Here is a 72,089-nt window from a genome sequence, read left to right as displayed (position 1 = left end):
TAGGTCATACATCAAACAAATGCTGGAGCAATGGAAAAGAAAAATTCAATGGTAAATGCTTCAATTGCAATCAGCATGGTCACAAAGCAAATGAGTGCAAAGAAAAACCAAAATTTGAAGGCAACTATCAAAAATGCAAAAAACATGGTCACAAGGCATTCCAATGCAGATCCAAATCATTCAATCCAGCTGAAAAACTTGTCAAAGCCGTATTTGGATGGGACTACAACACCTGGTGCAGATGTCACTATTATGGAGAATATGGACATATTGGCATAAATTGTGCAAGACATCACCTAAGGAAGAAGGACACTACTGTAAGGTGCTATACATGTACAGAACTTGGTCATATAGCTAGAAATTGCATGAGTATAGAAAGAATTGAAGATGAGAAGAAAATCAAAGCAGACAACATTTGAAAGCAAATGAAGCAATAGTGGATTCCAAAATCTACCGAACAAGATAAGTCAAGCAATGGCAATATCACTCAAGAAATGAGTGACTCCACCATTTATAATTAATATTCATAAAAGAAAGTATGGAACTGCATCCTCCAAGAATTATCCTAAACAGTTCCACAAGAAGAAAGATGATCATAACAGTATTCAGATACACTTTGATCCTAGACTTAACCGAGTTTGGTCGAGTGCAATAAAGTTTCACTTATCGAGTTATATCAACCAAGCAAGGTCGGTTCGTGACCTTACCAAGTTAGGTCGGTACATCAATGTTTTCTTTTGATCACCGAGTTGATAGTATCTACCAAGCAAGTGGATGAAAACCTAGGAGAAATGAGCATAGATGGAAATTTGAAACCCGAGCATAAGCATCTTGAAATAAAAGGGTTAACCCAAATTTCACATTTGCCAAGGGATTTTCAAGTTTAATGGGTTAGGTATGTACTCAATCGGGTTCACAATGAGCAATTGTGGTTAGAGAAACTAGTGCTTATCACAAAGAAAATGATTAACAAGATTACTGGCCTTCCCATGTTGAGCAAAGCTAAGTCTACCAAAACCCTAGGTTGGGAAGAATTGCAAAGGCTAACTCAAGTAGAATGGGATGGTAGAGGACTTAAGCTCAGTACAGTAGCTGGCGCTAAATTAAGATTTGGTATTCATGTCATTGCTCATAAAATTTACAGTTTGAGCCATCCAAACATGTACCTTGTGAAGCAGTAGATTTAGCATATAAGGTAGTAAAGAAGAATGTTGAGTTTGATCTGTCTGAATTGCTTTTGTCTCAATTTAATAAAAATATGGAAAGCATAAGGACTTCAAAGAAAAACTCCTACAAATTTGGTTCACTTTTGATCTGTTTATTTTTCTATGTTCAAAAGTCTTTTCCATCAAAAGGATTAGTAGTATGCGGAAAAGATATTCCCATTCTTTATCAAATAAATGAGTTCATTGCAGAGTTAGGTGAAAATTTTGACAATGTTTTGGATAATTACTTTGAAGATTTTAAGGAAAGAATGAATAATAGGTTTTGAATTCCACCTAAACTGGTTGAGGAATACAAAGAAGATGTATGCTTTATGGTAGATTGTGACAAAGTATACATACAGGCAGTTAGGCCCCGAGTTGCATGGGTGAAACCTCTTCCTTATGAGGTCAATATTGATGAAACCAAAGATATCATAGAAGAAATAGTGAATGAACTAGTAGACCCAAAGCAACCAGTCTTTGGAACTTATGATGAAGCTAAGGCCAGAATTGAGCTTCAAATCAAAATCCCTCAGGTCATTAGCAAAGGAAAGAGGAAGATTGCAAAGCTAAAAATAGAACTTGGTCCTCTGATGATTACTGAAGGGAAAGGAGAAGATGATGAAGAAGAAGAGGAAACCGAGTTAGAAAAAGAAAAGGAGCCTCAACGGAAGAAAGGTAAGGTGATTATCACCAAACCTAAAAAGCAAGCTACTGCAGTCTTCTCCAGGAGAACAAGATAGGGGAAGAAGGAACCTGTACTTGTCAAGCCTCCACTCACATTTGAGGCAAGGTTGAAGCAATTAGAAGAAGGTACTAGCTTCACAAACTTCAAATCATTGAAGTTTGAAACAAGAATAGAACAGGAGAAAATGTAGATTGAGGAACTAGTATTGAGTAAAATGGGAAGATGGAAATACTCTTTGGACGAGATTGCCTCTCAGATCCCTAAAGAGCTATTGGAGAGGTTGCAACCAAGATTTGAAATTGCAATCAATACTGTCAAGGATATCTTTGAGCAAACCTTGAAAAATCTCCTACCGAGTCTCACTGATGTAGAAGTGAAGAAATCACTAAAAGATCATGAAGGTAATATGATGATTAGATTCCACACTTGTTTGATACTAATCAAAGACATTGAGCATGTTGTAAATGATGCAATAAACATGTGGAAACATATCTATCATCTACATAAATCTAGTGAGGATATTGTTGAAATCAAGGAAAATGACAGCAGTGATAATGATAATATTGAAGATATTCTAGGGGATCTGCATTCAATGATGATAAATGTTGAGGAAGAAGACAAGGAAGATGAAATGGAGGAAGAAGACAAGGAAGATGAAATGGAGGAAGAAGAAGCTGAACAAGCTAAGGAGGAAGATGATCCTGTAAAAATTGTAGCCAAAGTCATTGCATCTCTTCCTCACTCTCCACCTAAAGCAGCTACATCAATTGTGGAGATAGCTTCTACTGGTGAGATTGTGTGCACAACAGCTTCATCAATTGCTCAATCTTCACCTGTCTCCTCTTAGCTCCAGGTACCATCTATGCAAGTGTCTACCACTTCACTAACCGAGCTACAACCATCTTCATTGACCGAGTCATCATTAGCTACATCAGTAAGTTCATCAAGCATATCAACTTCTATTGCAAAGTGTATAGTAAATGTACCCACTGGTACTTCAATTTTGACAATTTCATCTGCTCCAATTTTTGCATCTGTTAGTTCTCCCATTCCAACCTGTACATCAATCTTGGGAGGAACATCAATTTTTGATACTATTAGCACTTCTCTCAGTCTTACTCTAGTTAGTCCTATTCCAGTTTGTCAGCCAGTCTAGCCTCATCAACTATTGTTTCAGTTTCAAAGGGAAAAGGTGAAGTCACTACAAGAAAAGCAAAGACATACATGTTTTCCAACAAGGCAGTGAATGAGGAAATAGACTTGGATAAGGACATTTTCATTCCTAAGATAGATCTGGATAATGCATCAATCAATGAAATGAGAATGATCAGTCAGCTATTAGATCAGAAGGCAAGGCAAAAACAACTGAGGCATGAGAGAGACCAAGGATATAGTATTATTGAAAGTGCTAAGAATATTCTAACAGAGGCTATAGGTGTTGAAGTAGATTCTACTCAACACATTTTGATTCAGTTAGAAGAGGTTTTATATAAATTCAATGAGGATACCTCCGGCCAAGAAAAATTGATTGAAAAGGCAGAGAAGAAATTTGACAATAAGGTGCTTGAGCACATTGCTCAGCATATTGCATTAAAACAGGTAGAATTGTCTACAATTTTGAGTAATTTTGAACATTCTTTTAATAATGTAACTTCACTTTTTGGAAAACTTTGTTATGTTACCGAGTATACTAAGGAAATCAAAGAAAAGTTGAATAAAATTGATGAGGATATGAAGGTCAGTGCCCAAATGTTGCAGCTTGACCATAGTTCAAGTTCATCCCATCATCTCAGAATAAGATTTTTGTCAAAGAAACAGACAGAATTATTGAGAGAGGAAGCAAGGATCAGGTGTACTCTAATTGACATCCAAAATATGATCCTTCCTGTCATGGACACAATGCAGAAGCATATTTCCCATTCCAAAAAATTGATTCATGACAAAAACTTCTCAATTGCAGATCATATGATTGAACTCTCTGCAGAAGTTTAAATAGCACTCTCCACCAGCAAACTTTTGCAAGAAAATTGGGATAAGACATTGGCTCTTATTCTCAAGACACATTCTAAGTTTATCTCTCATTTTGGAATCTCTGTGTAAATATATATTGTTTAATTTGGCATTATTGTCAAAAAGGGGGAGATAGCACACTCCAAGAGATAATTGTGCAAGAGATATGTGTAATGACTTGTAAATACTGTGCATATTGTATGGGGGAGATACATGTAAGAAAGATATGTGTAATAAGACTTGCAAAGATCAATTTTGAAAATTCAAAACTGTATGTCAATTTTTGCACATAAATTTTGAATCATAATTGTTTTTGTCACTAATGCCAAAGGGGGAGATTGTTGGCATAAAGTTATTTTCCATTAGTGACAACACTCATCTCACAGTTCTAACTGAGCACTGAGTAATACAGTTCAGACCAAGTGATGGCAACACAGTTCAAATTGAGCACTGAAGACATAGTTCAAACCGAGCACTAAAGACATAGTTCAAACCGAGCATCGAAGACACAGTTCTAACCGAGTGAAGAAGCACTTAACTGAGTGAAGATGCACTTAGTGTTAACTAAGTAAAGATGCACTCAGTATTAACCGAGTGAGGAAGCACTCAGTGATGACTGAGTGAAGAAGCACTCAGTGATGACTGAGTGAAGAAGGTTAATGAAGAAGTTAGTTTCTACCAAGTGATACTATATCTATCGAGTCACCAATGGTTACCGAGTTCCAAGCAACGTTGTATGGCTAGTATGAACTGAGCCCCTACCTCTACTGAGTGCATGATAATGCCGAGTAACGTAGTGGATGCCACGTATCAAAACATCATCAAGTCTTTCTGAAGAACCCGAGTTTATTTTACTATTTGGCCAACTCAGTTATATTTTGTTTACTTGTGTTTGGCCAACCTTGCATGAATAATTATTGGAATGGTATATATATGTAATGTATTATATCATTCAATATATAGATACAAGGAAGATACATAAGATATAGAATATTGCACAAAAGAGGGACATAAGATATGATATGCGAATTCATCATCAGTAAAGAATACTCAGCAAGGTCTACAAGGAGGAGAAATGATTTCATCAATCACAGAAGGTGATCTACAATAAAGAATCTAGTCAAATTGTAAGTTGATCTGTTGGTTCATCCTAACAGGTGAATCATTCTTGTAAATCCTTTAACAGGGTAGACTTAACCATCTTTATTCAAATCTCCTAACAGAGTGCATACTTATAAATTATGTTTGTAAATCCTCTAACAAGGTGGATCTAGCAATCCTTTGTGCTCCTAACAGGGTAGATCACCAGAAGTGATCATTGTAAGCCTTAACTAGCCAACTTCATACTGCAGTAACGAAGCTTTATGGGTATCATCCCCACCCTAGTTTTACTTTCTATTTTGGAAGGTTTTTGGGTCACCAAATCTCTGTGCATATATGGTTTAAATGTTTAATAGTTCTTTATGCAGCAAGCTAGATGAGTGAATGTTGTATATGGTTATTCTAAATTGACTTAAAAAATTTATTGTTACTGATTCACCCCTCCCCTCTCAGTAAACTATTATATCTTGAATATTTCCAACACATTGTCTATGCAACTTCTCACACATGTGACGTTGGGGCTTGTGCAATCATTGATATCATCATCAAAATATCTAATGTCATTAGCTAACCACATCTCTAGATATATCTCTATCAAATGATATAATACAAATATCAAAAACTCCTTCTTAGGTACTTTTATTTGTATTGCTCTCTATAAATCAAGCATATCTTCCATACATCTTCGACTCAGGTACTGTGCATTGAACCTTGAAATCAAGACATAGTATCAAACATGTCCATGAATGTGCATCACTAGAAAATCAAATTATTGTCCACACAACTAAGATCTATGTTTTTTACTTTGCCAGTATTCACAAACTTACTACTATGTTGACATTAATGAAAAACATAGTCACATGACTACAACATGTCAATACTCTCCAATGCCTAGGATACTCCCCTAATGTATTATCATCAACATCCATGTTAACAATATCCCCCTTTAGCATTGATGGAAACATAGATGAAAAACATCTAAGTTCGAAGAATACCAAAATAGTACTTTGTTGATGTTGTTTTTGTTCTCATATTTTCAAATCCTCTTCATCAATAAAATTTAAAACCCTCTAGAACATTTCTCTATTCTAGATCTTCTTAGGATTGGCAATAGTTATTCATAGTAAATAACTCACCATACATTAGAATTCCTCACATTGCATATCTCCCCCATAGAGATATTCCTCCTTCTTTCTTACATGAATCTTTCTAAATCTCCCTAATAAAGTAGATATTTACGTGTACTATTATCCCCATACATACTTAGGAGATGTTATGTTTTTCATGCACTCTTCTCCCCTGTTGACATCAATGAAAATGGCCTCATTATGTTAATTTAATACTCCAAGTCTTCAACTAGATAAAGTGCCCAAAGATACTATTAAAGACCAAATACCAAGAGTCCTTAATGACTCATCTCACCATAGATACTCCCCCATGCAAGAAGCATCAATATTTAGTCTAGTCAAACAATAGTACCCTGTACCACTAGACTAATGTAATCTTTGCATCATCTACTCAAAAGTAGGAAGAGGCATAACCCCAAGAATACATCTCAAGTAATCAAATGTATGTTTAGCTAAGGGCTTCGTAAAGATATCTACAATCTGATCTTTAGTTCTCACATATGTTAAAATATATAGTCCACCAATATAACTAAGAGAAGGGGTGAAATAGTTATCCAATTAATATCACAATTATCAACCTCATTAAAATTTAACCATATGAGCAATATAATCAAAAACCACAAGAAGATAATCATGCACAATAACACTAGATATGTTAACTAGGGAAACCCTTGATCAGAAGGAAAACTTTGATGGGGATGGTAGCTTCAAGATGATGTACTAATATAAATATTTCTTGTTAGAGGATGGACCCTATTAGGGATCAATAAAAATATTGAGTACATATCAGTCCCTATTTGGAGACTTTGAATCCCTATTAGGAGATTCCAACATTATTGGAAGTTGTGCCAACCCTATTAGGAGTTTTGGAAGACAATTGGACCCACTACCCAAATAGTTTCAATGGAAAGATCAATGAACCCACTATCCAAATGATCTTTGTTTTATTCCTTGTAGAATAATAGAAATGAATAGTACCACTCTTTCCTCTTTCTATCCTATCAACCCGACTTCTGCTCCTTTTGATCTTGTAATGTGATCACAAATATCACATCCAATAATACCTTGGATCACTCACTTGCATTCAGCAAACACTCTGCTCTGTTTTACACTTCACATACACTTCAATTTTACAATCATATTACAAACAAGAAAATCATCTTTCCTTTATACCATATCTTATGTTGGCTCTTAAATTAACAATTGTTAAATGACCCAATTATAGGCACAAATACATCTATAGGTAGCTAATTCCTATTTTCAACATACCTATTTAGACACCAGGGCCAACTATAAGGCTATAGTCCTTTTTCTTCTTTAGGCTCTTGAAGACCTAGGTGGGTGAACCTATAGATTCTATTATGTGACTAGTTCCTAAAATAATAAATTTGAATCTATATTTAGTAGATGAAAACCCCTAAATCTTCTATTCTTATGAAAACAAAATAGACATGAAATAGAAAAAATCATGACCTATAAACTTGATAAACTAATCATGACCTATAAACTTGATAAACTAAGTGAGGGAAAATCCTTTCAGCTCTTCAACATAAAAGGGAAAAGACTTTGATTAATGTGTTGATTTCAGCATAACCAAGATATGAGCAACAAAATATATAGATCTTATAGTTGATCAATGCATTATCTATTGGGAAATTCCACAAATTACTAACACACATCCTTGGAAATCATTGGTACATTTCATATATCAAGACTTTAGATCTATCCTATCACTTTGTGAATTAGACATCTACATCAAGACTAAATCTCATACTTGACCTATCCCTTCATGAAATTTGCAACCCCATTATGGTAGATCAAGAATTTATATGACTCCTTGACTCATAAGAAAAATAAACCAAAACATACAACCTAAAACAAATTGTAACTGAGTTTTTGCTCTTTGTTCACAAACCATAGAAGATTACAAACAACATAAAGAGGAAACAAGAATCAAACTGAAGATATACTTATTGTTGTATTTTATTTATTTCCTTGAAATAAATACATGAGGATGCATGCACATAACTCATTAAACAACTAAATAGACTAGAACTATCTTTATAATTTCATTAACTACTATTCATACAAAAGAGAAATGTTGGGCATGAATGGTGGGATCACAACTAGAGCTCTACTCAATAGTCTAGAAAATAAGCAACTATCAACAACCCTAGGGAAAGAGAAGAGAAGAGACTAAATAGAATGGAAAAAATCATAGATTTTCTATCATGTTTCCATTTTTCCTCTTGAAGAACCTCCATCTACTAATGAAAATCTTCTCTCTACTCTCTTCCTTTAACTAAAATTTAGATCTCCATCATTATGTTTGAAAAATGCTTTAGGAACTGCCCAAGTGATGGAGAAAGAACTAACTGAAAAGATAGCAGATATGCTACTAGAAAATATGCCAAATGGTTTTAAAGGCATAAAAAAATTTCTAAGGACATTCCCCCCAAATCTAGAGCCAACCAACTTCTTTGTTTTCTTTCCAACTGAATCTAAAGCTTCATCATGACAAACACCTATTATGTTAAGAATGCCCCTATTTTTATAGAACTACCTATAACTTTTACCTGTGAAGACTTGTACACATTCTGAGTAAAAAAATTGAAAATTCATCTTCTCCCATTTGCAACGATATATTGCACTCTATATTTTGGAAAAATATAAGGCCCTATGTGCTTGTTTGAAGTTTCAGGCCCTTGGCCATTGACACAATACTATAAAGCTGAAAAAAAATTATAAAATTTTAACTGTAGATTTTCTCATGTTTATTTTCAACTTTTAAAATCCAAAGGTGTTAGAAACAATAGTCCACCAAGATAACTGAGAGGGGGTAGGGAGGTGTGAATCAGTTATCCAACAATTATAACATTTATCTTCTTTAAACAAACTTAACCATTCAACCAAAGTAAACGACAACCATACAAAGATACACGTAGACAATTACACCAGATATGTTAACTAGGGAAACCCTTGGTTAGAGGGAAAACCTTGATGGGGATGATGCCCACAAGATGATGTACTAACATAAATATTCCTTGTTAGAGGATGGACCCTATTAGGAGTCTGTTAAAACATTTAGTACAATGAGTCCCTATTAGGAGACTTTGAATCCATGTTAGGAGATTCCAACCCTATTAGGAGTTGTGGTACACTATGTGCAAGAAGAGCCCACTTCCCAAATATGCAATTTCAATAAGTAGAGCTCACTACTAAAACAAGTAATTTATTGGTATCTTCTTTTTTCCTTTGTACATTCCTCTATCCTATCAACTAGATCAATCACTATGAGACCTTGTAGACTAGGTCATGAACCTTGGATCCAAATATCAAACCTCATATCACTCAAAAAAACATCAAGGATGAAGTTTCCTTCACTTTTGCATTGCTTTTCTCAACTTCACATTCCACACTCTCTACTACTTATCGAACATTCACAATTTTCATTCATCCATGCCATGATAAATGAAAATTTCCTACCTTTATACCAAGTTCATAAAAAAATTCTTAAGTCAGTTGTTAGTCCTCAATTAAATATTATAGGACCTCACTAAGAACACATTACACTTAGTGATAACCTTAATCTTTGGCTTTGCAAATTGAATAACTTTTTGTACATGCAATATTATGATGAGTGAGCTTATCCATGTCATCCTTGACATGTCTTCTTCATGTCCTCAATCTTGATCCTCAAGATATCAAATTTTCTAGGAGATATAACAATTTTACTAGAACATGCCTCTATAAACTCTATCTCAAAATAGACATCACCAAAACTTACATAACTTCTTTTGAACTTGTCCTTTCTACTTCTGACATTAACTGCATATACTAGATAATTAGAAGTATCTCTCATAACCTCGGGTGGTTATCATACTCAACTAGCCATCTATTCCAACTTAATATTTCTACTATTCTTCTTTCAGATACCATAGAAGACATCAAAAATGCTATGTTGACATCAATGACAAACTCAATCATGAATGTAACATATCATCATCAAACCAATCTTCCAATCTTGCTAATCTTCCAATAGAAGGTGCATGTACATTTGAAGGAAAACCCTTTTTTTACATTTTAAATATTTCAAATTTTCATGTTTACCTCTAAATCCACCTTGGTTAAACCTTTAATTAACCACTGACTAGGTGCCACATGTCATCACCCTACTGGTCAAATCTACCACCTCACAACTTCATCACCAACCCCTTACCACATGTTACATTTTTTTGCCTTCGGGGCCTCTAACCACCACTATTGACTAACTACTATGATGATGTTATAATTATCTCTTTAACTATAATAATTATTTCTTTAACTACAAATTAACCCAGATTGCACCATCACACTTGATTTTCTTAACTATCGGTTTAATGCTCCAAAGTTGTGATTTCCCTTTTTGCACTGTCACAACCATTTTCCTTAACTATGGATCAACTTGAGCAATGTTATGATTAAACATTTTGGTGCCCTCACTATGGTTTGACTTAACTACACTCTGACTATTGTAAGGTTGTGAGGTAGTTAACTATGACATTTTTGCACTGTCATCATGGTTAGGCCTAGTCACATCTTAACTACTACAAATGCGCAATCTGGACCCGCCTTAATTTTTTTTCCACATGGCACCTAGTTTTTCATCCTATCACATGTGTCTCTACTAACATCATCATATCTCCATTTAACTTTGGTTATAAAAAAAATTATTGGCCATCACTTCTAGCTCATTGAGTGAGTGTAGGTCCCTCATGCAAGAACCATGCCTCAAGAGCTGAGTGCCTTTTAAGATACTATGGTATAGAGTCTTTGTGTATTAAAAGAATATAAAAGTGCCTCACCTAGTAAATGTAGGATAAAACTTCATAGATTTTTTTCTCAAACTCCCCATGCAACTTCGTCTATGGTTTGAGGCCTCTATGGGTTTTCACCCATTAGAAGGAGTATCTAAATTAGGTAAGATAACATATTTACTACTTTCATAGCTAATTATTTTCTCAAAGATATAATATAAAGAAGGGTTATGCTTTGACGCTACTGGAAGACTACACATTATTTCACTAAACAATAATATGACAAATGGGCCATGGCTATATTAAATTGATGCTCAAAATAAGGAGGGATGCTCAACTCTTCTAATGGTAGCAAAGCCTCTACATTTCCAAGGCATTCCCAAGGTGCAATTCTGGGGTAAGGGGCTCGATTTCCCTTGAAATGTTGAGAACCTCTAGGATTTTCTACCAACTAGATGAAAGTTCACAATATTTCACTTATTCTTGTGCTCTCTATGATCTCCATGTTTGGTAGCCTCTATGCATAAATAAATCAGACTAGGGAAAACATTTCAAACTAGCAATTCCATGTCAAAAGTTCATTACATCATGTGTTCTTCCTTCTTCAATTATGGGTCTCCTCTTATCATTCACACCAATCACATTATGTACTCATCTATCATCCCCATATTTAACATGACACTTTCTTTCCTCAGATTTGACTGGGAAGGCAATGGTATGTGTATGTGTGCTAGCAAATAATTAAACATTCTATATTCCTCCTTGACTCTTAACCCTACTTACTACATGGTTCTTCCTTCTTTCCTTTTGTTAGATGGGAATGGAAGTATGTAATGAAACCATATCTTTGAGGACAATGGCAATGAAATCCTTTCCTCCATAATTTTGACCATTTCAATAGTAGAACACAATGCTAGAATTCTCAAGCTGGGTGACATTCTAGTAAAAACCTTCCTTAGGACTGGGATGATCCATGCCAATCCATGCTGCTCAAATGTTGAGTAAGGGGTTATGGCTCTTGATTCTTGTTTGGAGATCTTCATACCATAATCAATCATCACAACATCTCCTACAACACAAAATTGGGGTCTCTTGTGGACAGGCTACAAACAATGAATAAATTTTAAAGGATATGAAGATTGATATAATCCTCATAAAGTAGATGTGCCATTTCTTGTCCCTTTCTACATGGACTTGATTCAATGGTATGACTTCTAGATTCAACTACAAAAGTGTTAAAACACCATTCATTCATCTTGAGCATTTTATGATAAAAATATGATGTTGAATGCTTTAGAAAACATAAACTTTTAACCTTGTATGTCAAGCTTGTACTTTTCTTAGTGTCTCAATATACACCACATGTATATAAGCTCTACAAATTAATGTATATTTCCTTTTTTCATTGTGTGATGTGATCTCATATGCCACCATTTCAAATGGTATCATGCATACATTGAAATATTTTAAATTATTTAAACCACTAAAACCTTTCTAGCATCTTGAAACCCCATAATACCCTACCAAATTGACATAAAAGTTAGGCCCCAAAGTTTATTACAATTGATCACAATTGCATAATTTAAAAACTCACTTTATTATTTCTTGCAAACTGTAATTTTCTTATTGAAGGTTGAAAGTTGGCTTTAAAACTGAGTGAAACAAACAACCGAGCTCTAAAAAATGGCATGTTACTTCTATGGTTCACATTCTTGTACCCTCTAAGATTTCCTATCATGACAACATCTAGGTCAAAATATATTGACCATCAAATTTTCTCACTTGAAACTTCCTGCAAACAAACATGTTAGAAAACAATGAAGTGTGTTTAGTTTTGGCTTTGAAAATAGGTCAAACTGACACTTGAGGGCATGAAAATTAGCACATTAGTTCAATTTCATGAGGAGAGTATAAATTTTTGATTTGGGATCATGATGAATAACTAGGAAAATTTGGAATATGGTCAAAGTTAGGTGCTCTAAATTATAGAACTGGGAACATTGGTAGAATATTGATTTTCAAAAATGGAATGGATTTGGGAAAGTGTGCAAACAGATTTGTCAAGACTTGAAAAATGGCTAAATTAAATAATTTTTAGGGTATAAAATAGTGGTATAGTCCATTTGGTCTCATCTATCACAGATTCATAGTTATGATATCCTGAACAATTCTATTGATCAATCTACACTTTTAGACACTTGTAAAATTTTACAAAGTGCATTTTGAATCGCATTTGAAAGCTAGTCAAACGGATCCATCATAGGCTAAAATATGAAACATAGAAATTTTATAACTCCTATAATGAAAATTAAAATAAATTTTCTTAGCAGGGTCAACTAGGTCAAAGTTATAACTGGTCAAACAAGGCTTCCCAAAATTATAGGCAATATGCATCAATATGACAATAGTAAACAACCAATTTTGAGGGATTCAAAACCTAGTCAAAACATATCAAAATGACTTGAAAATTGAAACATAGGTTCTCTTGTATGCATACTAAACACTCCCAAAGTAGAAATTTATGAAACTTAAGCAAGTATAAGATATTCAATTGCAAACTAGTCTTCCTATTGTTGTCTGACATTTGAAGCAAAAATGCAGATTAAGCAATGCTCAAAATGATGCTTCACGAAATGATTTGGAATTATAATTTATCAATATAAGACACATGGATATAATTAATGCATAGTGTTAGAAACATGATACACTTTATAAACCTCAAAATGATAGCTGGGTACACATGCAATAAAAGTGCTTATAGGGGGCTCAATTTGACTCAAATTTTAGAATGGTACTCAAAATTGGGGATGCATTTTTCAGTCCCATCATCTTCAAAATAAATTCTTGAGTCAGCCTTGAGGTTTTCATAATTTATTATAATAAAATAATTTATTTATTTATAATTACAATAGCATTATCGTCTCACAATCTATACAACCTCTCACATGTGTGACACTAGGGCTAGCACATCTATTGACATCATCATCAGACTATCATAAGTCACTAGCTGACCACACATCAACATATTATATTAATGCCAAAGGATATAATCTAAACATCAAAAACTATTTTTTAGGTACTTTGTCTTTGTACTCCTCTTTGTAAATTAGGTACAACTTTCATATATCTTTGACTTATGTGTTGTGCATTGAACCATGCCATCAAGACACACTGAAGAACAATTCTATGAATGTGCTTCACCAAAAAATCAAGACATTGTCCAGAAAAAAAAGATCTATGTCTATTGCTCTATCAATCTTCATAGACTTACTACTATATTGACATCAATGACAAACACAATCATGAATGCAACATGTCAATACTCTCCAATTCTTAGGATACTCCTCCAATGTAGTATCATCAACATTCATGCTAAAAATCTCCCACTTTGGAATTGATGGTAACATAGATGAAAAAAATCTAAGTTCCAAGAATATCAAAAAGTACTATGTCATTGTTACTACTAGTCTCATCTTTTTAAATCCTCTTCATCAATCAAATCAAAGAAGCTCTAGAACATTGCTCTATTCTTTATCCTCTTAGGATCAGAAACAATTTTCACAGTAAACAACTCACCATACATATCCCTCCGATAGAGATATTCATCCTTCTTTCTTACATGAATCTTTCTAAATCTCCCTAAAAAAGTAGAAATTTATCTCCCATTCATAATTTCTTTATCAAGATCATCTTCCTTAATAGCTAAAAATCCTATCTCATCATCACTTTCACTCTAACCTTTTTCATTAGATTCCTTTTCTTCATTAGTATATAGATGATTCCTAGGTCTTCTAGGATTAAACTTTTCCTTATACTTTTTCTCCTTTTTAGAAAATTTAGATGCATGATAACCAAACTCATTACAAGCCCAACATTTAAAGATATTCTTAGCATATTTTACTCTTCTCAAAAGAAAGGCTATACCTTCTTCAGTCTTTTTATCTTCATCAAATTTGATTTTGCTACTACTGGAAAAATATCCATGTATACTTGCATTTCTAGATAGACTTGGCCAAACATTTAAGGCACTGAAATTTGTCTTCACCCTTGTGAGTTCTCTAGATTGTCTTAGACCAACTTTTTTTTCTTCCAATCTTCCAAGAAACATTTCCCTTGTAAAATCCTTAGTACAAAGTATAAATAGTTGAATCATCTAAGCTACTTTCTTGAATGGTGGTGTCAAAGTCTTCAAGATCTTCTACACAACCTCATCTTCTTCCTTTTTTCCACCATATGTCTTGATTCTTAGAAAAATCTCTAATATCCTACCAATATAGCTTCTTACAAATTTATTCTCCATCATGTTATCATCTTGAAGTGCACATATTGAATTCTACAATCTTATTCTTTTTGTATGTGTATCACCTTCAAAAATAGATTCTAATGTTTTCCAAATCTTATGAGATGTTTGAAGTGACTTACCTAACTATATTAATTCTCTGAAAGAGTTGATAGTAAAGCTTCTTTAGCTCTCATATTGCACACTACATTCTTCATGTTTCTCTTCTTTAACAATTTCCTTATTGCTTTTTGTCAAAAGCCAATAACCTAGACCCATTCAAATGTTGTCATGCATATATTGAAATATTTTAAATTATTTAGATGTTAGGAATAAGGTGTCTTGACCTTGGATAATTCCTATTCTTATTATTTTTTTTGTAATTTTTTTTTTTTAATAATGTAATTAAGTGTGAGTGTACATGTCTAGTTGGCATGTTGATGTGTATTTGGCAGGATGCATCCAATGATGATGATAGATGTACGACCAAGGATGGGGAAATGCTAAGGTTGGTGGTAGCTGAGCTGATAGATGGTGCTAGAGTGAATGGCTAATGAGAGGATGACATTGGATTTGCATGAGGATATCCTAGAGAGAGATACCAATGACAAGGGAGGATGGACAAGACAAGATCTCCAAGGAATACAGTATCCCCAGTCAGAAGATGACATGCAGAAGGAGCTCTTATGATGGATGTGATAGGATTGAAGCTAGGATGCAAAAGTTGAAGGTGCTAGGGAGATGGATGATAGCGGGGATGATGGGGTGAGGTTGCAGAAGATAAGTGGATATTGATAGATAAAAGCTGGAGGATGAAAGATAGGTGGATAAATTGGAAGATGGAGCTGGATGGCAAGATGTGACCAAAAGCATGAGGATTATAGGCTAAGCTTGGGATGGTTGGATTATGCATGATGCTTTTTTGCAAAGTTTTCATCATGGTACTTGTCCAAGGCACTTGAATTGCCAAGTTTTCACCAGTGGATTCTTTAATTTTCTTTTCTTTTTTGATTTTTTGACTTTGGACTTAGCTGGAATGATTTTGGCTTTCTTCAGCTATTTTTGGCTTTTTCTGGGATTCTTCACTGGCTATTGGAATGTTCAATTTTTTTGCTAGCTGTTGGTACATTGGATGTGTGATTTATGCAATAGATCGGATTAGATGGGATTTATGGTAGGAGATGGAGGGATGAAAAGGTTGGAAAGAAGCATGAGATGGGGATGCTTGTAGGATCAACATTGGCACATGTTGGGATGGGTGTGAAAAGAACATATGGGGGATAAATGGTAGATGCGAGCTTGATGGAAGATTTGTGAAAGTGCGCTTGGGGATATAGGCACCCAAGATGAAGTTAGGAGATGGGGGACACAAATCACTAGATGGGGGATTAGCAATGGTGGATGCCATTATGCATTGAGTTTCAACTTTTTTCTTTGGGATCCACATTGTTTTGGATTTTCTTTTCATAGGATTTTTCATTGTTTTGCATTCTTTGATTGGATTTTTCCTTTTTGGAGTATGTCTTTTAGAATAGACATATGATTGCCTAGGATGTGGATTTTTAGCTTTATGCATTTTGAAGTTGGCATTCACATTGTTGTGGTAAGCTTTGGGAAGATGGTTAGGAGAAGCTTTGTGAGATGGAGAGGAATGGAAGAGTGTGTAGGAGGATGATGATGGATGATGTGCCCTGATATGTGCCTTTGTTGATCTTGCATAGGAATAGAGGGAATAGGATTTTTATGATGGCTGATAGGAGGATGTAGGATGGTAGATTTTGGGACATGGGAACCCAAAATGGATTTAGCAAATGAAGGGGAGATATGGTAGGTTGTTTTGGGTTTTAAAGATGGTGGAGGGGGGATGACATAAGATTTCTTGAAGAAGTGATGGGAGGCTGGCATGGTGGGCCTGGAGATAGGCTTGGTTTGGGGATGACATGTACCAACACCTTTAGATGGTGAGCCTTTGGATACATATCCAAGACCATGAAATCCTAGATTCTTTTGTGCAATAATAGGTTATCTGATTCCTTAATCTTGTGGTCCTAAACCTTGACCTTGATAATGCCATCGATTGAGCATTTGAACGAGCTGAGGAAAATTTTTGCTTGTAGAAAATGGTATAAGTGCTTTATTAGATGTACTGCAACAGGGAGATACTATTCTTAATTCTTCTGCGGAGAGGGGCTACCATGGATGAATGTAAGTGAACCAAGAGGGTATATTATAGATGGTGGAATAGCTTGGATAGGTGGTAAGATGGAAGCATGTAGCAGATGAGATGGTAGGATAGGATGTTGATTTAGTTGATGGGATGAAAAGATATCCTGCAGTAGAGGAGGTATGGCTTGAGTTTTTGGAGATGGAGGGGATGGTGACTACACTATGGATGGAAGACATGGTATGATGATATCTTCATTTATGCTTTGGGGGATGTCAACATGCTTTTGGGTAGGATCTTGATAGGATTGGATTGGAGTGGATGGTCCGATCGAAGGTGAAGGGATGGATTCTTCAAAGGCAGCAGATGGATAGATGGGAGATTCAGTAGTGGAGATGGGTGAGTAGAAGATGGATGCATAAGGGTCATTACGGGAGATTTGGGAAATTCTTGGAGGTGATGTGGATAGGATTTGGAGGGATTTGATAGGTGGTGGTATTTTGATGCTTGCAGGAAATGGAAGGATTTTAAGCAATTTGATGGATGGTATGGGGATGATAGCTATGGAAGATGGAGGTGATATTATATATGGGGAAGCTTCAACACTAACTACTTCACATGGTTGGATTAGATGACATGGCTTATCAACTCTTGGAGGCAAATTTTCTTTTATTTCCTCTAGGAGATTCCTAGGAGACTCGTGTGTCGGAGGTGGAGGTGGTGGATTGACAAGAATAGTTGGTGTGATGGGATGGAAGATTGGAAGCTTGGTTGATTGGGTGACGGAGGAGAAGCTAAGATATGAGATGGCATGATTAGATTGTTTGGAGGAATGCTTGGATTTTTGGGGATGGTTGGCGGAAGGCATCTAAGGCTCTCAAGATACCCGTCATAGTCAACAAGATTTTCATCATCATTAGAATAGGATGTAGCGAGAGAAAGGACAATGCGACCAAACTCATCATGATAGGGTTGGGATTTCATGTTTTGATGATGAGTTAGATGGGGATGGAGTCTTGCATATGGATGAACACAGAAGCTCATGGTTGGAGTTGGATTAAGCACAGATTTTGGATTGGTTAATGAATGATTTCCTAGGGAGAGTCAAAGCTGCATGACAGACCTAAGGAGGATTGGCTGAAGATTTTTGGCTTTCCTGTAAATGGAAGACTTCAAGGGTATACTGTCAAAAAGTGAGAGTTTTGCTTTCCTATGTGCAGGATTGGTGGTTTTTGGTGTCAACTTGAGGATAGACGAATGATCCTATGGGCATGACACGAGATTGACCACTTGTGGATCACAACCTTTAGCTTAAGGTGATGAGGGATGACAAGTGACAAGGCTAGATTACCCTAGACAAAGCTCTGTTAAAGGGATAACCTTGGGGAGATTGAGGGATTTGGATAGATTGATTGGATAGCAAACTCTGGCAAAGTAATAACAATTCCTTAAAGGCTTGGGTGATTTTGGATTGGGTTGCTAGCTAGCTGGGGGGATGATTTGGATGGACTTTGGATTTGGGATTGTTCTAAAGCAAAGAACTACATAGATTCAGTTGCAGCGAGGGAGCTTGGATGATTTTCTGATGAGGCAGTGACTATGTTAAGTATGCCTTGAGCTAGGAGATTTTTTCTTTTCTAAGATTTTGACCAAAGTTGGTAAACATTCATTCAAAAGCTATGAACAAACAAGCAGACAAAAGTTTGGAGCAAGTACATCAAACACACCAACATCCTATGAAGCTTTCTACAAGGATGAAATTTGGTTTAGCTAGGGAGTCCTTGATATATACAAGGTACGTGAGGCCCAAATTCATAGATGAAACCAAAACAATGTCACATAGCCAAGAGGAGCGGTAACCCACTTCTCTTTCACTTCTCAAGGGTATAAAGTTCCTTGAGGCTTAGCTCAAGTGACAAAATTTTGATACCAAGAGAAGTGTCTTTGGATTCACCTCCCAATCTTTATACTTCGTCGGAATGCTAGAGTTGAGGTCATCCCAAGGGGTGATGAAATCCCCAAGTAGGCCTCCTAAAAGCTAAGACAAGATTTTGGATCCTAATCTTATGCACCCAAGATGGCCTTGAAAGACAACAAGGGGAGAGAAGACTTGGATGATCTTGGGCTAAAAGATAGAGATCTTTTCCAACTGACGCTTTAATTTTTCTGATCTAGACCTTTTGAAAACATACATGATTTAAGATGCAAAGGTTTAATTCCAATTTTAAATGCACCAACAAAAAAGAAGTGATCAAAGAATGAATACACCAAAAAAAATTTAGGGTCAACAAAAAGTAAACTCGTGTGCTCGGAGGTCCTCCACATCAAGTATCGATTGATTTTCTTTAAGGCATTCAAGATTGAGTGTGAGTTTTTTTTAAGCCCAAAACAAAGATGTGTGTAAAGCTTGATTTCAAGCACATGCTCAGAGGCCCTCCACGTCAAGATTTGTTCAATTTTTTTTATGCCCAATTGAAGTGTTAGCAAGACTAATGTGCATTTAAAAAAATATCTATCTTAGAAAAACCAATAAAAACTCAAGTGAGTGGAATTTGATTTTTGTGGAGCACTTAACACCTTCTTAGGTAGACCCATCCCCATATATGGCATTGATATTGCAACCAATGGTTAGAATGATGGGTGATTAAAGAGGGTGAGTCGAACAACAAATTCACTCAAAGTGTCTTTATTTGTTTTTATAACTTAGAAAGTTTCTAAAATGTGGATTCTTTTTATGCCCCAAAAGATGAAGTGTCAAATATTATAATGATTAATTGACCTTTTGCATTCAAGATTGTGTATGTTGTTTTAACCATGCATTCCAAGAAAAACTTGATTTTAATCCATGGCATTCAAGATTGATTTAAGCGACATACATTCAAAGACAAATGTTTAAACATTCAAGTTTATTTTAACAACATGCATTCAAAGACAAGTGTTTAAACATTTAAGTTCATTTTCCAAGAGCATTAGACCATGTAAGGAGAACCTGCAAGAAACATGGTTAGTGGTTTCGTAGATGCTCCAATCTGCAAAGCTACAAAAGCCAATTTGATTAGTCACCCAAAAATCTCAAAAATTGAAGCTTAACTATGGGGAAAATAAAATCAACTTTTTTTGTTCTTTTTCATATGTGTAAAAATGCTTAGAAAAACCTCTACTCTATGGATCCACCAAAAGTTAAAATTTGATTTATACTTCTCTTTTTTTTTTTTAAAATAAAAAGTGCAAGGATTACTAAGCCACAGAGATGCTAAAATAGAAATGATGATGGTGTAGAGAGGCAAAAATAACCAAGCGGAGATGCTGAACTGCGAAGACACTAAACCATGAAGATGACAGTTAAGTAGGCAGAGATGACAATTAAGTTGGCAGAGATGACAGTTAACTAGGCAGAGACACTGAACTACAGAGATGACAGTTGATTAGGCAGAGACGCTGAACTACAGAGACAACAGCTAAGTTGACGGAGATGATAGTTGAGTTGGTGGAGACGACAATTAACCAGGCGGAGATGCTGAACTATAGAGATGACAATTAAGTTTTCAAAGATGATAGTTGATCAGGTAGAGACAACAGTTAACCAGGCAGAGATGTTAAACTGTGGAGATGACAGTTAAGCTAGTGGAGACGACATTGCACGTAAACAGAATTGACGGGCACAGGTTTTTTTTCCAAAAATTCTATTTTTTTAGTTTTTTTGGATTTTTGAGGATATTTTTTCTTCCCAAATGCATCCTTCAACCTGAAAAAATAAGAAAAACACCCTACAACCCACTCAAACAACAACAAATGTTAGATTGCTAGTTTGTAAGAATAAAATATGGATTGAAATGGATGAATGAATGACCCATAGTGGGCTCCCACCAGGCATTCCAAAATGTATATGAGAAATAAGCATGCAAAAAATACTAAATTAAGGAATCAAAAGCATTTACAAACTTAAAAAGCATAACATATATGCTAGACAAAGACAAACCCTCAACTAAGAATATGAACTATTAAGAGGTTCTCTCAATGAGGCCTTTCTTGTTTTAGGGATGAGTCTATTTGATAGATTTAGGATGTATGCTCACTTGCTTGCTCAATTGCTTCAATGGAGATGGATAATAGCAAATTGGTAACCTTGTGAGCTCTCAATTTGGCATTATGAGGGTATGGTTGATGGCTTTATTTCTCAAACTAGCATGATAACTTTACTAAATGGATTGTGTTGAAATGGCTTGAGAGGAGATTCAATTTATAGGCTAAGGGCTTGAGGGTTTGAGGGCTAAGATGCAAAGATGGGAAAAAGCTCATGGAGGGCTCAGATTGCATGAGAGGAGAGCACATGGATTGTGCTTCCTTGCAGTCAATCAGGGAGTGACACATGTCACAGGGTGAGTGGGTGGAGAAAAAGGCAAAGATGGGTCAACAAAGGAGTCTCAAGGCCTTAAAGACCCTCGTAATGGCTTGTAAGAGCAATGAATGGGTTTGTAAGAGTCTTTTATGGCTTTGTAATAGCATTCATGGTTTGTTGGTTGGGATATTTTGAGGGAAGACTTTGGCTTGGCTTAGGAAAGTCTTAAGCTTGTTTAGGATTATGCAAATGATTAAGGGTTGGATTAGGGATGGATTTAGGATTAGATTAGGAATGTTAGAGATGGGCAAGTTGATGACATTTATGAGGGTGGGTGAGATAGTAGCTAAGCTTGGTTAGTATGGGTGGATGGGGTGGATTAGGCTAAATGGAAGATTAGGGATAGGCTTAGGATGAGGATGAAGACCTTCTAGAAGAGTCTAGAACTTCCTAGGATGAGGATAAATAAAGTTTATTTATCTCAAAGGTTTGGGTTGAAGAGATATTTATTAAAACATTTTTAATAAATATGAGGATTAATATTTAATCTTAATTAAATATTTTTAGTTGGGATTAGGGGTAAGAAATGATGGAATTAGCCTTTAATCAAAATTAAAGAAGGATTAGAAGATTTTGGAAGAGGTTAGTGGTCTTAAGGAAATTGGCCAAGTTTTGGGCAAAAAATAAATTATTTATTTATTTTGAGATTTTTGGTCAATTTATTAATTAAATAATTAATAAATAAAAAAATAATGTTTAAGTAAGATTTAAACATTTTTGGGAGGGATTCCTTAATTAAATATTTTTAATTAAGATAAAGGGATTTAATAGCATAAAAATAAATTAATTAATTAATAAATGATGATGTCATCAGGAACTTTTTCAGAAAATAAAAATACTTTATTTTCTAAAAGATTTAAGTGTCTATAGTTACAACTAGATTTGTCTTCTGTGTCCTAAAAGAACTTGCACTACAAGTGTGTTGTAACCTTTGTGCTAAAGATAATAAATTGTGCAATTTTTGGAGGGGTTGGGTTTTTTTACCAAAAGGTTTTTCACCACCGGCATATCTTTGTGTTTTCGTTTTATTTCTCTATCTATTTTCTATGTTCATGGTTGACTACAATATTGTTGTTTACATAATATCAAATCTGAAATTGTAAGGATTTAAATAGAATTTGCACAATACTTTCCTTAAGGGATTAGTGTAGGAAGTTGTTCCTGCACCTGAGTTTTTTTACATTAGAACACTAAAACATTTCTGGCATCTTGAAACCCCATAATACCCTACCAAAATGACATAAAAGTTAGGCCGCAAAGTGGGTTTGGCTAAACAAAAATTGAACTTAAACACCCAACCCTTTAAAACTGATCCATTAATCACCTAGTACTAATTGGAAACAAATTGGATCATAGTTGCGTAACTTAAAAACCTAGTTTATCCTTTCTTGCAAATTGTGATTTTCTAACTAAAGCCTAAAAGTTGGCTTTAAAACTGACTGCAACAAACAACCGGGCTCTAAAAACTGACATGTTGCTTCTATGGTCCACATATTTGTACCCTATCAGATTTCCTATCATGACAACAACTGGGTAAAAATATATTGACCATCAAATTTTCTCACTTGAAACTGCCTGCAAACAAAAATGTCAGAAAACAATAGTGTCTTTGGGTTTGGCTTTGAGAACAGGTCAAACTGACACTTAAGGAACAAAAATTGGGGCATTAGTTCACTGTCATAAAGAGAGTTTAATTTTTTTATTTGGTCTCATTATTAATAACTAGGAAAATTTTGAAGATGGTCAAAGTTACATGCTCAAAGTTATAGAACTAGGAACATTGGCAGAATAATGATTTTCACAAATGGAATGGACCTAGGAAAGTGTGAAAACAGATTCATCAAGGCTTCAAAATTGACATAGTTAAAGAACTTTTAAAGTAGAACATAGTGTTACAATCCATTTGGTATCATCTATAATGGATTCATAGTTATGACATCCCAAACATGGCTATTGATTAATCTGCACTTTTAGACACTTGTAAAATTTTACAAATTGTATTTTGAATCGCGTTTGAAATCTAGTCAAAGGGATGTGTCATAGGCTCAAATTTGAAACATAGCAAGTTTCCAACTCCTATAATGCCATTAAAAATGACTTTTCTTAGTAGGGTCAATTGGTTCAATGTTATAACTGGTCAAACAGGGCTTCCCAAAATTTTGGGCAATATGCATCAACTCGACAATAGTAAACAACCAATTTTGAGGGATTCAAAACCTAGTCAAAACATATCAAATGACTTGAAAATTGAAACATGGGTTCTTTGATATGCATACTAAACACTCCCAAAGTAATGATTCATGAAACTTAAGCAAGTGCAAGATATTCAATTGCAAACTAGTCATCTTATCATTGTCTGACACTTGAAGCAAAAATTCAGATTTAAGCAATGATCAAAATGATGCTTCATAAAATGATTTGGAATTATAATTTATCAACATAATATGAATTTATATAATTAATGCATTGTGTTAGAAACATGAAACACTTTATAATCCTCAAAAAAACACCTGAGTATACATGCAATAAAAGCACTTATAGGGGCTCAATTTGACTCAAATTTTAGAATGGTACTCAAAATCGGGGATGCATTTTTGAGTCCCATCATCTTAAAAATAAATTCTTGAGTTGGCCTTGAGGATTTTATAGTTAATTATAATAAGATAATTAAATAATTTATGGATCAAGCAAGTCAACATATTATATCCACTAACATCATCATCATACTTTCATGAATCACTGGGTAATTGCACATCAACATATTATATCATTTCCAAAGGATATAATTTAAACATCAAAAACTATTTCTTAGGTACTCTGTCTTTGTACTAGTCTTTGTAAATCCGTACAACTTTCATGTATCTTTGACTTACACATTGTGCATTGAACCACATCATTCGGACACAATGAAGAACATGTCCATGAATGTGCATCACCAAAAAATCAAGATATTGTCCATACAAATAAGATTTATGTATGTTTCTCTATTAGTCTTCACAGACTTATTGCAATGTTCATATCAATGACAAACACAATCATGAATGCAACATGTCAATACTCTCCAATGCTTAAGATACTCCCCCAATGTAGTATCATCAAAATTCATGCTAACAATTTCCCCCTTTGGAATTGATGTTAACATAGATGAAAAACATATATGTTCCAAGAATACCAAATAGTAATATGTTGTTGTTACAACTAGTCTCATCTTTTTAAATTCTCTTCATCAATTAAATCTGAGAGCCTCTAGAACATTGCTCTATTCTTCATCCTCTTAGGATTGGAAATAGTTTTTCATAGTAAAAAATTCACCATACATATCTCTCCCGTAGAGATATTCCTCATTCTTTCTTACATGAATCTTTCTAAATCTCCCTAAAAAAGTAGAGATTTATCTCCCATTCATAAATTCTTTATCAAGTTCATCTTCCTTAATAGCTTCAATTCCTATCTCATCATCACTTTCACTCTAACCTTTTTCATTAGATTCCTCTTCTTCATTAGCATACAAATAATTCCTAGGTCTTCTAGGATTAAAATTTCCCTTATACTTTTTCTCCTTTTTAGGAAACTTAGATTCATGATGACCAAACTCATTACAATCCCAACATTTAAAGATATGTTTACCATCTTTTCCTCTTCTCACAAGAAGACCTATACCTTCTTCAATCTTCTTATCTTCATCAGATCTCGTTCTACTACTACTGACAAAATCTCCATGTGCACTTGTGCTTCTAAATAGACTTGGCCAAGCATTTAAGGAACTAAAAGCTTTCTCCACTCTTGTGAGTTCTCTAGATTGTCTTAGACATACTTTTGTTTCTTCCAATTTTCCAAGCAACATTTCCTTGGTACACACCTTAGTACAAGGTATAAGTAGTTGAATCATCTGAACTACTTGCTTGAATGGTGGTGTCAAAGTCTTCAAGATCTTCTAAACAACATCATCTTCTTCCTTTTTTCCACCATATGTCTTGATTCTAGGAAAAATCTCTGATATCCTACCAATATAGCTTCTTACAAATTCATCTTCCATCATGTTAGCATCTTGAAAAGCACATATCCAATTTTGCAATCTTACTCTTTTTGTATGTATATCACCTTCAAAAATAGATTTTAATGTTTTCCAAATCTTATGAGATGTTTGAAGTGACTTACCTAACCATATTCATTCTCCAGAAGAGTTGATAGTAAAGCTTCTTTAGCTCTCATATTACATATGAATACATCTCTCTCTACTTCACTACATTCTTCAAGTTTCTCTTCTTTCACAATTTCCTTATTGCTTTTTATGAAAAGCTAATAACCTAGACCCATACATAACAGATGAGTCTCCATCTTCTCCTTCCAACTATCATAGTTAGCCCCATCAAATCTAGGACTATCCTTTCTAAAAATATTCATCATTGACCTCACAAAGTTGTGAAGCTTTTCCTTCAAATGCCTAAGGCTCTGATACCAATTTTTAGAATATATAGTCCACCAATATATCTAAGAGGGGGGTTCAATCAATTATCCAAATAATATCACAATTATCAACCTTATTAAATTCTAACCATATAAGCAATATAATCAAAAACCATAACAAGGTATTTATACACAATAGCACCAAATATGCCAACCAGTGAAACCCTTGATTAGAGGGAAAACCCTGGTGGGGATGGTACCCACAAGATGATGTACTAATATAAATACTCCTTATTAGAGAATGGACCCTATTAGGAGTCTATAACAATATTCAATACATATTAGTACCTTTTAGGAGACCTTGAATCCCTATTAGGAGATTCCAACCTTGTCAGGAGTTGTGCCAACCCTGTTAGGAGTTGTGAAAGACAAATGGACCCACTGTCCAAATAGCTTTAGGGCAAGACCAATAGACCCACTATGAAAATGATCGTTGTATTATTCCTTGTAGAATAATAGAAATGAATAGTACTACTCCTTCCTCTTTCTCTTTCCTATCAACCAGAATTCTACTCCTTCTGATCATGTAACCAAATCACAAATCTTGCATCTAATAATTCCTTGGATCTCTTACTCACATTTAGAAAACATTCTTCTCCTTTTAACACTTCTCACTCAATAGAATGATTACTGCTCTTTACAAACAAGGAAAACATCTTTTCTTTATACCATATCTTTAAAATAATTTCTTGATTCATCCTTGAGCCTTTCTCAATTAATTATAATGAGATAATTACTTAATTTGTAATTATAATGTCATTGTCAACTCACAGTCTATGCAACTTCTCACACATGTGATTCTAGGGTGTGTGCATTCACTAATGTCATCATTAGATTGTCTTATGTCACTAGTTGACCACACATCTCTATAGTATATCTTTGTCAAATGATAAAGTACAAACATTAGAAACTACTTCATAGGTACTCTAAATTTGTACTACTCTCTACAAATTAGGTATATCTTCCATACATATTTGACTCAAGTACTATGCATTGAACCTTAATATTAGGACATAGCATCAAACATGTCCATGAATACACATCACTATACAATTAAAACATTGTTCATACAACTAAGATCTTTGACTACTACTTTGTTGGTCTCTTCTGAGTTACTACTATGTTGACATCAACAACAAATGTAGTCATGAATGAAACATGTCAATACTCTCCAATTCTTAGAATACTCCCCCAATGTAGTATCATCAAAATTTATGTTAATAAAAGTGACAACAATAGTGGTTGCATTACTATCTGAAGAGACTGACATGAATGCAGAGCCATTTAGTACATATGACAACCAAGTGTAGAATGACATTAGAAACAAAAGTGCCCAAGACAAATAGGAAAAGAAAGAAAATGAGTAGAGATCTTGAGGGAAAACTTGGAAAAGGTCAACTTTAGATCATTGAAGGCAAAGGAGAGAATAAGAAATCCTAAGATGAAGTTGAATCCAAGTCATCTAAGGGAAAAGAGATAGCTATTATTGAGTTGAAAGCTCAAAATAGAAGATAATAGTGATTGTCGATCAAAAAGTGAAAGAGGATTTTAATAAGGTTGTCACAAAACTTGAACTAGAATCAAAGAGAATAGTGATCACAAGGTCAAAAGTAGCTTTGTCCCCATATGAAAAAGAGAAAGGAAGTCCAAAAAAGAGGTAGTTGGCCAAAACACCAAAGAAAAATCCACCTAAGAGGTAGAGGAGAAAATTGGTCATAACACATGATTATGAGGAAGATGATGAAGAAACTAGGTTTGACAATCTGAGAAAACTTCTAATTGTACCTAGACCACTGACCAAGTATGTGGGATACTCAAAGAATAAGTGATGAGGAGTGCTCCCCTTAATATCTTAAACATTTAATAGAAATAAAGAAATAATAGCAATTGGTGAGAATAAAATTTGGGCTTCTCATTATCATCATAAATGCAAAGTTATAGAATTCAAAATTACAATATGCCAACCCACATGGACACCTTCATTATAGTAATATGAAAGATAGAACTATGAACTATCACCTAGGGCTGTCCTAAATAATGTTTGAACATTTCTTAAATAGGAAATTTTATGTTTCCCTAAAAGGTTCTAGACACTCAAACTTAATACCTAGGGTTGGAAGACCCTAAAAATACATATAGAGTCGACCAAATACACCTTTGACATTTATTTTGGAAGTTTTATTTAGTCTAACTTTGGAAGACCATAACTTTTGAATTGTATCTCTAATTGTCTATTATAGCCACTTTTTATAATCCTCAACTTCTAATTGATAGGCTTGGATTGGTGCAAGTGCCCATCCATCAAGTTTTCATGCCTCATCCAAGAATGTTTAGGCCTTCAACAGTGAGCGAGAAGTTTTTATGCCAAAATTGCACACCAAAAATCCATAATAAATCTATGAATACTCATGATATGGTACTAAGCGTTAATTAAAAGATTGATATTATATCCAAGATAAAAATCCACCTCTAAAATTAGGATATTCTAAGCTCGTATAAATGACTTACTATGTAGAAAGCCTCCATAGACATCAACTTAGCATTTAGAGAACCCTTGTTCAAATAGCTCAAATGAAATATTTTTGGTTGATGCAATATTTCTCTTACACCTAGGATGCTCCTGCATCAAACACCTAAGATAATTTGAGAAGTGTTATGTCACATCTCAGGTGTTCAAAGGAAAATAAATATGTTTAACTTCCCCCTTTGCTATCCATGATGAATCTTCTACTGGCCTCCTTTTTCATTTGACTAGGTATTCTTCATAAGTTATGTTCCTTGTACTTCTTCCAATATGACTCTTCAATATCTCCTCAATTTCCTTTTCAATCAAACTAGCTGCTAGAATATTCCATTGCACTTATGCAATTTCATCTCCATTGCCATCAAATCTAAAATGTGAAATATTGGTGAAATATTCAATTTAGTAGGTAACTCCACTTATTACGCATTTCCAGAATCATGCCTTTTCACTATCTTGCATGGTCCAAACTTCTTCATTTTTAGCTTATTATGATCCTTTCCCAAATGAACCATGACTTAACCTCTAATCTATAATTCCTTATAACTTATTTTCATATATTCCTTAGCCTTGTACTATGTATTCATCTTAATAATATAATTTCTCACCTAATCATGAATATTCTTCAACTATTCAAAAAATTCTTCTACTTTAGTAATACTTATTTCTACTTTATCCAATTGCCTTAATTTAGAAATATATATAGGACTACTCACATATACAATATGGAATGGTGATATACTAGTAGTCATGTTGACAAAATTATCATATGCAAATTTTACTTGTGCTAAAATTAGATCCCATCCTTTTTGTTTATCTCAAACCAAACATCTAAACAAGTTTCCCAAACTATAGTTCACAACTTCTATCTATCCATCAATCTGTGGATGATGTGATGAATAGCAGTTCAACTTTGTCCTCAATTTCTTCCACAATGTATACTATAAATACCAAAAAAAATTGGTATCTATTATCCTATTTTGCCCCAGCCAAATTTGAATTCAAATATCTGGCCTACCGAATGGCTAGTTCCGAGATTTAATATTATTTAAATGCCCAAGAAACATTAAAAAAAAGGTAAATGATGAAACCTTATATTATTTCATATTTCCTAAAGTCCATTGTTGTTAGCTTGTAACTTTCCTACCGTCAGATTCCCCAAGATCTACGGATACCACTACGTTGCTGCGTGGAGTTGCAAGGTAGTTACCTATGGGGACATAGTGAGCATTTTCCACATGGATGGTGGGTCCTATTTCCCTCAACGAGCCACAAAGATGCCAATTTTGATTAATTGTCAGATCTCCAAGATTGACGATCATCACACATGAACAATATGAAGTTGTGAGGGTTTTATAAAATGTAGGCCTGCCTTCTTGTGACATGTGGAAGGAATGATGTCACAGGCTCGCCCTTCTCGCAGGGTGATGCATGAAGAATTCTCACCATTCGATGTGAACAGATCCATGGCCAAGGCTTCCTTGAATTAGCAAGATGCAAAGATTTTAAAAATTGTGGGGAAGCACTTTGCTATCGCGTGTCCTTGTGGGGAATGTCTCTTCGTGAGTTGTCAAGTGATGCCAAGTGGTGTTGCATCATGCTGAGTTATTGTACAAGTTGCCAAGGTGGTACCAAGTGTCATGGGCCTGGATTATGTGTGCAAGCATAGAATATGAAAGATCTTCTCAATGGTTGATTTTGTGGAGATCAAAAACTAGGGCTTTCCTGCTTTATCAAGATGCGAGGAGAATAAAAACTATGGGGAAGCACTTGAAGGGCACGTGTACCTGGCTATGGTATCAACGGTGCTTACAGTAAGTGTAACCACCATGATCAAGGTTTTGGGATGGAACAGTTAGTTTAAAAAAGGAAAACAAAGATTTTTGCATGAATCTGACCCTCATGATCGATTCCAACCACTTTCGAGTGAATGCAAAATAAAGAGGAACACTATACCACCCCTGATCCGATCTATCTACCTAGTCAGAACTATTTAATGGCATCATTTCTATCTTATCAAGGCCCTATTTCCATACAGATTAGCTATCATTACATCTAGATCTGTGCTCAGATTATATTTGCATCTAGATCTCCATGATTATTCTCTATAGGGCTTAATGGTAGTAGTTGTAGAGTAATGTCAGTTGGAAAAAATCTTAGTCATGCCTGAACTATAAAGGAAATTTTTGTAAATTTTGTAAGGGTCGAACCTTCTCTGATTTCTCTAATATTGCTCTACAAATCTTTAGTGTAAAATTTTCTTTGCCTCTTAACTGAATGACATCTTGCTTATCTCCTTCAACCATTGGTGTGAAAGTGAAAGAATCCTTTGCCTCTCATTGATGTTTTGTAGAAATCTATAATTTTCGTTACTATATCTCTTTGACCTATGAATGATATATAAGTGAATCTCTCTTTCCTTGTGTCATTCATTCTGGTTTTCTGATCTGCATGCGGTTGTTAGATTAAAACAAGTCTGAATGTGTATATCTTTTGGTGTCATAATGCTTCAATAGTGCATGTATGGGTAGAGATTGGTTTGAACACTCTATTTTGGTGCATCACCTCTTTAGATTAGAATAGGTAGATTTTCTTCCATGCTCTCTTTCTCCCTTTTCCTCTCCAAGAATAGTTAGGTGCACCCTGGTAGTAAGAGGAAGCTGACCTTCTCTAGAGATTCAACCTCAAAGTTCAAGTCCCATAGCTTGGAGTTTGTTTCCATGTTTAACAAGGTTGTCCTTAGGTAAGACTTTGGCCAAGGGTGCAAACCTCTGTGGCAACAGTTTTTGGCATGCCCAGTGGGACATATATCAAAAGATTTCAAATTTGTTGGTGTCAAAAAGGAAGATTTCAAGATTAATATCAAGGAGATAGTAATGGCTTCGATGTTCAAGCCTTCAAGATGTTCATTCTTCAAGTACTTGGGGGCTCTGAGCTTCAAACACATCTGGTTCCAGACCAAAGTTGCAGTAATTCATGCCCAAAGCTGAAACAAGGGCATCTTCTAGAGGTAAATTTTAGTACCAAGAGCTTTCATTTTCAAATCCTAGAAGAAGAAGGACTAGAGTATCTTTATCACCAGTTAGGAGTGCAATAATAACAAATACACCTACAAGATTTATTTCTACCCCTCCTACTATTAGATCTCAGCCTAAGTTGCCATTAACATATATCAATAGATCACTTGTCTATATGGCATAGCCCATAGCTCATGCTTTTTCCACCTTTAATGGTGGTAGTCCTCTTTTATTGGCCCAAAGACATGACACACCAATAGCTACACTTAAAAGTATACCAGAGTTTACTAGTGAAACTTCTATCTCTCCTTCAGAACACATTCAAGAGGTTGCAAATGTTTGTAATATCCATGGTATTATAGGAGATGATGTTGTAGTTAGGCTTCTAGCCTCATCTCTAAAAGGAAAGGCACTATAGTGGTATAGAGGTTTGGATCATGGTTCTATAATAGATTGGAATGGATTAGGAGTAGGACTATGTAAATACTTTGACGAAAAAAGTGACCATTTGTCACTTTTAGAATAGTTGACTAATATAAAAAGAGCCCCCCATGAATGTATGACTGATTTCAACTATAGATTTCAAAAGACATGGGATAGAATACCTGCTTCAGTAAAACCTACCCCTGGTAATGCCTTCTTGCATTACCTTAGAGCTTTCAATAGTGACATTGCCACTACAATCCAAACTATGGGAGGGGATACCTTGCCTAATGCCTTATGAAATAGCAATAAAGTTAGAAAACATCCTAATACAAGGGGGTAAGCTAGCTCAAAGGCCTCCCATGCCTTTCTTTCCTAATGTCTCAAATCACCAACTAGAAATGGTTCCTCTTCCTATAGCTTCCACCTCACAATCCCCTGCTCTACTCCCTTAAGCTTCCACATCGTCAAATGGAATAGATGAGATTAAGGAGATGATGCAATCTATGATGCTGAACATAGATAAGAGATTGCAGGGCCAAGAAAAGAAATTGGAAGATAGTTTCTCTGTGATGCAAAAAATAAACAACAAGGTGGTGACTTGAGAAAGATAGCAGGCTCAAGGTAGTAAAGCTCATCAATTGCAACACCAAACTATGAATAGTGGTAGGCCCCTAAATCAAAATTATGGGAACAATTCTTTTGATCAAAATAGATAGAGTAGTCATGCTTCAACCTCAAATGTGAACCAAATTAGGGCCATAGTCCCTCAAAACAACATGGCCCAAGATCAAGATTTTTGTCCCTCCTATAACTACTCCTATGCTCGTTGCATGTGTTAGAAGACTAAATCTTATTTGTCTTTGACCATCCAAGAGCCTGTAGTAGGACAATCATACAAGGAGGAACAAGTTAAGGAGGCCCCATATATGCAAGGACAAGGTGATTGCTCCTTTATGAATCATCAGGTGGAGGAACATTGTAATGTAAACCAAGATTCCATTGCTCACAATAGTAGGAGAAAAAGAAGAGCTATTGAAGATGTTGCCCTTCCTCCTCCTAATTAGGCCTCAACTTCAAATGCAACACCTCATGAGAAATCAGTAGTAGATGATCAATCAAATGTTTTTTAGTAGCAAAGGCAAAGTAATGTCAGAAAGGATGTGAGTGATCCTCCAGTTGTTCCATCTCAACCTCCTACAAGGATAGCTCCCAAGGCTTCTACCAAAGTGCCCTCTACTCCATTCAGTATTGTAGAATAGATGAAGAAGAAAAATGTGAATATTTCCATGTGGGATGTTGTTGCTACTATACCCATGCAAAAGAGGTTGCTACAACAAGAGTTGGAGAGTATTGAACCAAAGGATCAAACACCTAGCATGGAAAGTGCCATAAGTCTAGTGCAACCATCAGATAGAGTAGAAACAAGTAAAAAGGATAGACCTCCTCCATTCTATGTTTCTTTAATTATAGGGGATAAACTAGTCAACAATTGCATGATTGATTCAGAGGCTAGTAGTTCAGTGATGCTTAGGCATGTTGATGATGCTTTGGAGATGAAATATAAGCCCATTGTTAAGGATGTATTATAGTTAGATGGTAGTACTATCGAGACTGTAAGGATCCTTAGGAGTCTAGAAATGGACCTATATGCATGCCCTAGCTGTACTATAACTCAAGATATATCCATTGCTAAAGTCAAGCCACATTTTGTCATCTATTTGTCAAGATATTTAACTACCCAAATAGGTGGTTACATATCTTCTAATTGGTCATATATGTTTTTTAGAACAAGATATGGGGCCAAAGCTTCAATCAGAGTAGAGCCTTTAGCCCTCCATCATACCAAGCCCTACATGCCTAATCTCATCAACATGAATTGCACTATCCTAGAAGTGGATGAGAATGACATAGTGAATGAGCCTACTATTAACCTAGAGGAGATACCTAATTTTCTCTTAGATGAATGGGATAATGCATATCAATTTGATCCCATGTCAGAAACCCTTGAGACAGGCCTCAGTACCTATTGTATATTAAAAAAGGATGCTCTGGTTCCCAATCTTGTGGAGACTAAAGGAGATATGAATAAGATATGGAGCATGTACTTTGATGGATCAAGAAATAAAAATGGACCAGGGGCTGGTGTGATGTTGATTTCTCCTGCACAAGTAAGGTATTACTTCTCATTCAGGCTCCAATTTAGTTTCACTAATAATGCAGTCAAGTATGAATCCTTGATTCAAGGTCTCCTACTTGCTTAAAGAAGAGGAATCCAAATCTTAAGTGTATATGGAGATAGTGAGTTGGTGGTTAATCAAGTGAGAAATTAGAATGTCACCAAGAATGGTTTGCTCAAGTCTTATAAACATAAGGTATGGGATTTTCTTGAAGGTTTCAATGCATTCAATATTCAAAGCATCCTTAGAAAAGAAAATAGATATGCTGATAGACTTGCAGCAATGGGTGCATCTTATGATGTGCCAGGGAATCTTGAGGAGAAGAAAGAGCAACAAATTAGAGTGGTAGTAAGGCTTGCAGTCCCTAACAATAACATACATTGGCAAGTGTTTGAATTTGATGAACAAATTGTGAGCTTCTTGTAGAATGAAGCAGAGTTTTCATAGAGAAATCAGTCAAGATTGTAGGATTAGCATGGGGACCAAATCATTAATCTTAGCTCCAACAAATTGCCTAAAGGTTTCATTACTTTAGAGAGTGTTTTTAACCCTGATGACCAAGAAAGAGGTAGATTCATGAACCTAGCTACTGACGAAGATGACTACACCCCAGTCACGGTCGCTGATGGAAAGTCCTTAAACTTGTGGAAGGTATGTTCTGAAATTGAACAAGAAATTTTTATTCATCTATGTCAAGAATTTAATGATGTATTTGCTTGGACATATGATTATTTAAAGTTTTTTGACCCAAGGTTGTTTCAACATACCATAGATTTAATTGATGATGTCAAACCAGTAAGACAAAAATAGAGGCGAGTGAATCCTAAAATTGAACCCTTAATGAGAAAGGAGCTATCCAAATTGATTGAGGCCAACATAATTTTCCCTATCAAGCACTCATCATGGGTAGCAAACCTTGTCCTCGTTAGGAAGAAGAATGGAGAAATTAGATTGTGTGTGGAATTTAGGGACCTTAACCAAGCTTCCCTTAAAGATCACCATCCTCTTCCTTCCATGGACAAAATTTTGTCCAAGGTTAGTGGTCTAGAGAGGTTTTCATTTCTTGATGGGTTCTTTGGTTATAATCAAGTGATGGTCAAGGAGTCTGATAGATACAAGACTACATTCACCACCAAGTGGGGTACCTATGCTTATTGTAAAATGCCATTTGGACTAACTAATGCAGGTGCTACATTTCAGAAGGCAATGGAAATGGATTTCAAGAATATGATTGAAAGGTTTGTGTTAATTTACCTTGATGATATCATAGTATATTAAAAGAATGTGGAGGATCATTTTGATCATCTTAGATAGGTATTCTTAAGGTGTAGAGAGTTTGGGGTATCCCTTAACCCAATAAAATGTGTCTTTGCTACCGATCAAGGAAAATTATTAGGACACATTGTATCTAAGGATGGCTTAACTATTGATCTAGAGAGAACAAAAGCAATACTTGCTCTTCCTCTTCCTAAACACAAGAAAGGGCTGCAAATTTTCCTTGGTAGATAAATTTTGTGAGAAGATTCATAACTAATCTTGCTACCATGGTGAAACCCCTTACAACTATGCTCAAGAAAAGTATGGTCTTTGCATGGACCAAGGAAGGGAGAGAAAGTTTTGAAGAGATCAAGGCAGCCATAGCCTTAGCCCCTACTCTCATTAATCCAAAATTTGAGAAGGAGTTCATTCTCTATACCCTAAGAGGTGAGTCAGGTATTTCTACTATCTTGACTCAAACAAATGATAAAAATGAGGAGCAGCCCATAGCCTTCTTTAGTGAAGGACTTAAAGAGTATGAAGACAAGTAAAATTTTGTAGAGAAGCAAGCCCTTGTAGTCATCAGAGCTTTGAAGAAATTTAGACACCTCGTATCTCACAATAAGATTCATTTGTTAGTACCTCATGCCAGTGTGAAGGATTTTATTTTGAGCAAAGATATTAGTGAGAAAAGAGCTGGTTGGATTACAAAAGTGATGGAATATGATGTTGACATCCAAATTACCAAGCTGGTAAGAGGGAAAGGATTGTGTAAATAGATGTTATCATCTTAGAAATGAGATGAGGAAGTTGCTATGATACTAACAGAGTAGCAAGAGGCAAGAAATGATGACTCAAGGAATTGGATGGATGATATGAAGAACTTCTTATTAGGCAATGGGTACCCTCAAGGATTAGATAGAGTTAAAAGAAGACAATATAGATCGCAGTCAATTCCTTATGTCTTAGTTGAGGGTATTCTTTTAAGGAAATATTTAAATGGATACCTATTAAGATGCATTGACATAGACCAAGCTGAAAGAATGATCAAAGAGCTTCATCATGGTCCTAATGGTGGTCACTACTTAGCCAGAACAACTACAATGAAGATCGTGAGAGCTAGTTATTACTGGCCATCCCTATTTCATGATTGTCATAAATATGTGAGGAAGTGTGAGAAATGTACCTTCTTCTCTAGTAAACAACAGCTTGCAACCCTTCCTCTTCATCCCATCTAGATGGACCAGCCTTTTGCTCAATGGGGATTGGATTTCATAGGCCCTATCAATCCTCCTTCTAGCTCTGGTCACAAGTGGATCTTAGCTACTACAAATTACTTCACTAGATGGATAGAGACAATTGCATTGAAGGACGCCACAAAATCTTCAATTGTTGAGTTCCATGATGAAATTGTGACTAGGTTCAGTGCCCCTTCAACCATTATTTCAGATAATGCAAAGTCTTTTGTAGGAGCTCAGATTTGTGCATGGGCAGTTGACCATAATATCTATTTGAGCACATCTTCAAACTACTACCCTTAGGGTAATGGCCTAGCTGAGTCATCCAACAAGAATTTAATTAGGATCATAAAGAGGACAATAGAAGATAACCAGAGGTGTTGGCATAAAAATTTGAGAACAACTCTGTGGGCTGACAGGATAACACCTAAGAGGTCGTTAGGGAATTCACCATTTGTGTTAGTATATGGTAGAGAAGCAAGGCTTTCAATTTAATTGGAGTTCCCATCTATGGAACTAGCTCATCAACTAGAGCTAATTGAAAATAATGCCACGACAGTGAGAATGGCAGAGTTGATGGAGTTGGAAGAAAGAAGAAATTAGGCCATGTAGACCCTGGAGACACATCAACAACATGTGAAAAAGAGCTTTGACAAGAAGGCTAGGGTCAAAAACTTTAGAGAGGGTTACTTGGTCTTGAAATGGGATGTAGATAGGGAAAAACTAGGGAGGCACTCAAAATTTGATGCACTATTAAGTGGTCCCTATATGATTGTAAGTTGCAAGCAGGCCAATGCTTTTCAATTGAGCAAGCCTGGTGGTGAAATTCTACCCATCCCAGTCAATGGGATCTATCTCAAACCATGTTTCTAAGAGGGCTTGATTTTCCACTTACATAGGTAGTGTAGTTTGTTTCTACTGGTTCCTACTTTCCAAGAAGTGCACAAGCACAGTTATCTCTCTATGAGATACCTAGTTTTGTCGAAGTTCTGAAAGGTTGCAGAGGTAGAATTTTTTTGTGTTTGTTCTTGCAGAGGTAGGGTTATGGTTCACGATGCATTAATTCACATTTTCCACAACTCTATAGCCCAATAGATGCACAAGGCCACTAGTTTTATGCATAGCAGGCTCGCATCCACTTTGAGTCGCTAGATTTTTATCCTATTTCACCTTGACCGAATTTGAATTCAAATATCTGGCCTGCCCAATGGCTAGTTCCCAAATTTAATATTATTTAAATCCCTAGGAAATATTAAAAAAAAATTAAATGACCAAACCTTATATTATTTCATATTTCCTAAAGTCCATTGCCCCCGACTTGTAACTTTCCTACTGTCAGATTCCCCAAGATCTATGAATACCGCTACGTCACTGCATGGAGTTGCAAGGTAGTTACCTGTAGTGACATAGCAAGCATTTTCCACATGGATGGTGGGTCCTGTTTCCCTTAGTGAGCCACAAAGATGCAAGTTTTGATGAACTATTAGATCTCCAGGATCGACGATCACCACACGCCCGCAATATGAAGTTGCAAGGGTTTTTAAAAATGTGGGCATGCCTCCTTGTGACACGTGGAAGGAATGATGTCATGAGCCCACCCTTCTCACAAGGTGATTCATGAAGAATTCTCACCATCTAATGCAAACACACCCATGGCCAAGGCTTCCCCGCATTATCAATATGAAAAGATTTTAAAAATTGTGGGGAAGCACTTTGCTTCCGTGTGTCCTTGTGGGGCCTATCTCTTTGTGAGTCGTCAGGTGATGCTAGGTGGTGCTGCGTCATGCTGAGTTATTGTATAGGTTGCTGAGGTGGTTCCAAGTTTCATGGGCCTAGATTATGTGAGCAAGCACAGAATACAAAAGATCTTTTCGATCGTTGATCTTGTGGAGATCAACGACCAGGGCTTTCCCTCTTTATCAAGATGTGAGGAGAATAAAAATTGCAGGGAAGTGCCTGAAGGGAACATGTCTTGGCAACCTAGCTAGGGTATCAACAGTGCTAATAGTTAGTGTAACCACCATAGTCAAGGTTTTGGGATGGCGTAGTTAGTTTAAAAAAGGATGGTCAACTCGGGAAGACCACTGCGAGGTGGCAAAAAAATAAAAGATCATTGGTCCACATGGCCCATTCTCATCGTAGTGTCTAGTTGACCTGCTGACCATGCTAATTCATGAGTTAGAAATGAAGGAAAACCAAAATTTTTGCATGAATTTGACCCTCATGATCGATCTACCACCCCTGATCTGATCTATCTACCTGGTCAGAACTATTTAATGGCACCATTTCTATCTTCTCAGGGCCCTATTTCCATAGAGATTAGATATCATTGCATCTGGATCTATGCTCAGATCAAATTTGCATTTGGATCTCCATGATTATTCTCTATAGGGATTAATGGAAGTAGTTGTAGAGTAATGTCAATTGGAAAAAATCTCAGTCATGCCTGAACTATAAAGGCAATTTTTGTAAATTTTGTAAGGGTCGAACCTTCTCTGATTTCTCTGATATTGCTCTACAAATATTCAATGTAAAATTCTCTTTGCCTCTGAACTGAATGACACCCTACTTATCTCCTTCAGCCATTGGTGTGAAAATGCAAGAATCCTTTGCCCCTCATTAATGTTTTGTAGAAAATCTATAATCTACATGACTGTATCTCTTTGACCTATGAATGATATATAAGTGAATCTCTCTTTCCTTGTGTCATTCATTCTAATTTTCTGATCTGAATGTGGTTGTTAGATTAAAAAAAGTCTAAATGGGTATATCTTTTGGTGTCATAATGCTTCAATAGTGCATGTATGGGCAGAGATTGGTTTGAACACTCTATTTTGGTGCATCACCTCTTTAGATTAGAATAGGTAGATTTGCCTCCATGCTCTCTTTCTCCCTTTTCCTCTCCAAGAATAGTTAGGTGTGCCCTAATAGTAAGAGGTAGCCAGCCTTCTCTAGAGATTCAACCTCACAGTTCAAGTCCCACAACTTGGAGGTTGGTTCCATGTTTCACAAGGTTGTCCTTAGGTAAGACTTTGGACAAGAGTGCAAACCTCTATGAAAATAGTATCTCAATCTGAAACTATACTCTTTGGTAGACCATGTAGTCTTACAACTTCTCTAAAAAACAACTCTACCACATGAATAGCATCACTAGTCTTCTTGTAGGGAATGCAATGTTCCATCTTTAAAAACCTATCAACCACCATAAAAATAGAATCATGCTCTTGTTGAGTCCTTGGTAATCCATGAATGAATTCCATGCTAACATCCTCTCATGGCTTCTCTGGTATAGGTAATGGCTAATACAACCCCATATTCTACTTCACTCCTTTTTCCATCTAACATACTCTATAATTGTACACAAAATTCTTCATATCTTGTTGCAACTGTGGCCAATAATAGTTCTTAGCAATTGAAGGAATGGTTTAATCTCTACTAAAGTGTTTAGCCAACCCTCCACTATGCTCCTCTGTGATGGGATTTTCTATTATTGAACTTCTTAGAATACACAATTGGCTCCCTTTGAACAATTTACCATCTTGGATTATGAAATCCAACCACTTTTCCCTATTAAGTGTAACAAGTTTTGTACAAGCCTTCCATGCTTTACCAAAATCAAGATCCTCTAGATACAAATTCTTGACTTCCTTGAACCCAACCACCTCAATCTATACATCTATCAGTAAAATGTATCTTCTACTAAGACCATATGCAACTCTATTAGACTCCCCACTCCTATATTTCAGAGTAAATGTATAACTTTGAAAAAACTCAAAACACTTCAAATTCCTTTGGTTCAATTTTCCTTGACTATTCAAATATTGAAAAGTTTAATTACTAGTATACAAAACAAACCCATTAGGAAAAATATATTGTCTCCACTTCTTCAATTCCTGAACTATAGCATAAAATTCCTGATGATAAATAAAATATTTTCTTTTGGCATCATTCAACTTCTCACTTAAACAAGCTATAGGCCTACCTCCTTGGATCAAAATACCTCCTATAGTAGTACCACGACCATTATAATCTACTTGAAACATCTTGTTAAATATGGAAGTACTAAAATTGGCTAGTCTGTAATTTTCTATTTCAACAAATTAAAACTCTTTTTTGCTCCTATAGTCCACTTAAATTCTTTCTTATCCCCTCTCATTGTTTTAGTCAAGGGTCCACAAATACTACTAAAACATCTTATTAACTTTTTGTAAAAACTAGCCAGTCCATGAAAATATTTTAACTCTATAGCACTCTTTGGAGTAGACGATTCAAGGATAACCTTCACTTTCTCCAAGTCCATTTTCAAACCTTCTACTGAATCAAATACTAGGTACACCAACTCCTTCATTAAACTGCACTTCTTTAGGTTTGTCAGCAACTTTTCTTTCCTCAACTTATCAAACACATTTCAAATATGAATCAAGTACTCTTACATTTTACTAAAGATCAATATATCATCTAGGTAAATAATGAGAAACTTATCGAGAAAATATTTTAGTACCTCATGCATGAGCCTCATGAAAGTGTTCAATGGATTGATTAGCCCAAAAGGCATGAGTAATCACTTGTATAATCATTCCCTTGTCTTGATGGCACATTTCCACTCATCTCCTTCTCTAATGTGAATCTGATTATATCTACTCTTTAGATTTATCTTTTTGAAATACATAGCTCTAGTCAAATAGTCACCATATCAGCCATCCTTACCAATGGAAATTTGTACTTGATTATGATCTTGTCGATAGCCCATGAATCTTTACATCCTCCATTCTCCATTCCAGGGAAAACTTTAAGAAACCCCTCTCTAGAAAAAGATATTAAATATTGGTGAATCTTTAATTATTTTGAAAAACTAAATTATTTTTATTAGTAAATCCCTCAATTTTCTATTTTAAATATTATTTACATTGGCAATTATTTTGGAATAATAATTTTTGTGTAGAAAATATTGGTGAATCTCAATAATAATAATAAGAAGTTCACTAATCATAATGGAATATTACAAATCAAAATTGAACATGTCATGGAAATTATGAGTATAATTACATTTATTTTAAATAAATAGTGAAAACTAAATATTGGTGATATATCTCTAAAGTAACCAATAATTATGATAATTATTGGTGAATTATTTATAGTTTCTCTGATAATATATAATATTTAGGTGAATCAAATGTAATCATGTATCAAATATTGTGGTGAATCTTTGAGTTTAAAGTTTTTAAATAAATAAATTATTAAGCAATTTTAAATATTTTAGAACTAAATTTAATAAAAATGTGGTAATTTAGGTTACATTAAATCTTAAATTATTAGACAAACTACTAGCAATATTTTTCTAAAATTAGTCAACTCATGAATATTAGCCACTAACTTTGGTGCTAATACTGTTGGTACAACACATGGTCTTAGGCCCTCTCAAATCAACCCATTCTACAACAACACATGAAATTTTATGTTCAACTCTTCACTTTCTATTGATGTCATTTTGATGAAATGGAGCCTAGTGGGATTGGTCAAATGATGATCAACTAGTCCAAAAACCCTCTTCACTAAAGTCCTTCAACCAAATATCTTGGTATGATGATCAAATGTGCAAGAACCAATCACATCTGCTTCAAGGATTATATTAGGTTATCACAACCACTCATCCAAACAAGGAAAACCCTAATCACTAGGGAACCCTACAAACAAGACAACTTATCACAAGTTGCTCACAATGCACAAATTGACCAAATTTGGTAAAACTACCCTAAAATTGATGACAAGGGGAGATTCATACTCATGGAAATGGTCTATTTAGGTCATAAATAGAATGATCCAATGATTAAAAACCAACTATGCAACTTTTGGCATATGGTTTCTTTGTTAAGCCACTCAAAAAGGTTAGAAGCCCTTTTTGATGAAAATCTAGCTTAAAAGGAAATATCTCCACACAACCTAGGGAGAAAAAATTCAGTTTTGGACATCCTTTTTGGACTTGAAAAACATAGTAAGGCACCAAGGTTTGATGACACAAAGAAATGGACTTTTTTTCAATTTCTCACCTAAGAAATTAGGGCAATTAGGCCTCTATTTGCAAAAGAAGTATATGTTCTAAGACTCCATACTAAAAAGAGATGATGATAAAATATGAGGAAAACTCTAGACAAGTCACAAACTTGATTTCAATCCTTGATGCCAAGTTTGGTTGAGGTTGTGGGAGATGTTGCATCATTTTCCTAGCATGCACATGGGTCTTGCATGCCTAAGGCACCAAATAACTCATGGGTCCCTGCAAGTACAAACCTAAAACCACTTTCATCTTAAAAGACATGTCAAATACTACAATTTCATAAGAGGTTATTGGATTCCCATGATGAAATCCCTGGTTATGCTTGAAAATGCTTGAAAACCCTAGGTTAGTAACTTTCTAGACCAACCTATACAAAAATAAGGATAACTTGAGTTAGGAGATAGATGCAAACCTCAAACTAGATTAATTACAAATATATTTCATCCACCTATCCAAAAATTTAATTTTAAACACTAGATGAGTCCATGAAAATCCGTACAACACACACTAGTATATTATGGAAATTATGTGACTATGTGACTAAAATGTTTAGTCACACCACTAAACATTTAGTTGCATGACTAAAACTGATCACTTTCCACTATTTCTTTTCAATTTACAATTCTAGGTGACTAAATAAGTGACTTATTTGGTCACTAGGTAAAATCATAAGATGAAGAAAATAGAAGTGATTGAATAGACCACTAAATAAATGACTCAATAAGTGACTAAATAATTAGTCACTAATTATTAGACACCAAAATATAAACTACCAAATAAATGACTAAATGATTGATTGGATAATTAGTCACTAATAATTAGTCCTCTTCACTTATATCACAATTCAAACAATTTTATATTCTAGTGAGAATTCATATAAAAATAGAGGGGATATTAATCTGATTATATTACTATTAATTGTTCACTATTTCTAATATTATATTATTGTATTCATATTAACTTATATCATGTTGTTCATTAATTATTATTTATTTAATTATTTTAATTTTATGTTTATAATTCTATTATTATTATAAATTTAATTATTGGAATTTTTATCATAGACCTATATGTTATAGGTATTTGAATATTTGTGAACTATCAATTTAATATTTAATATTTATCTTAATCACTAATTATCAATTATCATACTATGATATTGCTATCACAATTTAACTATGTAGTTTTTGAGTCAAACTAATTTGACCCATAATTCATTAATAGTAATTCAACATGAATCCATATCTAATGAGAATAAGTGGAATACTTAGTGCTCATTGGATCTAGGTGATGCTCATAGAGGTGAAGCACTGGGATTTCCTAGAAGGCCACTAATATTTTGAGTCGCATGACTAAAATTGATCACACTCCACTATTCCTTTGCAATTTACATCGTATTTTTAATTATAAAATATAGAGGTGAGTACTAAACTCTTCAATTGTAAATTTTCAAGACAATGTCATCACCAACTGTTACCTACTTAGGTGAAACATGGATAAGTTTCAAGATTTATAAACTAATTTGAAATTTTTCTTCAAAACCTATGACAAATATCTAGCTCCTACTATGAGAGGATCACTACCTCCATAAATAGGAGTTATTACTAATTATACATATGATCAATAAATAGTAACATTATCAAGGGATCCACACACACACACACACACATATATACATACATATATGTTGGCTTGTCAAACTAGAACATACTAGAGTCAACCATAATCTTATATATTATGTAAAAAAACAAAATTACATTTATAACTTTTTTATATTTGTATTTGTTAGGTAAATCAATATATTTTTAACAAATATTAATGTACAATATTAAAAGTTGAAACTCAAGAATATCATAAAGATACTTTGACTTTCTATTTTGTCTTTTGGTTTGAGTAGGTCTCTCCTACCATACAAAATTTGGCCTTTCTCTGTCAAAAATCTTGCATTTCAAATTTGAGCAATTTTTGGCACTTTATGAAGATCTTCTAGATGTATGGAAAAAAATAGTGTTCAAGGTAAGGATTGTTTTGATTCTAGCCATACTTTAGATCATCTAGCTCTAGTTTTGTTTTCTTAAAATAAAAAAAGCAATACTATCCTATTGTACATATGCCACTTTTCATGTTATTCTTTTCATGAATGCAACTTTTATATACTGGGTACGAGGGTTTGTTAAACTTATCACTTTTTCCTAAATCCTTGAGGTTTTAATAAAATTCCAATTCTAGCTATGAGGGTTTGTTAAACTTGTTGGTTTTACCTAAATGACAATAATTTTCAACCTTTATCCTCACTTACAATGTAGTAGCTTTTGAACAAATATTATTACATTCAGAAAATGATATTGGGGACTCACACTTCCCACGATGGGACCAATTATTTGATGTTGGTATAGGTGTAACTTCTACTTGAGGATGTCAAAAATGATTTTAGTCAATATGATGAGGAATGCAATAAGTTTGGAGGATTTGGCAATGCTAATGACAAGGTACGGTTTCCTTTTCCTTCTCTTTTTTGTACTAAATTGGGAACACAATTTTCTATCCTTGGGTTGCAATCCATTTTCATAAACCATTAGCTCCTCTAGTTTTATATGTTTATAGAATCTCATTTATATGATTGAACCTTGAATTTCTCCTTCTAAAGGAGAATGGTGGTTAATTTCATATAGTTTTTGGTTAGTCCTACGCTGTTCATTGACATATTGTTGCAAGTTTAAAATTTTCTACTGAGATTACACATCATGGCCATTATTAGATGCATTTATAGTTTTAAAATAGTGAATTAAAGATATATGTGTAAAATATCAATGGATATTTCACATTCACCATTGTTATTTGTAACCCTAATATTTGTGTACTCTATTCTGCTCTTTTTTGCTTCACTAGCCATCTTTTTCAACTGTCATTCTAATTTGGCAATCTTCCACATTTTATCAAAGGAATATCTCCCATATATAAAATTTAGAAAAGCTTCCTACCCCAACATAAGATTCCCTAGCACTTTGAAATCTCATTCCTATTGGTCGTTAGGCAATAGTAGGGTCCAATTTTAGCTTGATGTGGAATTGATAGGGGGCCTTACAAGGTTTTGAGTCAATTATTCATCTTCATTTAAATAAGTGAATTATGCTTCACAATTTTTCTTATGGGTATGTCATCCTAACTTTTGCACGGTCTCTTGACTATTGTATAAGTTGTCTATTATTCTTGTTCTTTTTGTTGGTGTTTGAAACTAATGACCAACAAAATGTTTAATACTAGAATGAAACTGCTCAAATAATCTAAAGATTAGCCAATTCTCATAATTAATTACATAATTAGATCATCTAGACCCAACTTCAACAAAAGCTAGGATGGTTTCCTACCCTTCTAGCTTTGTTAAACCAAGGTGGGTATACCTGGGGATGATTCAAATGCAAACTGATGTATTACAACTATCATAGTTTCATTCTGATTCTCATCTTCTATCCTTGTACACATGCATAGTTTACCAATTTCTTCAATGCTTTCAAATCTGTATGCATCCCCTATAAGAAGATCTAGTACTAATTCTCATAGAGTTTACAAGTATTTTTGGGAATTGCAGCTACCTATGATTCAAAAAACTAAATGTAAACGAGTGGTGACTAGCATTACAACCTTGAACAAAATAATATGTGAATGATTTTGAATTTATAATATTTTTAACATGTAGAGGCAAAATTTATTCTCAACCATCTCTAATTTATAAGACCAGTACCTTATCCATTGGGCAAGAAAGTCAATTATTGGCAGGAGATGTTGTTCAATTATCTTGTAATTGAAATTGTCAATTGTAATCACCTATTCCCATTCTTACATAATATACTCTTCATAAACTCATGAATTCTACTAATTTATTGAAGCATTTACATAATTCATTGAATTAAAAGCAACAATATAACCAATATACACCCCATCCAGAATGTATTCAATCAAATGAACATTATCCAAATGATCTCAAAACTGATAAACTCATGAAAAGGAGATAGAAAAATGGTGACATAGATTTAGTGTAAATACCCCTTTTGTGTTATCCTTCTTGCTAACTAATACAATAACCAATAGGAACTCAGTAAAGAACCCAGAGAATCATACTGATTCTATATTTCTATTCATTATCAAAAAATATATCATTGAAAATAAACTCAAAACAACTACATATGATTGGATTAAATGTACTTTCTTAGAACAACTAAAGACATACAAGAATTTTTTGGACCCTCACAATGCCCTAAAAACTCGTTTATATAGGCATGAGTTGCAACAAGCAAAGGAAAATGTGATTTATAGGTATCCTTTACACAAGAGATTCAATACACCTATCAGAAAAGACAAAGCTGCAAATAAAAAAAAGACATGCAGACCAAATATTCCTTTGCAGGTCCCTTTCTATTACATTTCGTCATTCTAATTTGGCTTCTACTCTAATTCCTTTGTGTATGAAACTACTAAGCCCACAAATGATGAAATCTATTCTAATGATTATAAACTAACTTCAACCCGTTGGTTTCATCATCATTATACTATATTGTTAGAGTCACTTTTACATAGTTATATCAGTATCCTAAGGTTATGGGGTTGTCACTTAATATGAAGCATTCGAGCTTGGAGGCAATGTGGCTCTAAAATATAACAAAATGAGCATTTTTTGCTTCCTCGGCTGCATTTGCATTCAAAACCATTCCTCTACCAAAATATGTCCCTCTTTTGAAAAGAAAGATGTGCATTAGCAAAAAGTAAGAATAATTATACACATGAAACTCATAGGTATAAAATATTCTTCACCCTCTCCAAAAAATCTAAATAGGGCTCTATATATTTCTACTACCCTAGTATTGAAGTATATTTGAAAAATTCTTTAGAGAATGATGTTACTGCTAATATGGTTCTAATTTTTCTAAGCTCACCCTTTGCTCTTTTCACTACCTTAGTGACTTGATCACAACTCTTTTCCATAGTCCCAAGGAGATCATACTCCATAAAAACACTTGGGACTACTAGTCTTCCTCAATCAAAATATACTAGCATGTGCAACAAAAAAATTCCTCTCTGCAAACCATCTTTTGAAGAAATTTGAATCAGTTTGCAAGGAACTAGCATCCTAGACCCAATTACCTTCATTAAGCAATCCCTCTGCTATCCACAACCTAGGATTTGATGAGTCCATTGGAGGCATTTTTGACTTTATCTTGCAGGAATAGAGCACAACAAAAATTATAGTATATTACTTAATTGAAGATCTTTCTTATTCCTTTCTATAATTTTACAACTTCTCCATGAAAAAATTGCTTCACACACTTGCCAAATACAATTCTCTCATTAATTGCTTCTACTTAGAAAAGGCATGAAATCTTTATTTGCACAAGGCAGGACTAAGAAAATCTTCTGTGTTATACTCTATTTTTTACACATGCAAAGCTTTCATATCTAATAAATAGACAGAGTGGAACCACCTTTTGTGTTTAAATCTACGCCTTTGATATTTAAAAATCCTAAAATCAAAGGATGGGAAAAAGGTGACAAGCATTCCACTTGACAAGTTGTCCAGTCAATCCAATAAGAACTAACCATGTATACAACTCTTCCACTAATGGCACTTCTGTTTGGACCCACTTGGAAAATGAGGACACGTGTTGATAGGTCACTACCTTGCTATGTATAAAGAATGAGAACGTTGCCATAGCAAAGTAATGATAGCCATTGATTTGATCTTGATCTGATGATGACACATTACTGCATTGCTTAAAAGAATAGTGGTGGGCCCCATATTAGCTACCTCATTGTACATGTCCTCCAAGCAACTCTTCATAGCAAGATAGTGACAGTCGTTGATTTGAGATCAATCCAAGGGTACAGGGAATGCACAGACTTCTTAAGATGAGGTGGGTCCCATATTTTCCATGTCACATAGAGTAAATAACACATATCCTTTTATGGTGAGATAACGAGAATTGTTGATCTCAATCTGATCTAATGGTCAAAATCCTTCCTGCACTTTATGAATGGGGCGTGGGTCCATAAGACTGATGACATGATAAGTCATGCATAGCTGGAAAAATAAAAACCACATTTTAATCCCAGTCACCTTTCCATGTTGCTTAAGTCCCATCGTATGCTCATTTCATGGCAACTTGCTATATCACTAATGGTGAGATACCTAAATTTTTCAATAGTGAGGTAGTGAGCTCCAGTGACTTTAAAGAAACTCGACATTGGGAAATAAAAGCATGTCACATAACAATTACCCACTTCATGGTTCTTATATGGAAATTATATCATCATTTATTGGGCCACTTGGAACTCTTCATGACCACCAAGAAGTTTGACATCTGCCATGACATGGGTTTTCGAGCTGGTTGCTACTTCGCTATCGGTAGGAAACTTGATTTTCCTGATAGTGAGGACACAACTACTAGTGCTTGGCATATTTTTGGGATTCCTAATTAAATTTCCAGCTTGAAAAACAAAAAAAAAGAACACGTGATTAAAAAACCAACGCAAAACTTTTCTAGTCACTGCCTCCATTTATCCAAGCACCACAGCTTAGTTTAATGATAGTCACTATGTCACTATGGCTATTGTACTCGCATCTTATTATAGCAAAGTAATGACAGCCATTAATGATGTCATGATCAGGCGGTGCTCCTTAAAAGGAAAAGATGAAGGGCGCAAAAGCTAAAGAACATAAGGAATATTTGAAAACTTTAGAATGTTTGTGCTCGAGCTCAAAATAAACAAGGAATACCTAGGGTTTTTCACACTCAGGGTATTTTAGTGGCTATGTTGAGAGACAAACACTAAGAATTTCAATAGATTTCAACAACACATGAATTAGGGAACGACTAGGGTAACCCTAAAATTATGAAACTTATGAGGAATGAAACCCTAATCTACAAAATGAAAAGACCTAATTGATTTTTCACCAAAATTTCAAACCCTTTTTATATACTATGAAAAATTAGACCAATAGTGGCTCTATCTAGGGATGATAGACTACTTGAGTCTATGTAAGAATTCAGAATCTATGGAAGAGTAGACCACATACTTGACTTCAAAATGAAAACTTCTTCTGATGCAGGAGCATCCAAAAGTATAAGGGCAATCCTATGTCACCCCAAAAAAATGCACCTAGACATAGTTTCTATTTCATGTGTTTTCATTTTTGGATACCCATTTGGGTCAAATAAAGGTTCCAACTCTCATAGCTCCACTATCAGTGTTCTGGGTTAGAGTATTTAAGAACCTTGGGATATGTGTAAATGCCAAAAAAATAGGACTATGTAATTGAGCCATAATTATGGTCAATCAAAAGGTGTAAACTAGAGAGAGGATTAAAATTGTAATTTAGAACATTCCAGAAAAAGAATCAGGTCAAAAGGCTGCGCGATTTGAAAGTTATCATAATTTTTTAGTTTCTGGAGACCTCCTAAGAATGCTTCAAAGTCAGGTTTGAGGCATTAAATGGTCTTGTATAGGGCCAAAAAATAGGGGACAAGAAAATCTTGTCCATAGGGCTATAGAGCACTCTAAGAGCTTTTTGGAAATGTAAACATTTTTTCAATCGAAGCTATGGTTCAAAAGTTATGCCTCCCAAAAGTTTGGCTACCATTTTAGGATTCTTCTCATTTTTGTACCAACTTCTAAAGTGACTTCTGGAGCCTTCCATTTTGGCAGTGGATGCCAACTAGCACTTTCTAGAATTTATTCCTAATCCTTAACCCATTGGGGTCTATTTAAGGACATTTCTAGCATTGTAAAAGGTAGTTCAGAATGGAGTTTGAGAGAAGGTACTGGGAGAAGAAATTATCTCCAAATTTATGCTATTGTAAACCCATAAGGCATGTTTTAGAGTCTTTTTTCTCTACACTAAGTGTACTAGCATATTTTCATAGTTAATAAATTTTTCCCTTTCCTATTGTGTCCATTCTATGCTTGGGTTTTGTCCCCATCAAGTGGTATCAAAGCAGGTTTTTCCTAAGTGTGTAGACAGAGTGCCAACTGTGAGGTAGCTTGAACCAGGACTGTGTGGTTGTGGGTTTGAGTTAAGAATATGCCACCACAAAGAGAGCATGGTGGAAGGGCTAGAGCTATTAATAATAAGGAGGTTAGAGCTCTCCAAAGGCAGGTTCAAGTGTTGTAGGAGGAGCTCCGTAGAGGAAAAAATGTTGCTACAGGTGACAAAAGTGAAGAAGACAATGAAGAAGAAGCAATTGGACCAAAAGGGGAATTTGAAGGGGAAATTTTGAATTAGGCAGAGGAGAGGCTTTTCAAGGCCATTACTAAGTTTGGAAAAAGACCTACAATTGATGTGGGTGTATTTTCAAGAAATCTTAAACCAGATGAGTTGATTGACTGGATCAATGAACTAGAAGAGTACTTTAAGTGTGAGGATATCAGAGATTTAGATAGGGTTAAGTTTGCAAAGGCCAAACTAAAAGGCCATGCCAAAAGTTGGTGGCAAGAGGTTCAATTGGAAAGAAATAGAAGAGGAAAGGAGAAGATCACAAGGTGGGATCGCATGGTGGACAAACTAAAGAAGCAATTCATTCATGTTGACTATGAGCTTGATTTGTTTAAGAAGATGCATGGGTTAAAGAAAGTAGGAAAATTAGTCCAGGAATATATGAAGGAGTTTTACTAACTTTTGATTAGAGTAGGACATGCAGAAGCAAATAAGGAGAAGGTTTCTCATTATATCAGTGGGTTACGACCTAGCATCTAAGAGGAATTAAGTTTGGTAAGAATGACCAATGTTGAAGAGGCATACCAAATTTCCCTATGATTTGAAGAGAAGCTAAATAAAAGGTTTGAAGGGAGACAAAGAGGGCACGATCAAGGAGGAACAGGTAGTGGTAGGTCATTTGGAGGTCAAAATGAGGCCCAAAAGAAAAATGAAGATGTGGGTACTAGTAGGAACCAAAGGAATGAGGATTTCAACCACTCCTGTGATCAAAACTTTGGAGATTAGAGAGGAAGAGGTAGAGGATGTGGACAAGGTTCAGGAAGAGGAGGTTTCTATGGTACCTATTTCCATTGCAATGAACTAGGTCATCATACCTTTGAATGCCCTCAACAACAAGAAAGGATAGATAGGAGAGTTGAGGGCCAAGCTAGGGTTGCTCATGTGGATGAGGATGCACAATCATCACATTTAGAGGATGTAGAAAGAGGAGAGACTTTAGTAAATGAAAGGGTCCTACTAAGTGGTGAGATTGAACCAGGACAAAGGAGGAATCTATTTCATACCAAGTACAAGTGTGAGAATAAATGTTGTGATGTGATCATTGATGGTGGTAGCACTGACAACTTGGTGTCAGAAGAGATGGTCTCTAACCTAAAGCTCAAGAGGGAGAAATGCCCCTAGCCCTACTAGATCGCTTGGGTGAAGGATGATCATAAGGTCTTGGTAAGTGAATAATGTTTAGTGAAGTTCAAAATTGGGAGTTACCATGATGAAATTCGCTATGATATTATTCTAATGGATGTCTAACATCTATTGTTGGGAAGACCATGGCAGTTTGACAGGCATGTAGTACATGATGGTCATGCAAACACATACTCTCTAACAAAGGATGGAGTTTGCCACAAACTGAAGCCCATGGTAAAGGAAGGTGAAAAGGTATGCAGCAGTGCTAGGATCTATCTTGTTGATGGAAGAAAGTTTTTAGATGGCATGAAACATTAGCGTATGTGCTATGCTTTGATTCTTAGAAAAGATAAGGAAGGTAGTAGTGAAATACCAATTGAAGTTTTAGATTTATTAAGTGAGTTTGGAGATATCATTTTTGATAATGTTCCAGAAGGATTGCCACTAGTAAGGAAAATTAGTCATCAAATAGATTTAATACCTGGAGCTAGTTTTCCTAACAAGGCTACTCATAGGATGACTCCTATTGAAACTAAGGAGCTAAACAAAAAGATTTAGGAGCTATTGAGGAAGGGTTTGATTTGAGAGAGCTTGATTCCATGTGTTGTACCTATAGTATTGGCACCAAAGAAGGATGGAGAGTGGAGAGTGTGTATGGACTCTTGAGCTATAAATAGGATAACCATTAAGTATCGGTTTCCTTTGCCAAGAATGGATGATCTTATGGACTGCTTGAGTGGAGCTCAGTACTTCACAAAGATAGATCTCAAGAGTGGCTATCACCAAATATGGATATGAGTGGAAAATTGCCTTCAAGACCAAGGAGGGTTTTTATGAGTGATTAGTCATGCCCTTTGGATTGACGAATGCCCCAAGGACCTTCATGCAGCTTATGAATGAGGTGCTTAAGAAGTTCTTGGGAAAATTTGTTATTGTCTATTTGGATGATATTTTAATTTTCAGCAAGACTTTGGAAGAACATTTATTGCATATTCGTAGTGTCCTTGAAAGGTTGAGGGAAGAGAAACTACTAATTAATCTAAAGAAGTGTAGCTTTGCTAAAAAAGAGTTAGTCTACTTGGGGTTTTTTGTATCACTTGAAGGTCTCAAAATGGATCTAGAGAAGGTAAAATCCATCTTGGAATAGCCTAATCCAAGGTCTACTACTAAGGTGAGATCATTTCATGGTCGGTTAGTTTCTATAGGAAGTTCATTAAGAATTTCAGTGGCATATGTGCGCCCCTAACTAAGACAATAAGAGGGGATAGAAAAGAGTTCAAATGGATTGCGGTAGCTGCGAGAAGTTTTGAATTGCTAAAGAAGAGGGTGACAGAACAACCTGTGTTGGCACTTCCTAATTTTAGCAAGGTGTTCCAAGTGGATTGTGATGCTAGTGGCAGCACTATTGGGGCTGTATTAAGCCAAGAAGGTAAGCCTATTGCATATTTTAGTGAAAAATTGAATGATGCAAAAAGGAAGTATTATGTTTATGATCAAGAGTTCTATGCAATAGTTCAAGCCTTAAAGAAATGGAGACATTATTTATTGCCAAAGGAATTTGTTTTATATACTAATCACCAGGCATTACAATATCTAAATAGCTAAGGTAAATTGAACTAGAATCATATGAAGTGGGTAGAGTTCTTGCAGAGCTATACATTTGTGTTGAAGCATAGAAGTGGAAAATCTAATAGGGTTGCAGATGCATTAAGTAGGAGTCAGTTGTTTTTTATAGTAATGCAAGTTGAATTAGTTGGGTTTGATGAACTCAAAAATTTATACCCTGAGGATCCTGGTTTTGCTAAAGCATAGAAAGCTTGTAAAGAACCTATTGTTGTAGATAGAACTAAGTGGTTAGACTATCTGATTCAGGATGGTATATTGTTCAAGGGAAGTCAATTGTGCATTCCAAGGAGTTCCATGATGGAAAATATGATTAAGGAGAAACATAGTGGAGGGATGGCAGGACATTTTGGTCAAGATAAGACCATTTCCATTCTTAGAGAACATTATTTTTGGCCCTAGATTTCATAGGATGTGAAGAAGTTTGTACAGAGTTGTCAGGTTTGTCAAGTACCCAAGGGATTTAGTCACAATACTAGAATTCATTAGCCATTACCTATTCCATCAAAGCCATGGGAGGACATAAGTATGGATTTTTTCTTGGATTGTTGAGGACACAAAGGGGTAATGGCTTAGTATTTGTGGTGGTTGACAAGTTCACCAAAATGGCACATTTCATTCCATGCCATAAAACTCATGATGTTGTCCATATTGTTGTAACACTACTACTATCCACAAAACCAATAAAAATGAATTCCAAAACAAGTATAAAGTACACAATATTTTTTATATATATAACTCCTCTTATTACTAGTACAAGTACACAGATTGTGCCATTCTCAAACTGAAAACCTCAAAATACATGAAAACATCATCCAAATATGATTCCATAAAGATTCTAAAACATATTAAATTTAGTACAATAATGAAATACAATCTCATCCTTAAATGCCTATGTCCAAATATGGACCCTACAAGCAAATGAATAATGATTCAAGAAGAGCTTCATTAAGCATCTTTAGCTACTTGTAAACGCGAAGTACCTGGAAACACACAGGAAGCAACACAAGACAAAAGAGGGCTCAGTACACACTGAGTTGAATAGCGTAATCCACCTGCATGCATGTTAGACCAAACATATACATAACCATAATGCAGATATCCATTTTACTACAACATAGTGCAGTTCCAAAATTAATATGCAAGAAGTAAACCTTTACTTATTATTGCAAAATTAAACTCGCACTAAGAATAACATGTAAATGAAACATATATATACTGAGGTGTCATTTTTATGGCACTAAGATTCTGCATCCATGTATGGTATGCTCATAGTTGACGCATAACAGTATTCTCTATTATACTTGTCAATGACAGAATAGAGATATGCCTTGTTCTTTGTACTTAACCATATAGGTTTAAGTCATAGGTAAGGCAAATTATCTTTTAATATGTAATTAACCCACCCAATTCATTTTAAAGTTTTCACTGAATTAATTAACTGAATAGGATAAACCAAATTCAGCCACCCCGATATACGTTCACCACAGCTATTCCTAATAAAAAAAACACATCAAAAAAATGTTCTAAGAATGTACATGCTACAAATATAAATCAGTATTCAACATGATACTACATCCTTTAATCTATTTGAACACATCTTATTCTGCCTATTCCAAAGATAAAATTTAGATTACTATAACAACAAAAACAAATACTATAATAATAAGAACTCATAAATACAATTAAACTAACACATTAATTTAACAATATTTACTAATCTTAATACTATACTATTTAACCTTGCTGTCATAATAATCTACAATTAACCTATGAAACAACAAAATAGTAAGATCAAAGTACAGCTGATACTTTTGCTTTGAAAATCAATTTCATCAACATATATCATAACTGAAACTTAATTTAAAATCAACTTTCCATTTTAATAGTGACCAAAGAACAGATCTGATACCCAATTAAAACAGAGTATAACTATTTACGTAAAAATAATTCCATTTCATTTTAAACATAATGACTGTATTAAAATACTTTGAAATACCATATTAAAACCATTGACAGTTTCTACATGATCAAATTCAATCAATGTTTCAACAGAGATCAACAATAAATTTTGCCATTCAAGATAACTATACAACTAAATCCCTAATGATTTTAGGTCTACCAACAATATATATTTCCTCATTATAAAATATTCCCTGATTAAGCTATAACAACATTATATAACATCATGAATCATTCAATAAATGGTTGTTCATACAAAATCCATGAATTCACAAATTTTTACAAACTAATTACCAAAATGTTGATGCCAAAATATTTTAAAGTTTCATGATAACCATATGACAAAATGTCGATACCACAGTTTCCTACAGCTGTTCGACACCTTGACTATGTTCGAGACAACACAACTACGCATAGTCACTAATACACCATTCGACACATTTACTATACATTATATAACAATAGCAACCCATATCTATTATTGTCTATCGAATATCTAATTTAATATTCTGTCTCTATTTGTTTTCCACAACCCAACAATGATTGAACCCGACTGCTATAGAACTGTTTGACAAAATGTTTAAATCGAGTATCAACTGCTAACTGATATCATAATCAAAAGTTCATGACCCAATATCAATGCCATACCAATTTCCATTCAACAATATTAACTGTGAACCAATATAATGGTCAACCAAAGTTTCCAAAGTCTGCTAAAGCTAACAAACAATATTATGCCCGAGCCTTAGTTTATGATACAATATCTACTGATAATCTTGCCTAAGAATAACCAATCGATATCCTAGCATAAAAGATATTACACTTACTGTTGACTAAATAATCTGAGCCTAAAATTATCAACGTATATCATATTATAACTCTTACTATTTCAATCTAAATAAACAAGTTTAAATTCCATGATACTGTTCGATGAAAGGTCTCGATTCTATACCAAGTGAATTAATATTATTAACGTCTCAAGAAAATCATTTGACAAAATGCCTTGGTTCTTGACTATGACCATGAGCTCAAATTTAAAATGAACTCAAAACTGAGACCAAACCCTTCATATCTTAATTACACAAGAGAGCTTTGATACATAGCTCACAGAGTTCGATAGAATATTTTACAACATATATATGTCGTTATAAAATCCACCCACATACTAACTGTCGTGAGCTTGAATATCTCACACAGCTCAACTCTTAGGAAAGACACAGGTGTATAAAAGAAAAAACCATAACCCAATTTGTATAAACTCAACGCAAGTATAACATATCTAAAAACTACTTTTAACAAATAGGCCAAGTACTAAAACCCACAACATCAAACACAAAGAAGAACACACATACAGATCCTCAAATTTATATAAAACTTGAAATGGAACAAATACACCCTACCCACAACCAAACATGAATATTTACAAAGCTCGGCACCTCCAAATGCCCAGACCTGCAAATACCCATACTTGGGTATCGATAGGTATGTATTTTTTTTTTAAACACAAATCTCTTATTTCCTTCAACAACTAACACCACAGAATAGTAAAAATTAGTTAGAAATGTCCCCTACCTCAGATTGCTGAAGATGAAATGCACAACTCGAACTCTACACTAAAACTTGTTGTCAAAGTCCAAAATGCAAAGTCTAAACAACACTTCCCAACATTGAACACTGACCAACAAGAATGAAATTTGATAATGAAATTTTGTAGAGAAAACAATAGAATTTCTTGCTATGTGAAATAAAACCCTGTTCAGCCCCATAAGACAATATTTCCTTCCAACTAAAACCCTACATATTGTCGACCCTTCAACAACCAATCACAGGTGGAATGCATACGTAGAACAAAAATTCCAAAATAGCAACATTTCTTCCACAAAGCCCAACTTGCAAGGATATGGCGACTGAGAACTTTAGTGCCATTAAAACCCCACTAATATCACAAATCAAGAGTTAATAAAACTAGGGTTAAATTCTCCGTAATAATTTCAAATAAATGAATGCTCAGCAGATAAAACTATATACATATACAATGTAAAGTTCAACCTCATGAAAACATTTGATACCCTAACATCATATATTCTTATATGCATGTTTTCAAACTATAAAACTTAAATTTAAATTAAGAACTTTAAACATTTAATCCTTCCAAGCAATCTAATTTATGCAACCAGAAATGTCAGGTATATAACACCTCTTAATATAACATATTAAAATCATAAGTCATCTTTCAAATCTAAGTAGAGGAATTCTGATACTGAATACACACTCAACAAAAGTTTTATGTTCTGCTAAACAGAATATAACCAAGTTCTGACTGAATAATCAACGTATCAAACTAAAAGAAACTAGATCACAGCTAAGTCCTAAAAAGCAGAATAACCAGTACAAGTGGTCAGCCATGACAATTGCAAACTTGTTTTTCAAAGAGGTGGTAAGACTACATGATTTCCCAAAGAGTATAGTTTCTAATAGGGACACTAAATTTGTGAGCTAGTTTTGGAGAACATTGTGGAAGAAGTTGAGAATGGACTTGAAATTCAATTCCACATATCATCCGCAAACTGATGGCTAGCAAAAAGTGGTAAACAAAAGTCTGGGAAATTTTCTGAGATGTTTAGTTGGGGATAAGCCCAAGGGATGGGATTTGATTCTACCACAAGTGGAATTTTTTTACAATAACTCTATAAATAGGAGTATTGGTAAATCACCATTCCAAATTGTATATGGAAGTATCCCAAGGACTACACCAGAAATGAGGAAGATGGAGCAAGGGGAGAGGACAAGTGTTGAAGTAGAAGAGTTTGATAAACATATCAAGTGCCTACATGAGGAGGTCCAGGCACACATTATCAAGATAAATCAACAGTATAAAGCTAGGGCTGATGAAAGCAGAAGACATAAGGAGTTCCAAGTAGGGGATCTTGTTATGGTACACTTAAGAAAGGAAAGATTTCTAGTAGGTACTTACAACAAGCTGAAGATGAATAAATTTGGCCCTTGTAAAATTCTAAAGAAACATAACTCAGGAAATGCATCTGAGGTGGAGTTGCCAGATGGAATTCACATTTCTCCTATCTTCAACATTGCAGACTTAACAGAGTATCATGATGATGGTACATATGAGGAGTTGATGTTAGAGCCATGTCAAATTCCTACTTCTAAGAAGGAGGAGATAGAAGAGATTCTAGATAGTCGTGTGGGTAGGAGTACCAAAAATAGGTAGTATGAAGAGTATCTGGTTAAGTGGAAAGGATGACTGATAGAGGACTCAACTTGGATATTAGTAGCTGAGGTTTCCCATTTGGGATTTCCTCTACCATCCATAAAGTGACAGGGTCACTTTTCAATCTACCCTAGGTGTCTGATGCAAGAGCATCCAGAGGTATAAGGGCAATCCTGTGTCATCCAAAAAAATGTACCTAGACATAGTTTCTATTTCATGTGTTTTCATTTGTGGATACCCATTTGGGTCAAAAAAAGTTTCCAACTCTCATAGTTTCACTATTAGTGTTCTGGGTTAGAGTATTTAAGCACCTTGCGATACATGTAAATGCCAAAAAAAATAGGACAATGTAATTGAGCCATGATTATGGTGAATCAGAAGGTGTAAATTGGAGGGAGGATTAAAATTGTAATTTGGAACATTCAAGAAAAAGAATCAGGTCAAAAGGCTGCATGGTTTGAAAGTTATCGTAATTTTTTCATTTCTGGAGAACTCCTAAGAATGCTTCAAAGTTAGGTTTGAGGCATTAAATGACCTTGTACATGGCCAAAAAAAGGGAACAAGAAAAGCTGATCCATACGGCTATAGAGCACTCTGAGAGCTTTCCAAAAATATAAATGGTTCGTTGATCGAATCTATGGTTCAAAAGTTATGCCTCCCAAAAATTTGGCTACCATTTTTGCATTCTTCTAATTTTTGTACCAACTTCTACAGTGACTTCTGGAGCCTTCCATTTTTGCAGTGGATGCCAACTAGCACTTTCTAAAATGAATTCCTAATCCTTAACCCATTGGGGTCTATTTAAGGACATTTCTAGCATTGTAAAAGGTAGTTCGGAGTGGAGTTTGAGAGAAGGTACTGAGAGAAGAAATTATGTCCAAATTTATGCTATTGTAAGCCCATAGGGTATGTTTTGGAGTTTTTTTTCTCTACACTAAGTGTACTAGCATATTTTCATAGTTAACAAAATTTTCCCTTTCTTGTTATGTCCATTCTATGCTTGGGTTGTGTCCCCATCATCTTTAGAGAGTACAGAGCAACACACAAAAACAAGAAAGTAGACTGTACATAGAAATTTGCAAGGATCTACAACATATACACAATGTACAAGAACAAAAGGAAACCCTAAAATATTGTTCATGGAAAAGCAGATTCCTTAAGAAAAGTATCTCTTCAAGAATTGTCCATGAATTGGCAATTCAAGAATATTTCTAGTTATATCTCTCAAGAAATATGAATCTTCTCCATTTGTATCACAAATGTTATATGGGCCAAGCTAGATTGGGTCAAATTTACCATGCTTTCCTTTATCTTCCACTCTAGCATTCCACATTGGTACCATGTCACCTATTTCAAATTTCATGTCAATGGCTCTTTTGTCATATAAATGCTTCATTTTTTATTGTATCTTGGCATTTTGAACAGCAGACTCTCTCTTTCCTTCCTCTAGTTGTAGTATGTCATCCATTCGAAGTTGCATTTCATCAATGACATAATCTTCATACAATTGAAAAAATTCATACATCTCTTTTAAGTTATTCTATGGAAGTCTAGCTTGTATACCATAAACCAAGCCAGATGGAGCACATCCAATGGCCTTTTTCACACTAAACCTATCAGCCCATAGAGCTAATGGTAATTTTGAATCCCAAGCCTTCTTATTTTCTCCCAAGATCCTCTTGATGATTTTTAATATACTCTTATTACTTGATTCTACCTAACCATTTCCTTGGGGATGATAGGGTGATGATGTGTACTTTGTAATGCCATGTTTCTTACAAAAAAAAATATATTCCTCTAATCTAAAACACATAGCATTATCTATTACAATCTTCTTTGGGCACCCAAATCTGGTCATAATATTATTTAGAATAAAATTAATCATCACCTTACTTGTTGCATTCTTAGCAGGGACTACCTCAACCCACTTGGTGAAATAATCAATGGCTACTAAGATCCATGAGTGTCTACCACTAGATTTCTTTGTGATCTCACCAATAAAATCAATTCCCCACTGTTGAAATGGTGCCTACACTTCAACTAGTCTCAATGGAAAATTCCCAGAGAATTTTAACTTTCCACTAAACCTTTGACAAGCATCACAAACTTTTATAAAATCATGAGTATCTTTGAAAAGCGTTGGCCACCAAAAACCAGCCCTAAAAAATTTATGAGCAGTGGTTTTAGCCATATAATGACCTCCACACACACGTTCATGCATATCTTTCAAAATTATTTTCGAGTCAATCTCATCTACACACTTTAAAAGTACCCCTTCCATATTTCTCCACCACAATTGACCCTACACTATAACATACCGTATGGCTTGCAACTTGAGGGATCTTTTCTAGTTATTTGTCAGCTCTAATGGAGATTTCATGTTTTGCAAATAATAAATTACATCTTTGTACTAGTTCAAGGTATCCATGTCACAAACATTATCTTTGCAACTATCATCAAGTTGGTTAATTTGGTTTTCCTCTAGATTGGCTTTTGTCATTAATTTGGCCAAACTTTGACCCCTAGCTAGTTTGGTAATCTGAATATCAATATTAAATTCTTGTATCCTATTAATCCATCTACACCTCCTGCCAGATACCTCTTGTTGTGAAAAGATGTCTTTCATAGCATCAATAGGAACAAAAGAAATGAAAGTATCTCCCATTAAGTAACATCTAAAAGCCCTAACTCCTTTCACCAATGTATATGCCTATTTTTCATTGATGTCATACTTAAGTTCTATTGCTTGCAAAGGCTTGCTAAAAAATGCAATGGGTTGTTCATAACCTTCTTCATTTTTCTATAACAACACTACAACAACAGTGTGAAATAAGGCAAAAGAAAATATATGCATTGATTTGTCATAATCTGGAGCTCTGAGAACAGGTGCATCTTTAACAGCTTACTTAATTTTCTAAAACACAATACTAGGTTCACCATCCCATTTTATCTCAGATCCTTTCTTTAGCATTCTTGATATAGGCCTACTAATTTCTGCCAAATTTGTCACAAATCTCCTAAGAAAGTTGATCTGTCCAAAGAATGACTAAATGCCTTTAACACTTTTGGGTTTTTTAATCTTATCTATTGCTTCTACCCTTTTAAGGTCAATCTTCACTTCATGCTTGCCAACTAAATGTCCTAACAACTTTCCTTCGGTAACACAAAAGTTACATTTTCTTGGATTTAAAGATATTCCATATTTAAGAGCTCTGATAAATACCTCTTCTAGGTGCCTGCAATGATCATTTTCATCTTTGAAATAAGTAGTGAGGTCATCCTAATATACAACTAGAAATTTGTCAATAATATCAAAAAAAGCCATGTCCATAGCCCTTTGAAAAGTAGCTCCAACATTAGTAAGCCCAAAAGGCATCCTGACATAAACATAATTACCCCATGGAGTAGTAAAAGTAGTTTTGAACTATTCTGATTCTTTAACAACCACTTGATTATAACCTGAAAATCCATCCATTATAGACATAAGCTTAGAACCAGTAACCCTTTGCAACATAGCTTCCATGTTTGGTAGGCCATAATTTTCCTTCTATGAGGATATATTAAGATTCTTGAAGTCAACACATAACCTTATGTCTCTATTTTTCATCCTGACAGGAACTAAATTGGATACCCAAGAGGAATGTTGAATAGGCTTTATGATTCCTACATCTCTCAATTTGATTAGTTCCTCTTGCATCTTGGGAGCCAAAGTTAGATTTATTTGTCTCTATTTCTGCCTAAAAGGTTTGGCATCTGGTTTCAAAGGGATATGCCTTTATGTCATCATATGACCATGCAAACACATGTCTATACTTCCTTAGAAGCTCTATCAAATCTTTCCTAATTTTAGGAGGCAATTTCTTACCAATATACACCTTTGAAGGTGTTTCTTGAGTTCCCAAGTTCACCTCCTCCACACTTTTGGCATTGTACTCATTAGTATTCATCTGTGGTCTATCTTGGTTGTCAAAATAAGTTTCTAAAACAAATAGACCCTTTGAGATTTTATTTGTCTTCAATTGCACAACTTCCTGCCCAATTTAGCAGTATTGTTTCCATCTATATTCTCTACATAAGTTGAACAATCAATTTCTTGTCCTGAAAACATATGCTCACAATTCAAAAATCTCAGAATATCCTTATCATCTTCAAACACTTGCCAATTTTGAACATTATCATGGACAAAAGGTCTATTTGAATCTCAATCTTAGACACACCAACAAATGTGATATCAATAGGTTTTATTGCTATGTTTGCCAGTAAGTTTTCCATTTTATTATTTTTCCTATCTTTCCAAATTATCCCAAATGCTTCAAAACATTCAATCATGCCCATACTACATTTCTATACTATTTTAATATTTTTTCCTTTAACACATAAGCATTTCTTACTTGGGATACCACCAATTTAGAATCTCCTACAACATGTAAACACTTGATCCCATGCTTATGAGCTAATCTAAGACCTAGCAGTAAAGCCTCATACTCTACTATATTGTTAGTACAAGGGAAACTTAAAGTAAAGGAGAATTTGTATGTTACCCCTACTGGAGATATTTGCAAAATGCCTGCACTAGATCCATCTTTGTAGCATGCTCCATCAAAGAACATAGTCCATATATCACCCTTGTCTATTTTTGTGTCAGCGTCCATTTCCATCAAAGACTTATGCTTGGATTTCTTCAAAGTCAAAACCTCAACTCTTAATGCATTAATATCTATATCCACAAAAATTTCATATTGTCTTCTATATCTTCCTCTATCATGTATATACTTTTAGGCTCCCTATTGACTTTTATCAAATTCCCCTCAATATTAAAAGTAGCAAATGACAAATCACATTGTAGACTCCCACCCATGGTAGCACTCCATTTTCTTGATAACAACATGCCATGCTGAGGTGGAATGTCAACAACCAATACACTCATAGTAAGTTCTTTGTCAGGACAAGCTATTAATCTATATGGCAAAGAATTTATAGTGCCTATGACTATCACTTCTCTCTTATCCATAGCACATCTTCTTTGAGTAGTATCCACCTTTAAGCCTAGTTCCTTTATTATTTCAAAAGGCATCATAGTATTGGAAGCACCAAAATCAATCATGAAATTTTTTAATGTTTTACCATTTACTAAAATGCTCAAGAAAAATGGTTCAACATTTCCCAAACACTAATTTATAGAATTATCCAAAAACATTTGAGGAATTTGAGACACAAGTACTTCAACTTCATTGTCCTTTACCTTTTCTTTACTGCTCTCTTTGGGGTTTTGGTTTTCATTGCACTCATGTCTCACATTTTTACTAGTATTTCCTAACCATGTTAAAGCTTTGTTTCTATATTCAAGGATCCTTAATAATTCAAACAAAGGGACTTTGATACTGATTTGTGATAACATTGTAGTGATATCTATAGAAGAATCAAATGGGCTATCAATGACAGTACTCCTCCTATCATGATGTTTATCAAAAATACTTATGTCACCTTGGTGATTCTTGTCATTTGCAATTATTTCTTTTGATATCTTCTCATCTGACTTCTTTGGGGTATTATTTGGGGACTCACAAACTTTAGGATTACCTTCCTTCTTTGGTTCCCACTTTTTTTTTTGTAATCTCAACCTTCTTAGTGGGAATCTCTTTAGGTTTCATAGCTTCTCCTTGTGTAGGACCAACTCCCTTTATAAACATACTAGCCACCTTATCATTGCCTTCCTTTTAAGCCATGTTTCTAGTCTGTACTTGAGCTATCATCTTTGCTATAATTTGGTCAATCTCTTCCCTAGAGGTCTTCCTTAAAGTGATTTCTTCGTTGGAAATTACCATGTTACACACAGTGTCTTCAACATCACTCTCATCAAAGAATACTTGTTGCACTTTATTCTAAAACTGCCTTTGCTCATTTACATCTTTGTCATGATCCTCACAGTCAGAATAATCATAATGTGATTCAAACATGTTACACCCTACATCCTCTTGGTTTTCTTCATGCTCTCAACATTTTTATACTTCATTCTAATTTCCAGGGAAAGACAAGGCTAATGTACAAGATTTAGGAGCATGGGGCAATTGACACACAAAACACCATATAGGTTCATCTACCACATTCATAGAGTTTTTAGATAAGGGATCAGGGGTGACCTTCTTGTTACTATTCTTGGGGGGAACATTGGGCTGACCATCTTTCCAAGTGGTAGTATAAGGGAAGTTTTGCAACCTATTCTATCTATTAAATTTTGACTAATAAGGGGTCCTATTTTCAGTGGGATTCCTATCATTTTTTACCTGAGGGATATTTAGACTCTTTATAGCATTTAGAACTTGAACTATCTCACTAGGCTCTTGCTTCTTCCCACCTATACCTTTGTTATCCTCCTTTTTGTTTCCTTTATTTCCAAACAACCTAGGATCATCTCTTTTATTTTCTAGCCTTCCTAAAATCCTCAAATTGTTTTCCACATTTATAGCAATTCTAAAAGCATCCCTTCAAGTCCTAGGTTCTTTATCTCTAAGATGATATGCAATTTTACCATCAAAAGCATTCAAATAAGTAATCAAATAGATATTTTCATCAACTCGCATGGCTTGCATGAGTTTATACATTCTCTTTTGGAACCTATTATTAAATTCAGTGATAGATTCATTAGGTAACCTCTTGATATTACTAAATTCACTTAGGATATAACTCTAATTCTGCTTATCACCATATTGCTCTTTGAAACAATATTCAATATTCTTCCAATCAACAATAGATAATTTAGGAAGTCTTTTGAACCATTCTCTAGCATCTTCAGTTAATGGCTAAACAAACAATTTCATAATAACATCTTCAACATCAACCTCATAATCACTCATCATATCAAGAAAACTCTTGAAGTGGTCTTCATGTGTGATAGCATTCTTCCCAAAAAAATTAGGCAACCTTTTACTTATTTCTTGTGGGATAGGATTAGGATAGTAAGGGATACCATCAAAACATATTTTCCTATAACCTTCTAACTAGACAGGTCTTCTTTGTGGATCAATTTTAGGTTGATGATCAACATCTTGTCTAGTGTTACCCAAAGTATTACTAGTGCTAGCATCACCAATAGACTTGTTAAGATCTACTTTATGTGAAAATGAGGATGAGAAAGGATCATGTACCTTGGTAGTATTTTGATTTGCATCATTAGATCCACCATCATATTTAGGCATTACTACAAATTGCCTTCTAGCATTCTCCAAGAATTTGATCTTATTGTTTATCTCAGCTATGACTACTTCATTTTCTGCAATCTCTAGTCTCTTTGCCAGAGCATCCTTTTCCTTCCTTTTCTTCTCTAGCTCAATGTCTAAAAGTGACATAGAATCATGGACCTAAACAATCTTTAATGGTTCATTGATCTTAATACCAATCTCCTTTTGTTTCCCTTATCTTTAGCCTCAACAGCTTGTCCCACATCTTTTGCTTTGTTGTTGTTAGCTTCCAGAGCACTATAGTTTTTAATCTGTTGTATTATAGGTCCTTCTAAGTTTAATTTTTGAGCTTGGAATAGCTTTTTTTCCTGCATCTTTAGCTATTCAACTTGACCTATAATCTCTAGTTGTCATGCATTAGATGTTATTTCATTTTTTTTCTTTAGGGTAGCAATTCTCCTAAGTAATGTCTACTTTTCTTCAAAGGCTTTTGTAATCTTTTCCTCCCTTTCCTTTTGTAAATTTTTATTTATGGCTTCTTTCTTAGCAAGTTGCATTCTCAGGACTTCAATCTCATTAGGATCTGGGATAGTAAACTTAGAACTAGCAATTTTTTCATCATTGAAACTCTCAGGATCTAGATATTTTGGTGCTACTTCTCCTTGAGAATAGTCAGACAAGAAAGGGTTTGTACTTCATTGAAAAAGATTATTGCTATTCATTTTGTCTAAACTGGGTGTATTATGTAGCTCTACAGTTTCTTGGCATATCACTTTGGGTGTGCTAAAAAAGTCATCACCAGATAGTCCAGGATGGGATCTAGAACTTTGGCAAGATTATTCCCTTTCCATAGCAAAAGAATGAATGTTCTCTCCACTTATTTCTTGGTCTCAAGGATGGTCTTCTCTATGCATCTGAGATCTTTTCATAGCCCAATTCTATCTTCCCCTAGGAGGGAGATTAGTTTGTAATTTGATTCCTAGGTTTTACTTCACATTTGCTCGTGTGTTTCTTTTGTTTTCCATGGTTTTAAGATAAAAAATCTTCTAAATAATGACACTAGTTAAAACCTTATGAGTCGCAACCCACCCTATCAAAATGGGAAAAAAATTTGAATGGATCACAATTCCTTCACTAAATTCCATAGAAAAAATATGAATAACCCTCGAGACCACAAAAAAGTTCTCAATAAAAACATATACCTCAGACTCTACCCAAGGGAAACATAGATCTTAAATGATACACTAGTTTATGACATGTAAAGCATTATTCCCTAGTAGAGTTTCCATTTTTTTGGTGTTTGAAACTACTGAACAACAAAATGCTTAATACCAGAATGAAAGTGCTCAAATAATCTAAAGATTAGCCAATTCTCATAATCAATTACAAAAATAGATCATCTGGACCCAACATCAATGAAACCTAGGATGGTTTTGTACTCTTCTGGCTCTGCTAAACCAAGATGGGTATACGTGGGGATGATTCAAATGCAAACTGATGTATTACAACTATCTTAGTTTCACTCTGATTCTAATCTTCTATCATTGTACGCATGCATAGTTTACCAATTTCTTTAATGCTTTCAAATCTGTATGCATCCCTTATAAGAAAATCTAGTTCTAATTCTCCTAGAGTTTACAAGTGTTTCTGGGAATAGCAGCTACCTATGGCTCAAAAAACTAAATGTAAACAAGTGGTGACCAGCATTACAACCTTGAACAAAATAATATGTGAATGATTTTGAATTTATAATAGTTTTAACATGTAGAGGCAGAATTTATTCTCAATCATCCCTAATTTATAAGACTAGTACCTTATCCATTAGGAAATAGAGTCAATTATTGGTAGGAGACCTTGTTCAATTATCTTGTAATTGAAATTGTCAACTGTAATCACCTGTTCCCATTCTTAAATGATATCCTCTTCATAAACTCATGAATTCTACTGATTTATTGAAGCATCTAAATATTTCATTGAATTAAAAGGAACAATATAACCAATATACACCCCATCTAGAATGCATTCAATCAAATGAACATTATCCAAATAATCTCAAAACTAATAAACTCATGAAAAGGAGATAGAAAAATGGTGACATAGATTTAGTGTAAATACCCCTTTTGTATTATCCTTCTTGCTGACTAATACAATAACCAATAGGAACTCAGTAAAGAACTAGGAGAATCATATTGATTCTATATTTATATTACTTATCAGAAAATATATCATTGAAAATAAACTCAAAACAACTACATATGACTAGACGAAATGTACTTTCTTAGAACAACTAAAGACATACAAGAATTTTTTAGACCCTCACAATGCCCTGAAAACTCATTTATATAGGTATGAGGTTCAACAAGAAAAAGGCAAATGTGATTTATAGGTGTCCTTTATACAAGAGATTCAATACACCTATCAACAAAGACAAAGTTGCAAATAACAAAAAGACATGCAGATCAAATATTCCTTTGTGGGTCCCTTTCTGCTACATTTCTTCATTCTAATTTGGATTCTACTCTAATTCCTTTTTGTATACAACTGCTAAGCCTACTAATGATGAAATCTATTCTGATGATTACAAACTAACTTCAACCCATGGGTTTCATCATCATTATACTATACTGTGAGAGTCACTTTTACCTAGTTATATCAGTATCCTAGGGTTATGGGATTGTCACTTAATATGAAGCATCCAAGCCAGGAGGAAATGTGGCTATCAAATATAACAAAATGAGCATTTTCTACTTCCTCAACTGCATTTGCATTCAAAACCATTCCTCTACCAAAATATGTCCCTCTTTTGAAAAGAAAGACATGCATTAACAAAAAGTAAGATTAATTATAGACATGAAACTCATGGGTATAAAATCTTCTTCACCCTCTCCAAAAACTCTAAATAGGGCTCTATATATTTCTACTACTTTGGTATTGAAGTATACTTTCTTGAAAAATTCTTTAGAGAATGATGTTATTGTTGATATGGTTCTAATTTTTCCAAGCTCACCCTTTGCTCTTTTCACTACCTTAGTGACTTGATCATAGCTCTTTGCCACAATCCCAAGGAGATCATACTCCATAAAAACACGTGGGATTACTAGTTTTCCTTGGTCAATATTCCATATACTAGCATGTGGAGCAAACAACTTCCTCTCTACAAACCATCTTTTGAACAAATTTGAATCAATTTTTGAGGTATCAGCATCCTAGACCCAATTACCTTCATTAAGCAATCCCTCTGCTATCCACAACCTAGGATTTGATGAGTCTATTGGAGGCATTTTCTGACTATATTCTGCAGGACTAGAGCACAACAAAAATTATAGTATATTACTTAATTGAAGATCTTTCTTATTCCTTTCTATAATTCTGCAACTTCTCCATGAACAAATTGCTTCACACACTTGCCAAATACAATTCTCTCATTAATTGCTTCTACTCAGAAAAGGCTTGAAATCTTTATTTGCACAAGACAAGACTAAAAAAATCTTCTGTGTTATACTCTATTTTTTACACATATGAATCTTTCATATCTAATAAATACATAGAGTGGCACCACCTTTTTTTTTTAAATATGTGTCATCGATCTTTAAAAATCCTACAATCAAAGGATGTGGAAAAAGGTGACAAGAATTCCACTTAACAAGTTGGCTAGTCAATCCAATGAGAAAAAACCATGTATATAGCTCTTTCGCTGATGGCACTTCCAACTAGACCCACTTGGCAACTAAGGACATGTGTTGATAGATCACTACCTCACTATGCATAAAGAATGAGCACCTTGCCATAGTAAAGTAACGATATCCATTGATTCAATCTTGATCTGATGATGATGTGTTGTTGCATTGCTTAGAAGAACAGTGGTGGGCCCCATATTCACTATCTCACTATACATATCCTCTGAGCAACCCTTCATAGCGAGATAGCAATGGCCATTGATCTGAGATCAATCCAAGGGTATAGGGAATGCACAAACTTCTTAAGATGAGGTGAGTCCCATATTTTCCATGTTGCATAGAGTAAACAATGCATATCCTTTTATAGAAAGATAGCGAGAATCATTGATCTCAATCTGATCTGACGATCAGAATCCTTCCTACATTTTATGAATGGGGCATGGGTCCATAAGACTAATGACATGATGAGTCCTGCATAGCTAGTGAAATAAAAACCACATTTTAATATTAGTCACCTTTCCATGTTGCTTGGGTCCCATCATATGCTCATTTCATGGAAACTTGCTATATTGCTAACAACGAGATACTTAAATTTTCTGATAGCAAAGTAGTGAGCTCCAATGACTTTAAAGAAACTCAGCTCTAGGAAATAAAAGCATGTCACATCATAATTACCCACTTTGTGGTTCTTATATGGAAATGATATCATCATTTATTAGGCCACTTGGAACTCTTCATGACCACCAAGAAGTTTGACGTATGTCGTAACATGGGTTTTTGGGCTGGTTGCTACTTCACTATCGGCAAGAAACTTGATTTTCCTGATAGCGAGGATGCGACTACTGGTGCCTAGCATATTTTTGGGATCCCTAATTACTTTTCTAGCTCAAAAAACAAAAACAAAGAACACATGATTGAAAAACAAATGAAAAACTTTTCTAGTCATTGCCTCCATTTATCTGAGCACCGCAACTTAGTTTAACAACAGTCACTATGTCGCTATGGTTATTTCACTCACATCTTATTATAGCAAAGTAACAACAACCATTAATTGTGTCATGATCGGGCAGTGCTCCTTAAAAGTAAAAGATGCAAGGTGCAAAAGCTAAAGAATGTAAGGAATATATAAAAACTTTAAAATGATCATGCCCAAGCTCAAAATAAATAAGGAAGACCTAGGGTTTTTCACACTTAGGGTATTTTAGTGGCTATGTTGAGAGACAAACCCAGAGAACTTTAGTAGATTTCAACAACACTTGAATCAGGGCATGACTAGGGTAACCCTAAAATTATGAAATTTATGAGGAATGAAACCCTAATTTGTAAAATGAAAAGACCTAATTAATTTTTCACCAAAATTTCAAACCCTTTTTCTATACTGTGAAAAATCAAACCAAAACTTTCTATAAAAAAAATCTTGATCTAATCCATGCTACAAATTGACAAGCTTGACCTTTCATATTTTTATTAGAACTCAAAGAGACATGCATATATGTTTCCCATGTTTCTATTATTTTTTAGAGTTTTCTTAATAGAGTTTCTTTTTGGTAAAGAGAAAGCTTAGACCTTCAAACACTTATCAATAAATTTTGGAAAGTTGTTGTACCATATTGGACATTCGATGATAAATTTCTACCTAGAATAAGACTTCAAAGTATATTTTCTCTCACCATGGCTAGCATACGAATCAGTGCTAGGTTCAATTTCCTTGGATGAGATTTTTACAATGCTCTAGCTGGTGAGTAACTAATGTTTAACATTCTTTTATTCCTTATTCTTTCAATTCTTCTTTCTCCATTTTTGAATTATTATATCTAATGTAAGAACTCATCTATCATATGCCTACAATAAGCATATCATTCAAAAGACATGCATTTAGATGGTGGGTTTATGATACCATGCTTATTTGTATACATTGGGCTATATTTTTGTCCATGCTAAAATTGAGATTATCCTGATTAGATCTTAATTGAATACATAATTTGTTTCATATGAGGATTAAGTTTTCTGATTTCTTCCTTGTTATTTCATGGATGTTTTTTTTCAGGAAAGGACTAGGAGCAGTTCACAAACCAACTTCTATATTATTTAGGGGCTTTTGC

The sequence above is a fragment of the Cupressus sempervirens genome, chromosome 3, assembly GCF_028749045.1.
Source record: "Cupressus sempervirens isolate cs-2001-9-10 chromosome 3, ASM2874904v1, whole genome shotgun sequence".
Taxonomy (NCBI): Eukaryota; Viridiplantae; Streptophyta; class Pinopsida; order Cupressales; family Cupressaceae; genus Cupressus; species Cupressus sempervirens.
The sequence above is the reverse complement of the archived record's forward strand: the minus strand, read 5'-3'. Positions refer to the sequence as shown.